The 72,089-nt window shown below is 37.7% G+C and overlaps 2 protein-coding genes and 2 long non-coding RNA genes across 5 annotated transcripts; all 4 read right to left on the reverse strand.

Annotated features, from left to right (window-relative positions):
- Nucleotides 1-6,904: 6,904 nt before the first annotated feature.
- LOC107760454 (protein KINESIN LIGHT CHAIN-RELATED 1-like) lies at nt 6,905-12,952 on the reverse strand. 2 transcript variants are annotated; one of them, XM_075246814.1, is made up of 4 exons: nt 12,873-12,952; nt 12,047-12,736; nt 9,490-10,398; nt 6,905-7,304 (listed from the first exon to the last, which is right to left on the reverse strand). In XM_075246814.1, exons 2-4 carry the CDS (start codon nt 12,718-12,720, stop codon nt 7,070-7,072), a joined length of 1,818 nt encoding a protein of 605 aa, XP_075102915.1. In that variant the 5' UTR covers nt 12,721-12,736; nt 12,873-12,952; the 3' UTR covers nt 6,905-7,069. The 2 variants fall into 2 exon arrangements, with proteins under 2 accessions (XP_075102915.1, XP_016433989.1); XM_016578503.2 differs by having other exon boundaries at nt 12,869-12,952.
- Nucleotides 12,953-16,337: 3,385 nt separating this feature from the next.
- Nucleotides 16,338-19,674, reverse strand: LOC107760456 (uncharacterized). Its single transcript, XR_001642399.2, has 2 exons — nt 18,828-19,674; nt 16,338-18,532 (listed from the first exon to the last, which is right to left on the reverse strand). It is a non-coding gene; the product is annotated as an uncharacterized LOC107760456 (long non-coding RNA).
- A 412-nt stretch (nt 19,675-20,086) lies between these two features.
- LOC107760457 (uncharacterized) lies at nt 20,087-40,213 on the reverse strand. The gene is made up of 4 exons (XR_001642400.2): nt 39,651-40,213; nt 36,799-36,866; nt 20,297-22,785; nt 20,087-20,207 (listed from the first exon to the last, which is right to left on the reverse strand). It is a non-coding gene; the product is annotated as an uncharacterized LOC107760457 (long non-coding RNA).
- Nucleotides 40,214-46,153: 5,940 nt separating this feature from the next.
- LOC107760458 (beta-amylase 1, chloroplastic) lies at nt 46,154-50,960 on the reverse strand. The gene is made up of 4 exons (XM_016578504.2): nt 50,284-50,960; nt 47,489-47,699; nt 47,296-47,412; nt 46,154-47,203 (listed from the first exon to the last, which is right to left on the reverse strand). Exons 1-4 carry the CDS (start codon nt 50,808-50,810, stop codon nt 46,412-46,414), a joined length of 1,647 nt encoding a protein of 548 aa, XP_016433990.1. The 5' UTR covers nt 50,811-50,960; the 3' UTR covers nt 46,154-46,411.
- Between the last annotated feature and the right edge of the window lie 21,129 nt (nt 50,961-72,089).

The following is a 72,089-nucleotide window of genomic DNA, read 5'->3' on the forward strand; positions in this document are numbered from 1 at the left end:
ACTGTTGAATGGGTGACTATTTGGATCAATTCTTTTAAAGAAAGACCGTAGTATATGAAAGATGCAATAATTTCACTTTCTTTAATTTATCAATTGAAAAAAATGCACACAAGTTGCGAATCATGAGATATTAATGCATGCAGCTTTTTTCCAATAACTCTTTTTGAATATCGAGATGTTATAGTCGCATTTTACTACTATGAGTCTAGCCGCTCCAAACATAATCATTTTAACAAATGGAGGATATTCCCAATTTCTGTGGTTGGGTAGATAAATTGCTGAAGACCGCACCAATAGATGGTAGGTCTTGGAGAACACTTTCTAACCATTACAGTTGGAAAGTAAAGACTTATGGTAAGAGTTTTTATTTCATCTTTCACGCATATATATATTTCTTTATTGCTCTAACTCCCATCCTTCTTTTTATCAGGATTGCTATTCAAGGAGTTACTGCTGAAGTAGTTGCAAAAAAAGTATAAACTTGACAACATGAGGGAGTAATAAACATGAAAATCATGATTTAAATATATGTTGTATATAAAGAGTTTTTTTTTTTTGATAAATAAAAAGACCTCTTGCATAAGTAAAGTCTAAGCTGCAGTCTAACTCTAACCCAAAGGAATAAGCTAAGATAATTCGTTTTGTAATGTGAGCAATTTAAACGTCTTACTTATTTGCAAAAATTATATCCTTAGCATCTAATCTGGATTTTGTAGCAGCAAATCGTGCATAATTTGCAACACTTTTTATGTTTAAAAACCTGGTCCGTCTAATATTTAAATAAGTGTTCCTCAATACCTGCAAGGGTAGATACAAAGCCAATTCAAAATTTAGAGCCATGCATTTGTTTTTTGACATATATATATTACACTCGTTCAAATAAAAAAACAAAAGTTCAATTGAACTCACTTAAATATATAACTCGCCCTACTTCCAGTTCTGGGTGGATAAGAATAATTATCAAATAATTGATAAAATTGAGAAAAAAGGCCTTTTTTATCTTACGATTCATCAAAATCCCGAACCAAGGAGGCATTCTGGCGGACGCATGCGTGTAGGAAGGCCGACGACTACATAAGCTAAAAGACTACGACTACAAGACATCAGGTGCAATCAGCAATGCCCCTACTCCGTACCCATTTTGATTAGTCGTGCCATCAAAGTCAAATTTCCATGCCCTCCAGGGAATAGGAATAATATGTAAACATGTGAACATCAAAAAATAAGAATTCCGATATTCCATGAATCCAATTCCACTTTAAAATCAGTGCCAAACTTTTTCCAACTTCTTGAGATTATTGTTGACAACAACATGTGTATGATATACTTAGTAAAGTTTCAATTCGAAGCATGTTTTCTCCCATTTATGTCACCCTATTAATCTTGTTTTCTTTTTTCATTGACAACCTAGTAAAACCTATCACATGTCTCATCAGTGTAGACTTGTAGCAAATTGAAGGGTGCACAAAGATCACCATGTGAGAATAAACCCAAAACAAGACACCCTTTTTTTTATGTAACAATTCTTGAAATGTAAAAGAAGATACTATAAACTACTATATTTTCGAAAGAGTTTTTTGTATCATTATTGCTCTTTGTTTTGTCTTCAGAAAAGGTTAAGATTAGCACCAAATGTTACCTCACTTTTTTGGATTTCTTAATTGAGATGAATGGACCCAAATTGTCATATGTTACATCATAGTTAGAATATGGTAATGCTTGTTTATTTTGTCTATTTATCTTTTTTTTTCTCAAAAGGGTAAATAGAAAGAGACTATTGAATTGCTACTGTGCATTGAGAGGTCTCTTTTAGTAAAGCTAACCCCAATCAGTGCACCATTCATGTGACATTACATAGGCTAAAAGATAAGTTGCACGTTTAACAAAATGATTAATTTTAAGTATTGCATTTTGTTTGAACAACCCCGCATAATCACGGATCGATATTTGAAGCGATATAATTAACATGCGGGTCAACATTGGTAAATCAAGAATAAAAATGGGTGCGTCTCAATAGCTTTATCTTTAGGAAATTACTTTTAACTAAGATTAACTCTTCTTTATTTAAATCTAATTGGTTGAACCAAGATCTATATTTTTGGGTCAAACAAAATTATCATATAAGAAAAAGGAATCTTGGGTAAAGATTGAAATTACCTGAGACCCTATTAGGAGACAATAGTATACTTTCTGCACAGAAGTGAAACAATCTAGGAGCCGAAAGAGCTCAACTGACTTAGTTGTAGAGGGCGACTGAAAAGGAGACTCGACCTACCGGGAGAGCGGTAAGCAGAGAGAGATTGTGAATGTGGTTCTTTATCTAACACAAGTCGAATCTAAACCCATTTAATAGTGCGTATTTAAGAAAACTAATTACGTAAAACAATTTTATTGATGTCTTTTGGGATTAATAAACAAAAAGCTCCATGTTCTAAAGACGAAAGGAAGATGTAAATGCATGGGCCGAGCAAATGAATCCGACATTTGGTAGTCATGTTAGGTTGATTACGCAAATTTCCAAACTTAACTTCTTTTTTTTGTCGTTCCGCTCTGTCGATCTATGATAGTATAAGAGATCTTTTCTAGGTCACTGTTTAAATTTTGTCCCTATTTTAAAAAGTTGTGCAAGTATATCTCTTGAGAAATTATTTCTTCCGGGCAACGTTAGACTTGGAACTAATGTTTGCTCATATAATTTTCAGTTTGCTCACTAAACATTAAACTGTGGACGTAAACCCTTATAATATTTTAAATCGTTCTTTACCATTTTCTCATAAGATATCAATTTCCTTTAAATGAATCTTTAAATTGTGGTTTAAAAGGTACATTTATGAAACTATCTTATACAAAAGGGGTAACGGGTACACTATTTGAAACTTTATTACCCTCTCTACTCAAATTTTAATTTAATTACATCGTATATACAAATTTATCAATTATATACACTTTAAGAATTAAATGAGTATCCCTTTATATTAGGAATCAATTATTTCTCATCCTTATTCTCTCTTCCTCCTGCGCTCTCTCTCTCTCTCTCTCTCTCTCTCTCTCTCTCTCTCTCTCTCTCTCTCTCTCTCTCTCTCTCTCTCTCTCTCTCTCTCTCTCTCTCCCTCTCTCTCTCTCTCTCTCTCACGTCTCTCTCTTTATCTCTCAATCCCCAATTCTAGTAATGTAGAGCAAAGGAAAAGAGAGCAACAATTCTATGCTTATTGAAATTCCAGTAATATAGAGCTGAAGGTGTTGCACAATTGGTGTTCAAATTCCAGTAATGTTGCACAATTGGTGTTCAAATTCCAGTAATGTTGCACAATTGGTGTTCAAATTGAAATTGTCAATCAATAAATTTTGAAGGTGTTTGACTCTCCACCATTGACAGCCATTAAAAAGCTTTGAAGCTTTGAATTCGAATTTGAGTTTTCAAAAATCATATTTTGTTTGGATTAGGTGTTGTTGCAAATAATTGAGAATATTGTTTGGAGTTTATATCTCATTTTTAGGGTGTTTTGGTGAAGATTAGACTTAATTTTGGCTGAATTTCAGATTGAAACTCGTCAAAGAAGAAGAAGAAGACATGACATACATTATACTTACTAAATTGTACTCCCTCCGTTTCAATTTAGATGAGATAGTTTGACTCGGCACGAAGTTTAAGAAAAAAAAAGACTTTTAAAACTTGTGGCCTTAAAAGCTTAAGGAGTAAAAGCTTTGTGGGGCCATGACATTTGTGTGGTTATAAAAGCTTCTCATTAAGGGTAAAATGGGTAAAATGAAGAGTTTAAAGTTAAATTATTTCCAAATTTAGAAATGTGTCATTTATTTTGGAACAGACTAAAAAGGAAAGTACCTCATCTAATTTAAAACAGAGGGAGTAGTAAAGTTGTAGTAAAATTGTAGAAAAATTGTATTATGTTGTTTATATATATTTTTTTATTTAAATATTGTATGATAGCTGAACAATATTATTTAAAAATTGTCTTTAAGTTATATGATATTTTAGTTATATATAACTGGGTAGAAATAATGTATGAAAGTTGTAGATAAGTTGTAGATAAGTTGTATAATATATAATTAATTGTATGAAATTTATTTTTACTATATATAAATCATATACAAAATATACAAAAGACATATTGTATAAAATTTGTATAAAAATTGTAGTTAAGTGGTATGATATTGTAGTTATATATAACTGGATAGAAATAATGTATGAAAGTTGTAGATAAGTTGTTTATAAGTTGTAGATAAGTTGTATAATATATAATTAGTTGTATGAAATTTATTTTTACTATGTATAAATCAAATGCAAAATATACAAAAGACATATTGTATAAAATTTATATAAAAATTGTATTTAAGTTGTATGATATTGTAATTGTATTTAATTCGGTAGAAATAATGTATGAAAGTTGTAGATAAGTTATAGTGTCACGGGCAATTCAAAGCACCACCCATGACTTTCTGGTAGCAACTTGAATCACTTCCATTTGGAGAGATTTTACTGGCTAATGAGCATACTCGGTGCATTGAATTTCATACACTATCTGTATTGGGCTACAAAGTACAAGTATAGATCAGTAAGTTCTAGTAAGAAAAATGTGTAACTAAATTCAATGATTAATACATGTAAGTTTATTGGGCGTTGTTTATGTTATTGCATCTGATTTATTGATTTTAGAGTAGATCTAAGCTTTAGCTACACTTTTTGGTTGACTTTTCAATTATCGCGATTTACTGGTAAAAGGTTAGAAATTACTATTGAAAACCTAAATTACGCCGTTTAGTTGGTTTTGTTGTTTTGGTATAAACTGAAGAAAGAAAATGCTTAGGAACGAATCGCTTAATAGTTGAAGACGTTGAAGGACTAGAGTCTAAGCTAGCGTTTGGCCATAGAGTCCCAAATTTGTTTTGAAAAATTTAATTTGGCTAAAGTTTGATTTGAAGATGAAAATGTATTTGGACATGATTTTTCAAAACATATTTCACTTTTTAGTTGAAAAAATATGAAACATTGACTTATACCCCACAAGTTCTACAAACTATCACAAATACTCAATAGTACCATTATCACAAACCATAGTCCTGAACATAAATAAGTTTGGTACAAAAATATCATTTTTATAATAAACTATATAAATCATTAATTACAATGAAATCCCATTAGAGAATTTCGGCTCCTAATTAAAAAAAAAAGTTAACTGATATGAGTATTCAGAAAGCCATTTAGCTTATAAATCAGAAGCAAAAGTAAGATGCACAAAGGATTGAGCTGATAAGGGAGCATATTCATCAAATATTTAGTTGGTCGTAATAAATGTGGGCTCTTTTACAAACTATAAAAGTTTAGGGTAATATTTAAAAATTTTAAAAAATATAACGGTCATGTTTTGGCCCAAAATGAGCAATTGAGGTGATTTTGGGATTTGGAATTTTGTCAAAATGTGGACAAAATTTATGGCCAAACATATGTTTGTCAAATAAATCCCAAATTTATTTTGACAAAACTCATGGCCAAACGGTCCTAAGTATCGTAGGATCAGTGATTGTTCAATTTCGCTAATCTGCTCATAGAGAATATCGAAAATATTTAGGGAGGAAGCCACTTTTTATTTGTAAAGTTGTTAGTAATGGAGCTAGCTTTGTCAGTGATAATTTTGTGTCACATCTGGCAATTTCTATCACACTTAAACTTTGTTTGGAGAGAAGAGGGGAGAGAGGAGAGAAAAAAGGAAAAGGGTGTAACTAAATCCCTTGATTTAATGCATAAATAATAGATTGAGAGCCTTTTAAGGTAGATTGTATATATTTTATAACTAAAATGTATTTAGGTCGGATAAATACCAAAATATAAATATTTTTTGTAATAAGATTTCAAATAATGTATAAGAATGAAAAAATCACTAAAAATTTCACAGTCATGAGTCAAGGTTTTGGCAACTTACAAATGGCCTTCCATAAATAAAAATGTTATGGGCTAAAATTAAATGTCTATGAACTTTATTGTACCATGTCCTGGGTCAGACTCATTAACGAGCTCACGTACAGCCAGTAGGTTTTTGCATTTATACCCGATTTTATAGTCACAATTGAACTTATACTCACTTTGTCAAAAACCTTTGCACGTCTACACACTTTACGATCAACTTTAGACTTATCGGTTCTGAATTTAAAAAAAAAATAGTTTGAAGTGCACTTCAGATGCACTTAAGGCCAAATATGTCTTAAGTGCAACCAATATTTTTATGCATTTAAGGCCAATAAGTCTGAAGTGAAAAATTACATTTCAGTGCACTCAACGCCAAAAAGTCTGAAGTGCAACAAATATTTTCCTACACTTGAGGTAAATAAGTCTGAAGCGAAAAATTACACTTCATATGCACTTAAGACCAGTTAAATAAATTTTAAAAAGTGGGTATAGGTTAAATGAGGGCGACCAAACAGAGTGCCGGTACAATTTTTACTCAACTTATCCATTGCATACTGAAGAGTAACTTTTTGGAACCAAAAATTGTTATTCTTCTGAAAATAGCAACGTGTTCTGGGATTTCTGCTGGAGTCATAGAAATGCATAAACTTCAGAACAGCATTTATTGAGTTGCAGGTCATTTATTATTGCTAAATCATTTCCAATAAAAATAGAAGTTCCATTTAAATCAATCTTGGAGTTCAAATCAATTACCTATAGACTGACAGAGAACAATGAAAATGAAAAGATCAATCGATAATTACCTATACACCATCTTCATCATAGTACATTCAAAACCATACGAGAAATGGTCTTATCCCCAAAAAAATGGAATGCTGCCACATAAAAAAGCCTAGAGCTAAGGATGCTTCATTTTCTAACTGCATATATATCAACTTCAAGGAATGGAGGAGAGACAGAAGAAAAAGCAGAATAATAGTCTTGGTAGAAACATCTTTTAAATCACAAAACAATAACCAATTGAACAACGCTGAAAATGAACATCAATGGCAATTCAAATGGCAAACAAACAACATGCCTCACAAATTACAGATTAGCTCTATACATGATCTCCTATGTTTACAGAAAATGCATCCCAATTAACAATCAACTCCTAAACCCAAAGGCAGACCACTTCCTTGACGGCTCCTTCTTTGTTCTTTTAGAATTGGGATCGATAAGGTTCTCCAGCGACTTCGCATTTTTGTTGCGAGATTTGCCTGCTTCTTTCAATAATTCAGCCAGCCTTTTCTTCTCATCATCGAAATCAGGATTTGCAGTTCCAAGTTTCTCTTCTCTCAATTTAAGAACATACTCCAGAATCTCAATGGCATCATCTACTCTGCAATAGATAAAGACAAAAACAAGCTGAACACCACAAAGCAGTTGAAAGGTAAATGTCACAGAAGCAACTGCATGTGCATGTCACTCTCAAAATGCTAATTGAACTGATATTTAGCTGAGATCACACAACTAAGCAACTCATCTTGCTCCCATTATCGATATAAAATGAGGTCTTTCTCTTTCATTCTTCTAATATATTTTTCTTCTTAGAAAGTAGAATCGAATCAAAGCAACAATCATTCTTCACAACAATTAATCCGACCAGTCAACAATATACACATTTGATCCATGCAGAATGAACAATTGAACATACCACATGCATAAACAATTCTTTTGAAATTATTATAATCATTCACAAATAGTTAAAGATGCTTGTAATTGTGTGATGCTATTAAATAAATGCGTGTCAAGGTATGTATGTGTATTGCAGACATGCTCATTTAGTTTAATATTGCCTGCAGATTGGCAAGGCAATATTTTCTTCAGAAGGCCAGTAAGAGAGCTAGGCACATGAAGCTTTAAAAGTTACAGATCGTCCATAAAAAAAGTGCAGCTGGTGTAAACTTATTTCATGAAAATATTGATTGGTGATAAGTTGACACCCTAAAGAATAACAGCAATCTTAAAGCAAGAGGGGAAAAAATGAAAATACAGGATTTGTCATTTGTGTCAATTTTCTGCTCAAAATCCAAGCAGAAGAAACATGATAAGTCAAGCACTACGAGAGCTATAATAATACTGCTACTCAAAGTGAAAATTAATCAATTGGGGGAGAATTAAAATCTAAGATACATTGCAAAATGTTATAAGAAAGGGCAAAGGTCCAAATATGCCCTTATACTATACGAAATTGAGCACATTTGCCCTTCGTTAATACTTTAGCTCAAATATACCCTTACCGTCACATAGTTGGTCCATATATGACCTTAGAGTTACACAGCTGGCCCATATATGCCATTTTCGAAATGGAATTCACCCAAACTAATTAGATCTTTCTTTAATTGTATTAAAGTGTATTACAAACACTATTTCTTTTTTATTAGTACTTTTTTATCTTTACCTTTCTCTTTTCTTTTCTTCTTTTTTTTTTTCCTTTTTCTTTCTCCCTTATCCGTTTCCTCCATTACTAATGTCTTCTCCATTTTCGTCACCAATTTCACTTGACAAAACTCATGAATTCCAATTACTAAGAGAATTCTCCCATAAGGTAATCAAGTTCCAATTTCACTGGCCCTCTAAATAAATGAAATTAAATTATTCCAAAAATTATGGTTTAAACTTTAAAATAATAAAAACATCTCAACTTTTAACAATACTCAAAAGACCAAAATATTTAAATTGTTTCCAGAAAGATAATTTAATGATTAAAAGCCTAGAGTTCAAGTTGTAGTGTTATAAATTTGAATTGTTAGTCTTTTTTCAGCTGGACATTTTTTATTTTTTTTATTAACTATGTAGATTAGGGGTGTACATGGAACGGGTTGGTTTGATTTTGATTTTTTATCAAAATCAAACCAAACCAATTATATCGGTTTGGATTGTTCGGTTTTGTTGGATTTTCGAATTTTTTGTTACATAAATATTATTTCAATCTTACTTTGTTAAATTTTTTAGAACTAAATATATGTTCAGTAAAAATTAAAAAATTGAAAAACATATGATCTATAAAAATATTTTTATGGGAGAATTTTCTTAGTAATTGGAATTTATGAGTTTTGTCAAGTGAAATTGATGATGAAAAAAAGACATCAGTAATGGAAGAAATCGGATAAGGGAGAAAGAAAAAGAAAAAAAAAAGAGAAGAAAAGAAAAAAGAAGAAAGAAAAGAGAAAGGTAAAGAAAAAAAGTACTAATAAAAAGGTAATAGTGTTTGTAATATACTTTAATTCAATTAACGAAAGAGCTAATTAGTTTGGGTGGATTCCGTTTTGAAAAGGGAATATATGGGCCAACTGTGTAACTCTAAGGGCATATATGGACCAACTATGTGACGGTAAGGGCATATTTGAGCTAAAGTATTAACGAAGGGCAAATGTGCTCAATTTCGTATAGTACAAGGGCATATTTGGACCTTTTCCGTATAAGAAAAGTAGTAAATGTGCAATGCAGATCTTAAAAATTAGTGTATAATAAGCAAGGTTCATCCAAGGTACTTAAGAAAATACTTTCAAATATGATATTACCTTCCCAGTGCATCATAAGTTGCAGCAAGATTGCTGTAGACACCAAGAGTATCTTGGTGACAAGGACCACACTCCTGTTCCAGAATTTGTCTTGCTTCTTCAAATAATTCAGCAGCCTCGTCTATTTTGAACAACTGAACAGAAGACAATCCCATCTGATTCAAAACAACCCCAAAGAAGGCTGACTTCCTCTCACCGCCAGCTCTAAGTTTAGCTACAGCGTTTTCAAAGGAGCTGTGTGCCTCTTCATATCTTCCCACCATATAAAACATAACACCCATCCGTGCTTCAATGCCAGCAATCGTACTTTGCTGCCCTGGTTTATCCTCCAAAAGTTTCATTGCCTTCAGAAGGAGTTTCAGTGCCTCCTCAGGTTCATTAAATAACTCATAAATAGCTGAAATTTCTGTCAATCCACAAGCAATCTCTTCTGCAGTTGTTCCGGGCACAGGTTTTGCATATATTCTTAGGGCATTTTCACAATAGGATCTGGATTCCCTCAGTTTTCCAGTCTTATAATATAGGTCAGCCAGCCTTACAAAGACAGATGCAACTGAAGGATGGTTGTCTCCCTTAGATGATTTGAAAACAGTAAGTGCCTTCTGATAGGAGAAGATCGCCTCATCAAAGCGAGACAGAGACAAGTAGATGTTCCCAATACTAACATCAATAGCTGCAACCTCGTTTTCCTGTCCATTGGCAATCATAGCCATGCTTGCAAGTACAAGGTGTTCAAGAGCTGACTCATAATCGCCTTTAGCCTCACATATGAGAGCCATTAAACGACGATCAGCTGCCTCTTCAAGAGAAGCAGGTGGGCTGTGGACACGATGGATTTCCAGTGTTTTCTTGCACAAATTCTCGGCTTCATCAAATTGCATTGCCTGAACATGGGCTTCGGCCAAGTACCTGCAAAATTTCCAATTCAGTTGCCTCAGTTAGAGCCTAAGAAACACATAGGCAGTTGCAAAGACTTGTCAATTAAATAGTACAAAAGAAGAGTGTTACACAAACTAGCACATGTAAAAAGAATGGTAATTTATGCCCTCGAACGAAAAGCAGCCATATTGAGCAGATTAATGACATCCCCGTGAGATGATTACATTAATGATTCTCACAGCAATCGTGAACAAAGAACGGCCCGCTATTGTTTCATGGTTTACTTTACTGAACACCCTATTTACACGTAATTGCCAGAGGCAGCCTAAAATACTTGATTGACCAACATATTACTCCCCGTACAAAAAGGATTAGTGTTCTACTCCTTGAATCTTTTCTAAAGGTTGAATATATTTTCAGGGGAATACATAAATTAACAAAAGAAAACAAGCCACGGAAACATAAAATGTGTAAATTAGATGTGACGCAACTCAGACCTCCGCAATTTGCAGAATCTGCTCAAAAAGATACCAAGCAACAATAAGTATCCTTTTGTTTCTATTTTTCCTTTCTTTTCTATTTTTTTTAATAAGAAATAAGTATTCTTTAGTTGACAGTTAATCCCCCACTACCATCATAAAACCGCTCCACCAAAGACCACCGCTTTTCCAACATATGCTGTTGTGTCTCAACAAAGTCCCCAAAAATGAAGTTTATATGAAGTGTTAAGTTAAGCTTTACTTATAAAAACATTCGAAATGAAACATATTTTCAGCCAACCAACAGGATAACACCATATGACACATGCCCAACATTGCAGGGCCTATAGCCCCCCTAAGCCAAAGAAGAATAGCAAAAGCAAGAATCTTTATTTCACGAGGACAAAGAATTAGTAGGTAATTACATGACTATCCTATATAAGTACGAGAAAAAAGATTTTCTAAGAGAAAGAACATTATATTAGAATTGGGCAAGTTGGATGACTTATTAACCTCAATCAGATGGATCTGTTAACTGGACTTCCTAAAGAACCCATTCACTTCCCTGAAAAATGCATCTCAATCAAATTTGACTCCGCTAATTGGAAGTGTATCAATTACATTTCATTAACTTTTCAAGTATGAATAGCATTACATTTATCCCTGTCTTCTGCTGATAATATTTCATCTGAATCCTAATAATGCTTCAACTAATAACAGCTTTCACAATATAAACACAACATAAATTTATAAAAGTGAAACTAGCTAGACTTGCACAATGACGGAGCCAGGAATTTATGCAAAGAGCTTCAAAAGAATACTAGAAAATCACACTTGGGATTTGAGAACCTGTAACTTAAATCAATTTTCGCCCATTACATTTGCTACTACACTAGAATCTTCCCTTGTATGAAAGGGATTCAAAAGTTTATATATAACCACAAAAAATCATTTTTACTCTATTTACACGACATAATTTTTTGAAGAAGGGGGATTCAATTGAACCCCCTTGGGTCTACATAGCTCCACCCCTGCTTGAATGCATTACATTTTAATTGATACTGTAAAACAATATCAATCAACTAACCTCAATCTCGAATCATTTAATTCCAGCTATAAGAATTTTTCATATACATTCAGTTCTACAATTTTATGAAAAAAGAAAAGAACAAAGAGACATTATGATAACTGATAAGTACCTGCAAGTCTCTGCGACTCGCGGATCTGTATCACCTAAAGCTTCCATCTGTATTTTCAAACCATCCTTGTAACATTCAATCGACCGATCCAACTGTCCAAGCATAGAATGAGTATCACCGAGCTGCATATACCCTGAGAACGCCGCAAGCGCGTGATCTGCACCTTTTGAAACTTCTGGCACCTTAATCGCCCTTTCTAGCACAGGAATCGCCTCCTCGAACCTCCCGAGACTACAGTATATAGCCGCCACGACGTGGAGGCTCATCGCCAGATCCAAACTCGGCTCGCCGTCGATCGCGCATTTCTCAAACGACTTCGCGGCGCGTAGAGCGTAATCTAGCGCCTTGTTCGGTCCCTCGCCGGAGGCAATCGTGTCACGCGCTAACTTCAGCAAAAACGGTCCTAGATCGGGATTGTCGAGAGATGACTCATCGATGACGATCTTCTCTGGTGGCGATTTCTTCTTCCCGGAGCTCCGATCTGGTGACGGCTTGGCGCGTGAAGTTGAAGGCGACGGTGAAGGAGGTCTTCGCGGGGCAGGAGAGTTACTCTTCGGGTTAACGGGTTCGGATCTCTCCGAACTTGCTCCGACCCGCCCGTTGGACTCATCCGGAACTGAAATTCTCAACGGCTGAGCCTCCGGCGGCGTTTTGACTGAAACTATACCCGGCATTGTTTGAGCTAAATTTCTGCCAGAAAAATCGATTAATCAAAAGGATTTCACAATACAAAGAGCTTTTATATGATGATTTGGGAGTTATAAGAGAGGGAAATTAATTAGCATTAATGAGCTAAGATGTGATTAATTAAGAGATTAATACTTGCCAACGTATTCAACTGTTAGTTGAGAAACAGTTGAAAGAGTTGAAGAAGAAGAAGAAGAAGAAGGTCCTCAGTGAAGCAAAGACTCTGGACTACCGTCTAAATGGGCCAGCTAAATTGTGGGCTGCCGATAAAAGTGGGCCATATTAAATGACGTGGATTTTACATGGCCAATTATTTGGTGACAAGTATTATGAGCTGTTTCAAATGCCTAATTTTATTTTCTTATCTGAATATTAAAGGGTCAAATATCCTGATATTATAATCTCATATCCGATAAATAATAATATCGAGATTTTGATATTATAATAATAATAATCAAATATGTGATAAATATAATCCTAAATACTATTTCCGATCACCAAACGACAAAGAGATTAAACACCATCTCTCTACTAACATTTTAATTAATTCAACACATCTTAGGATTATTATATTGAATTGTATTGCCATTTCATTTGAAAAGTTTTAATTTTTTTTAGAGAATTTATTTTTATTTATCTAATTATTTTATTTAATATTATTTCACGTAGGCGTGATTCTAATGGACAAAAAACATAGTTGAAATAATGTGACTGACAATAATTGTCCAAAAAGAAATAAAAATTAAGAAGAGAATTTTTCTTTTCAACTTCATAAACTTGTGAAATGTTTTGTGCTAAGTAGATTATTAGAAAAATCTTATTAAAATATATGTCAAACTTAAGGAATTATTTAGGTTAAAATTTGGTATATGTCCAAGGTTATGATTAGAAGAAGAAGAAAAAAAGATGACTTTTCGTAAGAAGAGAGCAAACCCTGTCATGCGTTGGATATTGGTTTGATTGTTATCTGAGAAGTTTATGATGATGGATGTGAATTTTTCAAAAGTACCCTTGGCATTCTTTTTTCTTTTTTCTTTTTTTGGGTGGGGGTGGGGGGTTAGGTTTAGATACCCCACAAAATTATGAATAATCATTTGGGGTTCTGTAAAATTAATCATATGATTTGTGAGGATCCTCAACATTAGCTTGACATTATCCCGATATATTTGTGGCCTAGTGCTCAATAAAGTAGGTTGAAAATAGTAGCGGATTCAGCTTGCGATTTATGGATTCACGTGAACCTAATAGCTTTTGTCCAAACAGAGTAAATGTGTTCCAAAAATTCATTAAATATCTATAAATATTTAACCGAGTTACTATTGAAAATTAATCGAGGTAGTTGCAGGAACTCATAAACATTAAATTTTGGATCCGCCTCTGGTTGAAAATGATGAGATTATTGGTTCAAAATTCAGTGGAGGCAAAAATATTATTAGGTGACTTCTTGCCATCTGTTGTCTCAGCCAGATAGACCGAATTACTCGGTACTTATGTTGGTGGGAGACAACAAATATCAGCCAAAGCACGCACAAGCTAACCCAGACACCATTTATAATATCACAAAAATTAATAACTGAAATATTACAAACTAAAGGAAATACATGTATTCCTGCCTCTAAACACACATGATAAAATTCAAATATATACTAGTAGTACTTGGTATAACTCATTACTTATCACTATGATATTCTCAAAGGAGCCCAGCTACAGGCAAAAGATGAAGCTAAAGATGAAGATTTTAAAACTAATGAGCATTATTGGCTCCTTTAGCTGGAGGATTCCCTTTGCCTGGGGTGTGTGCAGTATTTGGTCCACCTTCACCTTTGTAGTCTATTGTCACATCCACAGCTAAAAGCTTGCGCATATACATTTGGCTACTCACCTGCGCCATAAATTAAGTTATATACACATTAACATTTTACAAATTTGTTACTCTATTAGCGCAGTGCAGTTTAACATATTAGAGCAGGTTAATTATATCAATTAATGTTTTAGATGCCCCTACGCATAAACATACGGATATGAATACCGATTCAGATGGAGCTAGAAAGGCTCATTTGACTGATCCATAAACTCTTGTCGGAACAAATAACAAACAATGATTTCACTTTGTATTTATAAAATGCTACTTCAGAGAAATATTGTGACAAAAATATCACACAATCAGAGGCGGACCTACTTCATTGAGGGGCCACCGGGCCCCGTAACTTTTGCAAAAATCTAGTATACTCATGTGTATACACCTTAAAAATAATTATATAAATAATTTGGCACCCTGAACACTAAAAGCTTTTAATGGGCACTAATAAAAAAAATAATGATGCTCCCGTCATGTAAAAATTCCGAATCCGCCTCTGCGCACAGTGCAAATAATCTATATAATACTCCGGTTAACATGCTTGAGAAGTACCTTTCTCTGCAGGCTATTTGGCCTTGACATTTCTTCTATGCCATTGCTTCTACCTATAGAACAAGAAAAAACTTGATAAGTTGGTATAATTAACAAATTAAAAACCAGTGAATTTTAAAGTTAGAAAACCAAGCTGATTAGCATAGTTTCTACAAAAGTATAAAGTTGTTCACCTGGCCATGAGCTAATGAAGAGGAGATAGACAACAAAAATAAGAGTCTTCATATCACTACACTTGCAGCTTCTAAGCTAAAGAAAATACTTTTAAAGTGTTGCCAAGATTGTTTGAGTTACTTGAAATTGAATTGAAGAAGATTAAAAAACAGCAGCTTTAATAATGGCATTTGCAGTATACAAGTTACGTTACTAGTGCGCCTGTCTTTGTACAAACTTCACTCGAAGACTTTGTTGAATAATTCACAAAATGCAATTCACTTCATCTGTCACCTAAAGATAAAGTCAACTATCCATATTTTCAAATTTAATTATTTGTACTTGGTGGAGCCTTAGATGTCAAGATTTTCGACAAATAAGCCGGGAATTTCGCTTAAAATGTTCAAGATTTAATATACATGTATAATAAGTAATTTTTTATTTACATATGCCGTATAATTTTTTATATCACTGTATAATTTTTCGATAAAGGGTATTCAAATGACCAGCCTTCATTGTACACCGATGTTTTTAACTTTTGTGCATGGTCTAGCAACAATGTCAATTTTTTATAAGTAGCGGATCTAACCATGAGTTTGCGGGTTTGATAGAATCATGTCCATCAAGGTGGAACCATATATATATATGCCCTAAAAATAAAATAAATATACATTTTAGAATTCATTCTCTCACCTCGTAACTTAAAACATCTATATTTGAAATCCTGTAGATAGCATCGTTACTATAGTGTTAAATATGTATAATTGAGCCACTTCATGAACAAAATTGAGTAAAAGTTTGAATTATAGGTTGTATTGATGTTCTGGTTAACCTCACCACATAACGCACTAATAGTCCATTAGTGAGTAAAGTTTGTAAGGTTTGATGTCTTAATCAACTAATTTTCATATGCTTGAGAGGAGCTTCTTCTTCTTCTTCTTCTTCTCCCTTTTGTTTTATTTTTGTCACTAGATGCTGACTGCCCATGCAGAGCACGGCCCAACGACCAACACTTCAACAACAACAACATCAGAATCCTAGGATAAGTGATCAACTTTATTAATTAACACCAAATATTATATAGTAAGTTATATACATCTTGTAAGTTAGTCTAAAAGTTAACAGGTGCAGACATTTGCATTCTCGTGTGTATATCGCAGATACATCTTCAAATTTGTATGTGCATTCTGGTGTGTATATTGCAGATGCATCTCCAGAACATCAATAGTTTCTTTCTTTTAGCTTGCCCATAGTATTCGAAACGGCCTTGTGTTCCTATCTTCCTTCCGAAAGATGTTGGTAGCGCCTTTTAGATCACCAGGGATGATTCCATTTAACTACAACACTTGCATTGTTGAGTAGCTATGGGACAATGCAAAGAAAAACTTAAGTTACTGGAGCAAAGTTAAAATCTATTACATAAGGTGTAACCTTTTGTCAAACAATCATTGTGCAATGTTGTTCAAATAAAACCAATAACTATGGATAGGAGGGCTAGAAGTAAAGAGCCTATGTGAGTTATGTGAGAAGAGGGCTTAAGGTTAAAAGCTTATAGCAAGAGCTGACAGAGTAGTTCCCATCATTATCCTTTTTCCGGATCATTCTGTTGTAGGAAGAGGAATTGCATAAAATCTGCAACATTTTATCAGCAATGCACAAAATGTCTTCATCAGTTATCCGGTAACTTAGCTTACAGAGATAGATAAGTTTAGTAGAAACGTAGTTTTAGTAAGTATTATCATATATTGTCAATGTAACCATATCTCTCTTATTTGATACACAAATATTGATGCTTTCTCAACAAAAGAAATAGTACGGACAGATTGTTCATACTTCTGTTCACGACCAAGGCAAGAGCTGCACATAAATAATTTTATAGTGAGTAGTACCATATGTTGTCATTGTAACCATACCTCTGTTAAATGTTATAGAAGGTTCTTATTTGATACATAAATATTGATGATAAAGTATTCTTTCTCCACAAAAGAAAAAGTACGGTCAGATTGTTCATACTTCTGTTCAAGACTAAGGCAACAACTGCACATAAATAGTTTTATAGTGAGTAGTACTATATGTTGTCAGTGTAACCATGTATCTCTTAAATATTATATATTATTTGATAAATAAATATTGATGATAAAGTATTCGTTCTCAACAAAAGAAAAAGTATGGTCAGATTATTCATACTTCTGTTTATGATCAAGGCAAGAGCCTCACATAAACATGAAAAATTAGTAAGTTTGCCAGAACCAAGTTGCTACTTAGATGAATAAGTTAATAACAAGACTGGTCAATATAGGCGATATTAGTACCTACATGTATCTGCATATGTTGCAATATAAGCAATAATACTAGCTACAATGTAAGTGCTACATAAGAAGAAAAGGGAAAAAACATCATTCAATGTGTATGAGTAATGCTAAGTGCACAGGTATTTATGTTAGATATGTTTGATTTGGATTAATGAAGTTCACTTAGATAACACATCAAATTGTATTAGAAGAAAAGAATCCACAATCCATGAGATACTGTAATTATAGAGTACCTGGCATTGAAAAGGTATATATATGCAACATCCTATAAAAAAATGAATGATTCCCTTTTTAAATACAAAAAGAGCATCAAACTTAACATGCATAGGGCTTCCAGATGAAAGTGTCACAGAACCATCGAAGACAAATTGATGTTTTCCATATGGATATCCTAAAACGCTGGTCCATCAAATTGACCTTAAACGTTATAATTCAACAGCACAAGCATCCTAACTTTCACTTCTTTCATTTCATTTAAATATGCAATCAACTTGGCTTTGTCTTGTCGATTAACTGAAGCGAGGGTGGCCGAAGCCACGACCTTTGCTTTTCTTAACTTTCTTCTTAGGATTTTGTGTTGTGCAAGGGGAGACTGTTAAATAAATCTTATACTATGTACCTAAACTTCAAAAGGACCATCGCAATCTAACAGCGGGAAAAAAAAGGCTTCACACTAACACACCATTAGAATTACTAAATGGTAACACTGTAACAAAATAAAAAATTGTACCCTTTTTGCTTTCAAGTACAAAGAATTGTTTTAAAAGTTCATCCCGACTTACTTGAAAGAGTATCTTTTTGTCAGTTACCTCTCTTTGACACTCATATTTTCAACTTCCTCTTTTTAATTTTTTTTAAGTTTATGTGAACAAAAGACCACAGGCCGAGTTTCACGTCTTCCTTGGAGCTTTCTCTTGTTCCATCCTATCAAACATCAGTTAGGAGGTAGCTATTAGCGGATGCATCACCTTCCACGTACACTTTCAAAGAGACCGAAGAAATTTCGAATCAATAAATGAAAATATTTGTCTCAAAGATATCAATAACGACGAAAGATAAATATATAAAATGTTTCAATAAAAAAAGTTCATTTTTTAGATTCGACATAGAAAAGCGTAAATAAAGAACTTCATCAAAAAAAAGAAAAAGAATAACAACCCAGTATAATCTCATTAATGGGGTCTGAGGAGGGCAGTATGTACGCAGACCTTAACCCTACCTTGGAGTAAAGAGGCTATTTCCGATAGACCCTCGTCTCCCTCCCTTCAAGAACTCCCCACCTTCCTCTTTGGGATGACTCAAACTCACAGCCTCTTAGTTAAAAGTGGAGGGTGCTTACTAGTAGAGTAGCCCCTCTTCGTCAAAAAAAAAAAAAAAAGAAGAAGAACTTCATAAAAAAAAAACAGAATAGTGAAAGCAAATGCTCAAAGGAATCAGTAAGCACACAATAACATAAGATGGACAAGACATATCATCAAATACCATATATGCATAGTCTACTTCAATAGCTTTTATTTCTTTGTCGCGATATAGGAAAGATTGGCTCCTTTAGTGTAATCCAAATTTATCTTCTTTGTCTGCATTGCCCTTTTTTATTATTTTATTGGCTTAGGTATACAAATGATTAAAACAAATTGGGGCGTCTATTCCGGGAATTGTTACAACGAAGAATCTATACTTCAAGTTCTTTTGTGAAGTTCTATCTTCCACATCAGAAAGATTCCTTTTTGATAATTTAATAAAAATTAGCCCAAAATTATAGGGGGGGAAAGTACCTTGGAAATTATAACCAAGATATATGTCTTGTGAAACAGATATAGAGAAAAAAAGCAGACAAAAACATAACAAACAATGAAAAAGGAAAGGACTTTAGGATGAAGAAATATGTAAACCCAGAAAACTTAGCTTATGGAGAGAGAGATTAAGGGAGTGCTTCTTAAAAGAGAGAGACATTGATTCAAAGGGAAAGATACAGATTATGCAAAGAAGTATCTGTGACCTAAGTGGTAGATTTACCAATTTATCCCTCAAAATATGCGAAATTTCGAAACTACCCTTGGTCGACCAACTTCTCTCCTAAGTGGTAGATTTACCAATTTATCCCTCAATATATGCGAAATTTCAAAACTATCCTTGGTCGACCAACTTCTCTTTCCTATATAATATATAATAAAATATAATACTAGTGGGAATGGCATGTGCTTAGCTCGGGCCCAAACTTCATAAAAATAGTAGATTATATTAATTTATAAAGAAAATAAAGTACTTTCTATAGGGAGTAACTTGCATTATGATCAATTATGTATTGAGATATATGAGTTGATTTGTTAAACATTATGATATATGAGCCGAAGAGCGTCGCAATCACTTTAAATGATCCTTTGGAAGGCAGTAAGTTTCTTTCGATTTAGTCTTAGAAACTTGGATATATAGCAGAGTGAAGAAAACAAATTCAAGCCAAAAAAGAGGTCATATTTAAAGCTAGTCTTTCAACCCACTATTTACATCAGTTACGGGACCAATATGTTTTACCGGCTAACAAAAATATAAATATACATGCCAGTAAGTTACACAAAGTGAACTGCATTGTCCATATTTTCTGCAATATTGGAAACAAAAGAACGTCAGTAACGGCAAGTGGCAACGTATTTGGTAGCTAAAAAAAATAGGGGTTGTTCTTTGCATTACCTGTCAAACACAAGCTAGCGACCTTCAAACACGTATGTACATAGCATGAGAAAACGTATATACAGACATTTTACAGAGTTATAACACCCTGCGAACGAAACTAACGTAAGATCTATAATGACGCCTTTTTTCGTCAATCAAAAAAAAATTTATTAGTGAAACACAATTTATATTGAAAAACATGTTACATAATGTTAGTCAGTTATACCAATACAAGGAAAATAAAAGTGCAAGGTAGAAAGTACAAATCATTTCAAGCACAAGAATGTCTTAGAAAACCTGAACAGATAAAGTAGTACTACTTTATAAGTAATTTTTTATCAGGAATAAAAAGTGAAACAATACTAAATTGAACAAAATAAGTCAGTCAATGCAGCAATATATTATCATAGGAACTTAGAGAATTCTTTTCTAGGCATGAACACCGGAACATTATTGATGTTTAATAAAAGGTAGTGCACTTGAAATTTAGCTGACAATGGGTTTTCAACACAATAATGTTTGCCAATCACCAGGCAGATTAGGAGTCGCATGAAACTATTGCTTTCTCTGTCTTTTCTTTTTGGATTGGCTGCGGGAGGGCGTTGTTTGAAGAGGATGAATATAAGCAAATTAGAGCTTATAAATGAATATAGAATGGAATATACAATAACTTTTTTTTATTTATTTAAAGTTTCTTTTGAGTTGTTTGTGCTTCAACTGTAATCTGCCACTACTACATCAAATATCAAAGAATTTATTCTTGAACATGAATAACAAGCTCCTAAAAGTTTCACCTTTAAGTATGATGCACAAAATAATTTTTTTTCTTAGAAGTCAACCACTGTTAGTGGGCATTGTTTTTCTTAGAAGAAACCCATCGTCTAAACAATGCAAAGATAAAGCCGCAGGTCACACATTATAAATGAATAGAATAGCAGTAGTTGAAAAAGAAAAATTGTCAATTCGAACAGGAGTTCGACAGAAGTTGAGAGTGGAGAACTGATTCGATATTAAACAATCACAAATAATAGTATGATGGGATATTTTGGTTGACTGAATTCAAAGCTTATTCAGTCTATCAGTATAATTATATAAATTTGTTTTTTGTTTTGTTCAGGAAAAAAGAGCAAAAAGTTAACAGATATACAGATACACTAAAGAAATCTATATCTACCGGTAACTCATATTGCTAAAAATGAAAAACTGAACATAAAGTTAACCTGAACAGTATACATTTCTGCAGTCTAAAAGTATTAATGCAATTAGATTTTAGAAGCCAGTGAGATATGTTTCTTATCCTCAATTATAGTAAGATCAATATAGCTTTTAATCCAATGAGTTTTTGAAAAATTTTAAGATGTTGGAAAGGAAATTGGGAAATGAATGAATAATCTCTGTTTGTTGGAATATGCCCCTTTTTTTATATAAATTTAAAATTTCTTTGAGTTGTTTTTCTATTTACTAATGCCCCTTTTTTAATATAAATTTAAAATTTCTTTGAGTTGTTTTTCTATTTACTAATTCTTACAGTGGTGCAATTCACTAATGATCTTACTAAATAATCTCTATTTGTGCTTTTTTCTTGTTTTGCTAGGAAAGTGCTAATCTAAATTTATAATGGTGTACCTACTCAACAAAATTTTATGATTGTGTTAACTGAAATATTTACACATAGGAATTATATGGTCTATCTGTTGGTACAAACATGATATTAGCTATTGGGGCAGGTCGAAGGCTAAATTAGTTTCTCTCAAGTTATATATGATGAAGTTGGATACTAACCCAAGTAACTTACATGTCAAAGGTACTAAGAAGAACATGAGGCTGCAAAGTTTTTGTTTCGGTGCTAATGACGACATTGTTACATTTGTTTATATTCAATTTTTTTCCTTGAATTTTTTATTTTCCCAGCTAGAAAGAATAGTAAGATGAGAATTGTCGAATTTGCTCGCACAAGAGTAGTTCACTAACCTTTATTTTTTCTTGCGAGAGGGCTCCGGCTGAAGTAACTCAAGGTTCGAAGGTAACATGAGAGTGCAAATTTTTGTTTCAATTTTGATGACATCATTGTTGTATCTATTTTTAATTGAGTTATTTGTTCTTCATGTTAAAAAAAGTAATGAAAAAGTAGAGATAAAATTTATTAACCTTAATTTTTTCTTAGGGGGGGTCTCCAGTTCAGTTTGTTGCCTCTTGATAGAAGAGCCACCTTCTGTTAACTCGTTCTTCACCTCTTCTATGGGTGTAACTTGTTCCACATTCGACTGATTGTTGTCTTCGTTTTCTATCTCTTTGTTCAGCTCAGCATTTTCCAATTTAGTGTTACTGCTCTCTCCAATTTCTTCAGAGGCTACTGGTACGGACAATTGAAACAAATCTTCCTTCATAGAGTAGGACACAATGAGCAATCGTGTATCAGAAGTTCTAGAAAATATTTTTCGCAGTTGTATCTTGAAGAGTTTATGAGGAAGACGTTTTCGAACATGTTCAAGAGGTAATGGTTGTTCCTACAGTAGAGAAAAAGATGAATTTAACACATCAAGATAATCGTCAAAAGTAATATACTCTGAATTAAATTGGATGTTTTAAGCCTATAAAGTACCTGGGATGCAGAGGCTACAAGCTTCTATAACCTTTAATTATCTTTTCATTAATAATGAATTTAAGAAGCCAATTGTAATATTTAAGCGACCTAAAGGAAATGTTTTAATTTTCGAGAGGCATGTGAAAATAGAGGTATAAGCAGACATAATCAGTGCTTTAGTAAGAAAATTGTTGACAAGCTCTCTGCATCGACAGTAACTAACATTGCCAAGCAGCACAAGTCAGATGATGAACCAACAAAGCAACACTGAATAGCCGGGTAACAACTTAGAGTTAATCAATTAACAAGAATGCATTGCTGAGAAGTATCTACTTCTCCTAAAAAGGAGCATGAAAGGGGTCTCATTGGGAGGAAATATATGGGAAATGCAGCAAGGGTAAAATTGAGACAAAGCTATACAACCAGATGCTCTTCTTGGTACCTTAAAAGCATGGGCTACTTCAGCTAAAGATTTTTCCTGTGCAAGTATCTAGCTATACATGACTTAGGAGACAGCTAATCAGTACGCATTGAGTTATCCCAGTATACATTATTTTCAACATTAATTATTTTACTTTCTTTTCTAGGAGTCTGACGTCAAGCTCAAACATACAAGGATGTTTAAGTTTCTGGTATTATGTTTTATCTCAAAAGATAAAATAAATGCTACCCATAAGTAAGAGAACATTATGTATGGGTAAGTCTATGAAAATATTAGTATGAAAAATATTATGGCTAGGTCTGATAAGTCTTCACATCCTCAAATATTCTCAATATACTCAAAATAGAGACCTTTCCTAAAACGAATAAACGGTGATTTTAAACAAACAAAGAAACATACAGAACAACGATCATTCTTTTTCATCAAGCAAAGACAGCTTAGAGGAACAGTTAATACATGCGACATTGAAAACAACCATGAAGCTTTTCTTTTTAATTTATTTGTAGCTTTGCCTTTTCTCTCTCTTTTAAGACTTCAGTAATATACTTAAGTGCAACATGGATGGAAGGCTATTGTAGTTTTTTTAGGAGTATTTCTAGCTTGGAAAACAAAAAATACAAGGGAAAAAAATTGAATATATACAAATGCAACAATGACGTCATTAGCACCGAAACAAAAACTTTGCAGCCTCATGTTCTTCTTAGTACCTTCCGACATGTAAGTTACTTGGGTTAGTATCCAACTTCATCATATATAACTTGAGAGAAACTAATTTAGCCTTCGGCCTGCCCCAATATCTAAAATCATGTATGTTTGTATTAACAGATAGACCATATAATTCCTATGTGTAGACATTTCAGTTAACACAATCATAAAATTTTGTTGAGTAGGTACACCATTATAAATTTAGATTAGCACTTTCCTAGCAAAACAAAGAAAACAAGAAAAGAGCACAAATAGAGATTATTTAGTAAGATCATTAGTGAATTGCACCACTGTAAGAATTAGTAAATAGAAAAACTCAAAGAAACTTTAAATATATATAAAAAAAGGGCATATTCCAACAAACAGAGATTATTCATTCATTTCCCAATTTTCTTTCCAACATCTTAAAATTTTTCAAAAACTCAACAACAACAACAACAACCCAGTATAATCCACTAGTGAGGTCTGGGGAGGGTAGGTGTACGCAGACCTTACCCCTACCCTGGGGCAGAGAAGCTGTTTCTGATAGACCCTCGGCTCCCTCCCTCCAAGAACTCCCCACCTTGCTCTTGGGGTGACTCGAACTCACAACCTTTTGGTTGGAAGCGGAGGGTGCTTACCACTAGAACAACCCTCTCTTGTCAAATTTTTCAAAAACTCATTGGATTAAAAGCTATATTGATCTTACTATAATTGAGGATAAGAAACATATCTCATTGGTTTCTGAAATCTAATTGCATTAATACTTTTAGACTGCAAAAATGTATACTGTTCAGGTTAACTTTATGTTCAGTTGTCCATTTTTAGCAATATGAGTTATCGATAGATATAGATTTCTTTAGTGTATCTGTATATCTGTTAACTTTTTGCTCTTTTATCCTGAGCAAAACAAAAAATAAATTTATATAATTATACTGATAGACTGAATAAGCTTTGACTTCAGTCAACCAAAATATCCCATCATACTATTATTTGTGATTGTTTAATATCGAATCAGTTCTCCACTCTCAACTTTTGTCGAACTCCTGTTCGAATTGACAATTTTTCTTTTTCAACTACTGCTATTCTATTCATTTATAATGTGTGGCCTGCGGCTTTGTCTTTGCATTGTTTAGACGAAGGGTTTCTTCTAAGAAAAACAATGCCCACTAACAGTGGTTGACTTCTAAGAAAAAAAATTGTTTTGTGCATCATACTTAAAGGTGAAACTTTTAGGAGCTTGTTATTCATGTTCAAGAATAAATTCTTTGATATTTGATGTAGTAGTGGCAGATTACAGTTGAAGCACAAACAACTCAAAAGAAACTTTAAATAAATAAAAAAAGCTATTGCATATTCCAACTATTCTATATTCATTCATAAGCTCTAATTCGCTCACATTCATCCTCTTCAAACAACACCCTCCCGCAGCCAATCCAAAAAGAAAAGACAGAGAAAGCAATAGTTTCATGTGACTCCTAATCCAAACATTATTGTATTGATAATGTTGACAACCCATTTTCAGCTAAATTTCAAGTGCACTACCTTTCATTAAACATCAGTAATGTTCCAGTGCTCATGCCTAGAAAAGAATTCTCTAAGTTCCTATGATAATATATTGCATAATTGTTGCATTGACTGACTTATTTTGTTCAATTCAGTATTGTTACACTTTTTATTCCTGATAAAAAATTACTTATAAAGTAGTACTACTTTATCTGTACAGGTTTTCTAAGACATTCTTGTGTTTGAAATGATTTATACTTTCTACCTTGCACTTTTATTTCCCTTGTATTGGTATAACTGACTAACATTATGTAACATGTTTTTCAATATAAATTGTGGTTCACTGATAAAAAAAAAATTTGGTTGACGAAAAAAGGCATCATTATAGATCTTACGTTTGTTTTGTTCGCAGGGTCGTTATAGTACGGTCGTTTTGAGAGTTATAGCCCAAAACCCCTATTAACTGCTTTCCCCATATCTATTTCTGTTATTGTGACTTGTCGGGATGATTGGTTTTGAGTTTCGGAGTATTTTGGGACACTTATTCCCTAAATGAGAGCTTAAGTCTTAGAATTTAGACCGTAGTCGGAACTGTGTGAAGACGGTTCTGGAATGGAATTCCGTTGATTCTGTTAGCTCCGTTGGGTGATTTTGGGCTTGGGGGCGTGTCCGGAATGTGTTTTGGGGGCCCGTAGCTCATTTAGGCTTGAAATGGCGAAAGTCGAAATTTTGGAGTTTTGGACCGGTAGTGAAAATTTTGATATCGGGGTCGTAATCCGATTCCGGAAGTTGGAGTAGGTCTGTAGTGTTGAATATGACTTGTGTGCAAAATTTGGGGTCAATAGGACGTGGTTTGGTTGGTTTCGACATCGGTTATCGAATTTGGAAGTTTCAAAGTTCTTTATGTTTGAATCGGAGGATGATTTATGATTTTAGCATTATTTGATGTGATTTGTGGGTTCGACTAAGTTCGTATGGTGTTTTAGGACTTGTTGGTATGTTTGGTTGAGGTGCCGGGGGCCTCGGGTGTTTTTCGGATGCTCAACGAGTCATTTTTGGACTTAGAGAAGTAGCAGATTTTTCTGATTTTTGTTGCAAAAGTTTGTTCTTCGTGTTCGCGAAGAAGAGCTCGCATTCGCGAAGGTGTGGACAGTGGAAGCATCGCAAACGCGAGAAGTAGGACGCGTTCGCGAAGAGTGTTTTTTGAGTGTGAGGTTGTGTTCTTCGCGTTCGCGAAGGGGAGGACGCGAACACGAAGGTATGGTCTGTGTGTGCATCGCGAACGCGTGAGTGGTGTCGTGTTCGCGAAGAGGAGTGAGGCTTTTGGGGACCCCAGGCCCTTGTTCTACGCATTCGCGAGGTGGTGGTCGTGTTCGCGAAGGTCTGTGCTGGTAAATCTTTGCGTTCGCGAAGCCGTGATCGCGTTCGCGAAGGGTTAAATTTGTGGGCAGTCGAGTTGTGCTTCGCGAACGCGAGGGACCTGTCGCGTTCGCGAAGAAGAGAGGTCTGGATAGAAAGTTTAAGTTCAGAAAATGGGACTTAGTCCCATTTTCCATTTTTTAACGATTTGGAGCTCGGATTGAGGCGAATTTTGGGAGATTTTCAGAGGAAACTAATAGGGTAAGTGTTCTTAACTCAATATTGGTTAAATTACCCGAATCCATGATTGTTTTTATCATTTAATTGGTGAATTAAGTTGGGAAAGTTTAAAAACTCTCTTGGATGAATTTGAGGATTTGAGGGCCGAATTGTTGTCGGAATTTAGTAATTTTGGTATGGTTAGACTCGTGGTAGAATGGGCGTTCCTATTTTGTAACTTTTACCCGATTCCGAGACGTGAGCCCCACGAGCAATTTTTGAGTTAATTTCGAAATTTTTGTTAAAGTGATGATTTCATTAATTAAATGAGTCTATTTTGGTTGTATTTATGATATGTAATTGCTTTTGACTAGATTTGGGCCATTCGGAGCCGGATATTCGTGGGAAAGGCATTGTGACCGATTGATTGAGCTTGGTTCGAGGCAAGTGGCTTGCCTAACTTTGTTTGGGGAAATCCCCTTAAGATTTGGAACTATTGTGATATGTGAGCGCCGTGTACGTGAGGTGACGAGTACGTACACGGGCTAGTTGTGGTAAAACTCGATTTTTCTTATTGAGCAGCAACATGTTTTCCTATTATTTTGAGTTATACCATTTTAATGAGTACAAATCTATTTTCATTCTTAATTGAGTTATTCCAATATGTGTAGCTATCATGTTTAGTCTAATACAACATGTCTACGTGTCTTAATTGTTTACGTGAATTCTGTGCAGCATGCTTAGTGAATTTCGTGCTTCTTCCCTGACTAGTACTTAGTCTAAATTGTAAGAATTTCGTGATGTAGTTGTATTTCTATCATTCGCGCCGCATATTTACTTTGGGACTACGGAACGGTATTCCGGGAGATTCCCCGTACTGCATATTTACTTTAGGACTACGGAATTGTATTGCGGGAGATCCCCCTGCACATTTACGTTTGGGACTACGAGACGGTATCTCGGGAGATCCCATATTGTGATTTCTGTGTACTAAGCTGTTACCTTCTATGATTTCATTGTTGTTAAATTCCAGCCTTTATTTTATTGCGGTATTACACTCTATATTATTTTTATTATATATTTGCCAGTAGGGCCCTGACCTGACCTCGTCACTACTCGACCGAGGTTAGGCTTGGCACTTACTGGGTACCGATTGTGGTGTACTCATGTTACTCTCTGCACATGTTTTTCGTGTGCAGATCCAGGTGCACCTTATCAGTCGCACTATGAGTGAGCCGGGATAGCTTTGGAGACTTCAAGGTATATCTGTCGCGTCCGCAGACCTCGGAGTCCCCTTCTACTCTTTCTCATGTCCATTATCTTCTGTATTTTTCCTTGTTAGACTCTCATGTATAGAGACACTAGATTTTTTTTTCTTTTCTAGTTTGTGATTCACAATGTTCCAGATTTTGGGATTTGTTGTGTATTTTTGAATAGTTGGTTAAATTTATATTTTTATTTCATTATTCCGCAAAATATTAGGCTTACCTAGTTGTAGAGACTAGGTGCCGTCACGCCGTCACACAGAGGGGAAATTGGGTCGTGACAAGTTGGTATCAGAGTTCTAGGTTCATAGGTGTCGTGATTCACAAACCGATTTAGTAGAGTTTCGCGGATCGGTATGGAGACGTCTGTACTCATCTTCGGGAGGCTATGAAACTGTTAGGAAAATTTCACTACTTTGATTCCTTGTCGTGCGAAAAATTTGTTGACTTCAAAGATTATAAACTTCTGTATTCTATTCTCTCACAGATAGTGAGGACACGTACAAGCGGATCTGATGACCAGGCACCCGCGCAGCTTCGCTTACATGGACTCAGTTCTCGGACATGTTTTTGAGAGAGTATGTCCCTCAGAGCCTCAAGGACTCATGGCGCGCGGAGTTTGAGCAGTTGCGCCAGGGTGCTATGACTGTGTCAGAGTATGCAGTCCGCTTCAGTGATTTGGCCCGACATGCACCGGCCTTGGTTGCCACAGTTCGAGAAAGGGTTCGACAATTTATTGAGGGACTCCACCCCAGTATCAGGATTAGTATGGCCAGGGAGTTGGAGATGGATATTTCTTATCAGCAGGTTGTGAGTATCGCCAGGAGATTGGAGGGCATGCTTGCCTGGGATAGAGAGGAGAGGGAGGCCAAGAGGTATCTCGAGACTGGTTCTTCTTCTGGTGCTCGTGTCCCAGCAGCTCGCCATGGTAGGGGTTATGTGAGCCGCCCCGTTCATTCAGCTCTTTCAGCCTCCAGCGGTGTTCCAGCTCCTTCTAGACCCCAGGAGCCTTATTATGCACCGCCAGTATCTAGTGTGTCTCCTGCACGGGGTGTTCCTAGCGGCCAGTCCAGCAGACTTGGCTCCGTAAGTATCGCGGTGATCCGACTCATGTATTGAATTTCAGCTCAGTCCAGTTGAACAAAGATCTATCTTGTGTTAAGGAGCCAGTAGCCATTTTGGACAGGCAGGTCCAAAAGCTCAGGTCAAAGAATATTGCTTCAGTAAAGGTCCAGTGGAGGGGTCGGCCGGTCGAGGAGGCGACTTGGGAGACCGAGCAGGATATGCGTAGCCAGTACCCTCATCTTTTCACAGTTTCAGGTATGTCTTTATACTCGTTCGAGAACGAACGATTGTTTTAAGAGGGGAGGATGTAACGACCCGGCCGGTCGTTTTGAGAATTAGAGCCCCGATCCCCTAATATCTGCTTTCCCCATATTTGTTTCTGCTTTTGGGACTTGCCGGAGTGATTGGCTATGGAATTCATAGAGTTTTGGGACACTTAATCCCTAGCTATGAGTTTAAGCCTTAGAGTTTGGACCGTAGTCGGAATTGTGTGAAGACGGATCCGGAATGGAATTCCGTCGACTTCGTTAGCTCCGTTGAGTGATTTTGGGGTTAGGAGCACGTCCGAAATGTGTTTTGGAGGTCTGTAATAGATTTAGGATTGAATTGGCGAAAGTTATTTTTTCGGCGATTTCGGCCGATAGTGAAAATTTTGATATCGAGCTCGGAATGGAATTCCGAAAGTGGATGTAGGTTCGTAGTGTCACTTGTGATCTGTATGTAAAATTTGAGGTCATTCGGACTAGATTTGATGTGGTTCGACGTCGTTAGTAGAATTTGAAAAATTTTAAATTCTTAGGCTTGAATCCGTGCTTAATTCATGATTTTGGTATTGTTCGATGTGGTTTGAAGGCTCGACAAAGTTCGTACGGTGTTTTAGGATTGGTTGGTATGTTTGGTTGAGATCCCGGGGGCTTCGGGTGTGTTTCGGATGCTTAACGGAATGAATTTGGACTTAAGAAAAATTTGGATGCTTAACGGAATGAATTTGGACTTAAGAAAAATTTGGTGCCTTTGCTGGTTCTGGTGTTTCGCACCTGCGGAAGGGAGGCCACAAGTGCGAGAGACGTAGGTGCGGAGGGAGTGCGCAGATACGGAACTGGTGGGGCTGGTGATGGAGCACATGTGCGCAAGTTTGACCGCACCTGCGAGCCCGCGGGTGCGAAGCGTAGGCGCAGGTGCGGAGCCTGGCTGCCTTAGTGAAATGCGCAGATGCGCCGATTTGGACCGCAATGCGAGGAATTTGCCCGCAGATGCGGCCCCAGCCTGGATAAGTGACCTTCGCACCTGCGATGATTTTTCCACAGGTGCGTGACCGCAGATGCGGCCCCATGAGCGCAGGTGCGGAGATCGCTGGATTGAAGAGGCAGCTTCGAGGGTTCATCCCTCATTTATTCACCAATTCGATTTAGAGCTCGGTGGGAGACGATTTCTCGAGGGATTTTGAAGGAGAACTATTGGGTAACTAATTCTAACTCTATTTTGATCATAATACATTAATCTAATATTGTTTTCCTCGTCTAATTAAGGAAATTGAGGGTAGAAGTTTGAAAATGGGGGAAAAGGTTCCCCAATTGAAAATCTGAGATTTGAATGGGAATTTGACGTCAGATTTGGATGATTTTTGTTCGAGTGAACTCGTGAGTGAATGGGTGTTCATAATTTGTAATTTTTACCCGATTCCGAGACGTGTGCCCGGGGAGACTTTTTGGGCATTTTTTCTAATTTCACGCTTTAGCTTCGAATTAATTAGCAATATTAGTTACTTGTAGTTATATTTACATTATGCAATTAATTTGAATAGATTCAGGCCATTTAGAGTCGGATACTCATGGTAAGTAGCCATATCGAGTTGATTTGAGCGGTTCGAGGTAAGTGGCTTGCCTAACCTAGTATTGGGGACTTTTCCCTTAAGATGTTTGATATTAATTGATGTGTGGGCGCCGTGTACGTGAGGTGACGAGTACGTACATGGGCTATTATTGCAAAAATTCCGTTTTTCCTTTCTAAATCATAAACTGTTTTCCCTTATTAAATTGCACTAATACGTTTAATTGCTTAGCTTAGATTAGAGGAGCATGCTTACGTGTTTTAACTGCTTATTTGACATTCTGTGCGTCATGCTTAGTTAAGTCTCTACTTTCCTTATCTGTGTTCAATATAAACTGTATAACTCGATGACATACCTGCCATTTCATCTTGCGTTGCATATTTAAATTGGGAATACGGACGTATTCTGGGAGATCCCCCAGCACTGCATATTTAAATTGGGACTACGGACGTATTCCGGGAGATCCCCCAGCACTGCATATTTACTTTGGGACTACGGACGTATTCCGGGAGATCCCCTTGTACTGCATATTCATTTGGAACTACGGGACGGTATCCCGGGAGATTTCCCACTTTGTTTACCTTGTTCTGAGCCGAGGGCTCCCTTAACTGTTAAATTTTCGAGAATTTCTTTAACTGTGTTACCGTAAATTTTACTTATATCTTCTACGATTTAATTTATTATATTTACTCCGGTAGGGCCTTGACCTGACCTCGTCATTACTCGGCCGAGGTTAGGCTTAGCACTTACTGGGTACCATTGTGGTGTACTCATGCCTTTCCCTGCACATGTTTTCGTGTGCAGATCCAGGTGTGAGCTATCAGCCTCGGGGTTAATGCGTGCTGCTGATTTTAAGAGACTTCAAGGTACTACTGCTTGTGTCCGCAGATCTTCGGAGTCCCCTTCTACTCCCTCGCCTAGAGACTTTCTTTATTATTTTCAAACTTTTGTATAGAGCTACATAGATTATAGCAGCTTGTGACTTAGTGATATTCCGGGTCTTGGGAAATTATTTTGTATTTGCTGTTGATATTTAAAAATGTTGTGTTTTCTTTATCTTTTTCGTAATATTAGACTTACCTAGTCGTAAAGACTAGGTGCCATCACGACACCTTACGGAGGGTTAATTTGGGTCGTGACAGTTAGTATCAGAGCCTAGCCGGGTATTAGCTTTGTGGTTGCTCGGTCTTCTCTTTATGACCATATCAGGGAGCGCCAGTATGACGATCCTCATCTTCTAGTTCTTCAGGACAGGGTTCGGCGAGGTGATGCCAGAGATGTGACTATTTGTGATGACGGTGTGATGAGGATGCAGGGCCGGATCTATGTGCCCAATGTAGATGGGCTTCGGGAGTTGATTCTCGAGGAGGCCCACAGCTCGCGGTACTCCATTTATCCAGGTGCCGCGAAGATGTACCAAGATTTGAGACAACACTACTGGTGGAGGAGGATGAAGAAGGATATAGTTGGGTTTGTGGCCAAGTGTCTCAACTGTCAACAGGTCAAATATGAGCACCAGAGGCCGGGTGGATTACTTCAGAGGTTAGAGATCCCAGAGTGGAAGTGGGAGCGAATCACCATGGACTTTGTAGTTGGACTTCCACGGACTTTGAGAAAGTTCGATGTTATTTGGGTGATCGTGGATCAGCTGACCAAGTCAGCTCATTTTATTCCAGTGTTGACCACTTATTCTTCTGAGAGGTTGGCTGAGATTTATATGAGAGAGATTGTCCGCCTTCATGGTATTCCAATATCCATCATTTCATACAGAGGTACACAGTTCACATCACGGTTTTGGAGAGCCGTACAGCATGAGTTGGGTATTAGAGTGGAGTTGAGCACAACCTTTCACCCTCAGACGGACGGGCAATCCGAGCGCACGATTCAGATTCTTGAGGATATGCTCTGTGCCTATGTGATGGAGTTCGGAGGGTCATGGGACCAATACTTGCCACTTGCAGAGTTCGCTTACAACAACAGTTACCAGTCCAGCATTCAGATGGCATCGTATGAGGCTTTGTATGGTAGGCGGTGCCGGTCCCCAGTGGGATGGTTTGAGCCGGGCGAGGCCCGATTGTTGGGTACAGATTTGGTCCAGAATGCCCTGGATAAGGTGAAGGTGATTCAGGAGAGACTTCGCACAGCCCAGTCCAGGCAGAAGCGTTATGCGGACCGGAAGGTTCGTGACTTGGCATTTATGGTTGGTGAGCGGGTCTTGCTTCGGGTATCGCCTATGAAGGGCGTCATGAGGTTCGAGAAGAAGGGCAAGTTGAGCCCAAGGTTCATTGGTCCTTTTGAGATATTGCGGCGAGTTGGGGAGGTTGCTTATGAGCTTGCCTTGCCTCCCAGCCTAGCAGGAGTTCACCCGGTATTCCACGTGTCTATGCTCCAGAAGTATCACGGTGATCTGACTCATGTATTGAATTTTAGCTCAGTCCAGTTGGACAAAGATCTATCTTATATTGAGGAGCCAGTAGCCATTTTGGACAGGCAGATCAGAAAGCTCAGGTCAAAGAATATTGCTTCAGTAAAGGTCCAGTGGAGGGGTCAGCCGGTCGAGGAGGCGACTTGGGAGACCGAGCAGGATATGCGCAGCCAGTACCCTCATCTTTTCACAGTTTCAGGTATGTCTTTATACCCGTTCGAGGACGAACGATTGTTTTAAGAGGGGAGGATGTAACGACCCGGCCGGTCGTTTTGAGAATTAGAGCCCCGATCCCCTAATATCTGCTTTCCCCATATTTATTTCTGCTTTTGGGACTTGCCGGAGTGATTGGTTATGGAATTCAGAGAGTTTTGGAACACTTAGTCCCTAGCTGTGAGTTTAAGCCTTAAAGTTTGGACCGTAGTCGGAACTGTGTGAAGACGGATCCGGAATGGAATTCCGTCGACTTCGTTAGCTCCGTTGAGTGATTTTGGGGTTAGGAGCACGTCCGGAATATGTTTTGGAGGTCTGTAATAGATTTAGGCTTGAATTGGCGAAAGTTAGTTTTTCGGCGATTTCGGCCGATAGTGAAAATTTTGATATCGAGCTCGGAATGGAATTCCGAAAGTGGACTAGGTTCGTAGTGTCATTTGTGATCTGTATGTAAAATTTGAGGTCATTCGGACTAGATTTGATGTGGTTCGGCGTCGTTAGTAAAATTTGAAAAATTTTAAATTCTTAGGCTTGAATCCGTGCTTAATTCATGATTTTGGTGTTGTTCGATGTGGTTTGAAGGCTCGACAAAGTTCGTACGGTGTTTTAGGATTGGTTGGTACGTTTGGTTGAGGTCCCGGGGGCATCGGGTGTGTTTCGGATGCTTAACGGAATGAATTTGGACTTAAGAAAAATTTGATGCCTTTGCTGGTTCTGGTGTTTCGCACCTGCGGAAGGGAGGCCGCAAGTGCGAGAGACGTAGGTGCGGAGGGAGTGCGCAGATGCGGAACTGGTGGGGCTGGTGATGGAGCACATGTGCGCAAGTTTGACCGCACCTGCGAGCCCGCGGGTGCGAAGCGTGGGCGCAGGTGCGAAGCCTGGATGCCTTAGTGAAATGCGCAGATGCGCCGATTTGGACCGCAAGTGCGAAAAATTTGCCCGCAGATGTGGCCCCATCCCGGATAAGTGACCTTCACACCTGCGATGATTTTTCTGCAGGTGCGTGACCGCAGATGCGGCCCCATGAGCGCAGGTGCGGAGATCGCTGGGTTGAAGAGGCAGCTTCGAGGGTTCATCCCTCATTTTTTCACTAATTCGATTTAGAGCTCGGTGAGGCGATTTCTCGAGGGATTTTGAAGGAGAACTATTGGGTAACTAATTCTAACTCTATTTTGATCATAATATATTAATCTATTGTTGTTTTCCTCGTCTAATTAAGGAAATTGAGGGTAGAAGTTTGGAAATGGGGGAAAAGGTTCCCCAATTGAAAATCTGAGATTTGAATGGGAATTTGACATCGGATTTAGATGAATTTTTTCGAGTGAACTCGTGAGTGAATGGGTGTTCATAATTTGTAATTTTTACCCGATTCCGAGACGTGGGCCCAGGGAGACTTTTTCGGCGTTTTTCCTAATTTCACGCTTTAGTTTCGAATTAATTAGCTAAATTAGTTACTTGTAGTTATATTTACATTATGCAATTAATTTGAATAGATTCGGACCATTTGGAGTCGGATACTTGTAGCAAAAACATGATATCGAATTGATTTGAGCGGTTCGAGGTAAGTGGCTTGCCTAACCTTGTGTCGAGGACTTTTCCCTTAAGATGTTTGATATTAATTGATGTGTGGGCGCCGTGTACGTGAGGTGACGAGTACGTACATGGGCTATTATTGCAAAAATTTCGTTTTTCCTTTCTAAATCATAAACTGTTTTCCCTTATTAAATTGCACTAATACGTTTAATTGTTTAGCTTAGATTAAAGGAGCATGCTTACGTGTTTTAACTGCCTATTTGACATTCTGTGCGCCATGCTTAGTTAAGTCTCTACTTTCCTTATCTGTGTTCAGTATAAACTATATAACTCGATGTCATACCTGTCATTTTATCTTGCGTTGCATATTTAAATTGGGACTACGAACCTATTCCGGGAGATCCCCTTGTCTTGCATATTTATTTTGGGACTACGGACGTATTCCGGGAGATCCCTTAGCACTCCATATTTACTTTGGGACTACGGACATATTCCGGGAGATCCCCCAGCACTGCATATTTACTTTGGGACTACGGACGTATTCCGGGAGATCCCCCTGTACTGCATATTCATTTGGAACTACGGAACGGTATCCCGAGAAATTTCCCACTGTGTTTACCTTGTTCTGAGCCGAGGGCTCCCTTAACTGTTAAATTTTCGAGAATTTCTTTAACTGTGTTACCGTAAATTTTACTTATATCTTCTACGATTTAATTTATTATATTTACTCCTGTAGGGCCTTGACCTGACCTCGTCACTACTCGGCCGAGGTTAGGCTTGGCACTTACTGGGTATCATTGTGGTGTACTCATGCCCCTCCCTGCACATGTTTTCGTGTGCAGATCCAGGTGCGAGCTACCAGCCTCGGGGTTAGTGCGTGCTGCTGATATTAGGAGACTTCAAGGTACTAATGCTTGCGTCCGCAAATCTTCGGAGCCCCCTTCTACTCCCTCGCCTGGAGACTTTCTTTATTATCTTCAGACTTTTATATAGAGCTACATAGATTATAGCAACTTGTGACTTAGTGATATTTCGAGTCTTGAAAAATTATTTTGTATTTGCTGTTGATCTTTAAAAATGTTGTTTTTTCTTTATCTTTTTCGTAATATTAGGCTTACCTATTCGTAAAGACTAGGTGTCATCACGACACCTTACGGAGGGTTAATTTGGGTCGTGACAGTGACACGACACCAAAAATTAAAGAGCGAATATGCCATGCCAAAGTTTTTGTTACGCACATAAATCAGTTTACAAACAAAAAACAAACAAAATAATTGTACAAAAGAAAATGGTTGACAACAGCAACCATTAGCAGTACAGTGAGGATGAGCAGCAGCGAACGTGTTAATATGACCCAACGTGTACAAATATACGAAAATAAGATAGTTGGTTACCTTTACAGTGCTGAACTTCTTCTACAAGTATGTTGGTTGTATTGAACGTAAGAGAAACGTCAACAATTCTACAAAGCCAAAAAACAATTTCAGTCGTGGTAACATGTAGAACATGTTGGGCATCGAAAATACTCTTAGAAATAATTTTGTACGGAAATTGTAACGTCACTGTCTCAAATGCAATGGTACAAGGAAGAAAAAAGGTTGTTAGTGTGTGCTACTGGGTTATTCCATTAGTTTATGATGTGGACTGATTAACCGATCAAAATAATATGTAATTCATTCACCAATTTTCATGAGAGAACTTTCAGGATTTAAAAAAAGAGAATTTCTTACAGAGTTTGGCAACAGTCTTTTATCATAGCAAACATTAAAAAACAATTATGGTTCAATTCATCTCCGTAGGGTGAAAGCAAATTGTTTCCCCTTTCTTTCCCTTCTTTGTTTGTGTTCTAATAAATACTAATCACTAAAAATATCGTTCTAGCACATTAACGGACACATAAAGTTGGCTGACTTGTCTGACAAAATAAACAATTATTCCTAAATTCATTATCTTGAGTTGATGTTATATTCATTCTCTCAGATACAGAGCTTTCTTCTTACAGTTGGAGAACTCATGATCCACTAATTTACTTTAAATTCTTTCCTGCTCTCCTATGGAATATGTTTTAAATTGATTTACACTGGAAAAGTGATTATATATGTAGGAAACTGCAAAAAAGATTGTGAGTCAGAAAAATCACACACAACATATATACATGCTGGCCAAAAAACCAATTCCACATGCATGCGAGGGAGGAACTACAGTAAGCCTAAAATGGGTTAATTAAAGCTAAAAGCTAAGGAATATCACCCAATCTCACTGCAAACTATAGTATGCTGATGGAGTTGAGAGAACTCCAAAAAAATACCTGGCACAAAAGGCAAAAATCCAACATCTACATGTTCTATATTTCATATTACCACAGAACATGAAAATCCACCGATCAAGATTTTTATTCATAGGGAATATGAAGCTAATCAGAAAACTTGAAGGTAGAACTATTACTGCAAAACATCAATAACATATAGCTTTTAGGAGTAAAGTAATAGGCTTAATAAGATTAATTTTAGGCGAAGATATCTTGAAAATAAAGGCAAAATTATTGAGAAGGAAAGGATCAGTCAATTTGCCTTCAAAATTCAACAAATATTTATCAGCAATCCTATAAGAACGTTCAAATAAAGTCAATCCAATTCCAGAATCATTATTGCATAAAACCTGGACATTAACAGTAAATTGTCCATTCGAATTGTTTATATTCCTTTAACAATGGCTTCTACTTTTCATGGATTTTCCTTTCATAAATGAGCAAAAGAATCATTTAGTTTTTCCAAGCATATCATCAAACACCTTAATTGCATCACCTGCGGTAAAATCAAAGTTTGCAGTGGGATGTCTAAAATTTGTAGCGACAATTTGTCATTCCTCAGTCTTTTGAAAAATACAGAAATAAATCCATAGTATCTTTGTTGCCACACATTTCTATTCCAAACACTTCACGGCTTTGTATAATTTAATTTAATATTTTTAGGTTGGTATGAATCTGAAAATACATATATCTGTATCTAAATTTTCTTGCTAATACAAAGTAAGACAAATAGTAACAACAATATAGATGGAAGAAATGGTCTGCTTTAAGAGTATTTCTATAAGTGCACACTTAAACAAAAAAGGAAAAATTAAAGCGTTGAGAGAAGGTCAGCACAGGCATAAAATCAAAAGATTTTGTTGATTAAGACATATTAACAAACACCTACAATGCAGGGGCGGCCCAAGGGTCAAGCCACTAAAGCAAAGGCTTTAAGCCCCCAGATTTTGAGGGCCCCAATTTTTTTTTTGTTTTTCTACTCGTATTTGTATTGAGACCCCGACTAATCTAGATTCGTACCGCGTAAGACCTAGTAAAAGAGAGAACACGTTTTAACAGGATTTTTTTTAACCACATGACTTGAACCCAATATATTCAATTAAGGTCAGTTGGATCAAATACATCTCACAATAATCTTTAGAGGCGGGGTCTAAATATATTGGGTATGTTAAAATAAAAAATAAAATATTTTATAAAAATTCAAGATAACTTTTAATTTAGTAGTGATGTAACCGTTTGAGCAAAAAATGAAAGAGAATCACTCCTCTTAAACCCTTGTCGCGAATATAAAACTTTTCATTATTTAAATTTTACGAGTGACATCGTTAGTGAGATATCTATATGAATTTGGTTCTATTATCTAAGATCAACAATATCTTAGGAGAGACTAAATTATTTATAAAAGAAACTATTAACAATAGAAACTATTAACAACTGATGTTAGGCCAAAATTCTATACTTTTAGCACATTACTCGTCCTATATTTTGTTGGTTTAAGTGAGTTATTATGCAACAATTGCGCTAAATTGTGTTGTTCTATGTGTAGGAACATCGGAATGAATCATCTATGTTATGATATATTTTTTTCCTTCTGAAAAGCCTCAAATTAAAAATTGGCTTTAGGCCACCAATCTTCTTGGGCCGCCCCTGCTACAATGTATCAGTGTGCAAAGGTTGACACGAATGCGAAAATTCAGAACTGAAATATCCGAACAAACGGAGAAACTGCTGGGCACCCACCAAAATTTCAGGGAAATAACATGGTTCAGTTAAAAAGGCAAGAACAGAGTAAAACTGACAAGAACTGAAAAAATAATTTAGTTCAAAAAACTGGTGCAGCTTCAATTAGAGTCGTAAAAATAATTTAATTCAATTTAGTCTGTTGGAACACACAGAAATCTAAAGGAGGAGATAGAGAAGGAAGCAAGAAGTACTCACTTGTTCCAGCCAGCAAGCAGAGAGACCAAAAGGAAGAGAGTAGTAAGCCAAGAAGCGGAAAAACGAAAAGAAAACCCAAGCAGAACAGAAGCTGTTGCAGATATTATTGGCGGTCACCCCTAATCGGATATCCATCCAAAAGCAGGTGTTACACATCTGGAGAAACAACTGACAGCAGCAGAAGCAAGAGCCGGTTTGTCTTCCACGTCCATGAAAAAGGCGCGTATCGAGGAGAGTGCGAAGGGAAAAGACGCTTCAGAAAGTACAAAGTGAGCAGAGTGACGAAAATATCCCGACTTTTGATCCAAAAAAAGGGACCTAATTGTAAATCAGGAAGCAAGGCGACGAAGAGTCCAACTCCCGCTTCTAAATAAGTAGAAAAATAATAATAATAGAATAGATATGGAGTAATATAATAGGTAACTGCATATGGCACGTACTAGCCTAGTATTAGACTTTAGAACCAATTGTATTCTTCTATGGTTAAGTAATCACTTCCTGCTTGCATATACACCTCCATATCCAATTAGAACACTATCGAGCATGATAACATGTTAATACCACCGAAAAGTGTCCTAGCAGACTATAGAATACATAAATAACAGGACAGCTAGCACGAATGAAACTGTATTGTACCTATCTTTTGCCCTGAAGTTATTGCAGTAGAACCCAATATTATTGTTGATCCTGTTGTTTGATGGAATTTGATAACCTCTGTTGAAAGCCAATTAGCGAAGTGGAACTCCAAGCAACACCATCAACGGTAAGCAACCAAGAATCCAAGTAGATTCCTAATTCCATGAACAATACTTGTATCCAGTGAAGTCTAAACCAATAGCCTATTATGTTGAAAGCTTGTTATTGTGTAATGTAATTCACATGCTTGCAATGCCATAACACCTCCATTTTGGACATGTATACATGTCAATACCACTTAAAATTGTCATGACATTAAAAAGCATACTACTCTGAAACAGAACACCTTCTATTACTGTTAATTTCCAGCTTTGATCCTTCATACATTCTTGTCGCAATGGGGTAATGTAATTAATAAACATATTGCTCCAAACTGTATGAAGTTGTACCTGGCAGCAGTAACCTATATGTATAGAAAAGAAGCACCTGGTAGTATAATTTGTGACTGTGACTCCAGCAGTAGCCAATATACCAATCTAAGTAAGTATGCACATTACCCTTACTTTGGAAGTTTGTACGTGAATACCACCTGCTAACATTGGAGCACCATCAATCTGGTGCTCTTCTTTTGGCAATCCTAACCCTAAGATTAGGAGTGTGTGATTTGCCGAGATTGATCAGTCTCCTCCCTGTACTAGGCAGATCACAAAAGGAATGGAATATAGTTGTACCTGCAAAAGAGAAAACATGGTTAGCTATAAAATCTGCTACTGTGTTGCCCTCTCTGAATACATGTCGGAAAATCACATTAAAGTGATCCTTCATCTCTTTAATTTTCTGCACTTCTGCTACTACACTCCATGGTGGATCTCATTCTCCTTCAATAACCTTGCCAATAACATTCTCCTTCAATAACCTTCTTCGTCAGTCTGCAAAATGAGAGGGTGAATATCTTGTTGCGTATAGTATTTCAAGCCTTGTACAATAGCCTTAGCCTCAGCTACAACACTAGTTGTTATCCCCAAATCCAAAGCCCTTGCATACATCAAATCCCCTTCTTCGTTTCTCACACAAAAGCCTAGTGAACTAGGACCAGGGTTACCTTTTGAAGCTCCATCGGTATTGCATTTGAACCATCCTGTATACGGCGCTTGCCATATGATAGCCTAAGTAACAATAGTCGGTTTATATCCTTCAAGGTAGCTTATCAAGTCTGGTCAAAGCAATGGCATGTTTGATAACCATGGATACCTCACCCTTGCCAAGTAATGTAAAGTTTTGTTAACTTCATGTATGACTCTACTGGTTGATGTTGTTCCTCAATTTATTCTTGTGTTCCTCCTTTTCTACAACTCCCATGTAATTGTGGTTGGCGCTTCCTGAAACATCGGCTTCAATTTTGGGCAACACTTAGTATTCCACCAAGCCCTTATCACTTATTTTACATGCACCAATGCTATATTAATCCCAGCTGCCCCTAAGATTGTTCTCCAAACCTTATTAGCCATAGGGCCAGTTAAGAATATGTGCTCAATTGTTTTCTCCTGGGGTTGAAGATAACACCAACATCTGGACATAACTATGTAGCCTTGCCTTCTCCATACATCATCAGTAGCCACCTTGTGCCTCCATAATCTCCACAAAAAGAATGATATCTTGAATGGAAAAACTTTGATCCACATATTTTTGAACTCCTTATTAGGATATGCTCTATATCTTTGAATCTGCCAACCACTCCCTACAGTGAACTTACCAGAAGCCATTGGCATCCAGTATGGCTTATCCCATAATTCTTCACTGCCTCCGTACCGAACATTTAGCTTAATATGCTCAGCAATTTCTTCTGTAAAATTATGAGCAAGCAACTGTTCATTCCATGTTCCCTTTTGCCTTAGTTCAACCACCTCTTGTAATTCCTCATTAATTGGAAAATCTTGTGGTAACACATGATATAATGCTCCTAATCCGGTCCAATTTTCGTGCCATATATTTGTGGTTTCACTCTTCATTTCCCACAATATTTTATGTCCCACTTTTTCCCTAGCAGTCAGCATTTGTCTCCAAACATGAGAGCATCTTCTAAATTGCACCACTGTTGGTATTTCTTTTTTGCAGTACTTATTCCACATGAAGTTAGTCCATAAAGATTTAGTAGTTCTAAACTTCCACTATAGTTTAGCAAACAAAGTTTTTGATACATCATGGAGAGACCTAAACCCTAAACCACCTTCATCTTTGGGAAGACATAGATTCTGCCAGGAAGCCCAATGTCTGCTCCTACCTTCCTGTTTGTTGCTCCAAAAGAAACGTGCAAAGATTTTATGCAAGTGGACAAGAATGTTGTTAGGTGGATCCAACACTGATAGTAGGTGCACTGGCATACTCTGCAACACACTGATAATTAGTGTTGCCTTTCCACCAAAAGAGAGAAGTTTTCCTTTCCAAGAATGCAATTTAGCCTTTACTTTCTTTACAAGATCATCATAGTAATCATTTCTCCTTCTAGTGTAGAAGATTGGACACCCTAAATATGTGAATGGGAATTGTCCTCTAGCAAAACCTGTAATGTTACCTACTGACCAGCACAAATCATGTGCAACATTGGCATGCATGTAATACAAGCTCTTAGCTTTATTGATCAGTTGTCCCGATATCTGTTCATATCTGCCCAGTATTCCAATGATCTTACTCAGTGACGTAGGATGAGCTGAGGCAAGTATTATTGTGTCATCAACATATGCCAAGTGGTTCAAATGACCCGACCACTTGGGCATACCAAATCCAATGAATGACTTGTCTTCAAAAAGCTGATTCAAGGACCTAGACAGTAATTCAGCTGACAAAATAAATAAAATAGGTGATAAAGGATCTCCTTGCTTCACTCCCCTTGTGGACTTGAAGAAACCTGAAGACTGCCCATTCACCAGTACTGAATACCAGTTGTTTGATACCAAATTCCAGACCATATTAATAAAGGTTTCTGCAAATCTCATTCTTCTTAGTACATGTAACATATATTTTCATGAAACCCTGTCATATGCCTTTGCCATATCCAGCTTAATGACAACATTGGTAGGTTTGCCTCTCAATCTTATATCAGTGACTATTTTTTGAGTGAGTAGTATGTTCTCAAATATGCTCCGCCCTTTCACAACCAGATTGATTAGGAGATATTAGAGAAGGCAGGAACCTCTCCAATCTATCATGTATAACTCTAGACATAACTTTATTTATAAAGTTGCTCAGACTTATTGGTCTTAAGTTTGGAAAAGTTTGCACCCTTGGTTTCTTTGGTAGCAGCACCAAATTAGTATGAGTAATAGACTTTGGCAAAGGTTTACCACCATAAAAATGCAGAATCATATTATGTATGTCATAACCAATTACTTTCCAGCACTCTTGATAAAATAGTCCAGTAAAGCCATCATGACCACTGGCACTATCTCCACTTAGCTTAAAAACTGCATCCTTAAATTCCTCTAGTGTTGGAAATCTACACAACTCCAAGTTTTGTTCCCCAGTCACCATAGTAGGTACATTCTCCAGTATGGAAAAATCTATAGGATTCCCTTTATTAGTGAACTGTTTTTTTATAGAATTCAACTGCAGCATTGGCCATTTGTTCTTGATCTTCCAACCAATTTTCATCTCCATTCTGGATCATTTTCAGTTGCAGTTTCTTTCTTTTGCCATTGACATGGTTGTGGAAGAAAGTAGTGTTCTTATCACCCTTTGCAAACCACGTCATCCCAATTTTTTGCTTCCAGTATTGTTCCTCTATACTTAAGTATTTTTTCAATTCTGCCTGAGCTTGTTGAAGGACTATTCTGTTCTCAATTATTGGCTCCTCCTCAAACAACATCTCTTCAACCTTCACAATGTCTTCCAGCATTGCCAATTGCTTGAAAATATCTCCAAAGATATCCCTGCTCCATTTAGATAATGCTATTCTTACCTTCTTCAGTTTATGTTTGAACATAAAAAATGGATCTCCAATGAAGTCAGCATTCCAGTTCTGCCTTACCACCTCGATAAATGTAGCATGTTTTGTCCATAAATTCAAGAATCTAAAAGGCTTTACAAAGTTTGTGGTTTGTTCCCCACAAGTCATTATCAATGGTGCATGATATGAACCTGTCTTGATTAAGTGCTCCACTTCAGTTGTTGAAAACGGGTTCTGAAATTGTAAATTGACAAAAATCCTGTCCAATCTCTTAAAAATACACTCTGAATTAAGTCTACCATTCCACCATGTAAATGGGCTTTCTTTATAATCATGATCAAACAAACCACATGAGTTTACACAAAAAGCAAAGTCCTCATATTCAGGTGGATGTACTCAAAGACCCCCTATCTTTTCATCTTCATGTAGTATCACATTAAAGTCACCTCCCACCAACCAAGGTAATTCCATGTCACTTGCTAAATAATACAAGTTATCCCATAATTCCAGTCTCGCCACAGAGGAGAATTTTGCATACACAAAGGTCATCATAATGTGCTGGCTAATATCATGGTGGAACACCCTTACAGTCACTTGTTGAGCAGTTTCTGTAACCGACTCCCATTCAACCACAGAGTTGAAGAACAACCATAACCTCCCATTCAAATTTGGGAAGGTTGTTTCCATGTTCAATATGCTCTTATATCTTTGAAGATGCCCTAGTTTTTGAAAAGGCTCCATTAGTGCTATCACATAGAAATTGTGCTCCCTTTGCATGTTGATCACCCTAGGGAAGGCCTCCCGAGATTTGACAGACCTAATGTTCCAAATTAAGGTCTTGATCATCATTTATTTTGTGAGGCAGCCCTTCTGGGCAGGATTCTTTTTGACTGAGGAATATCTTTAAGTTTGCCATTTTTCCTTCTTTTTTTACCACTCATATCTCCAGCTCTGGGTGATAAATATGCTTCCCTTGCTACTGTGTTAAAGTTTTCTACTGTTGATTCATCCTCCCCTTCTTCCCCATATTTGTCTTGATCAGTTGTTGCGTGCTGAGTCTCTCCTGGTGTAACAGCATGTGTAATCAGTTCATGCAACACTTGAAAAAAAAACTTTAGGATTTGGGTACAGATTGGCACATCTTTTTATAGAAAATTAACTTATATTTGTAGTTGACAATGTAATTTAACTTGATTTATATTAAATTAAGTTAATGATCAATGATTATTGGTGTAATTATGACTTATTTTTGTTTTAATTTTTTAAATATTCATGGTTACCGTTACTACTCAACTTAATTGACGGAGGCGGGAAACACCTTGCATTTTTTGAAGGATCTGACTTGAATGCGTTGACATTTTGAGAGGATCTGAGCAATGTAGGTGATCGAAACCATTTCTCTCGTCTCCTCTGTTCAATAACACTGACAATGTATAAAAGAAAAAAATATACATTACCAAATTTATTAAAACAGTTTTGCAGGTTACTGTTTATATGAAACAGTGATTACTTACAAGTAATTATACTGACAAATAAAAGTTCTTTACGTCATCAGCGCGTAAACTCTATTTATATTTGTCTTTCATTTCACAATGCTTCAGACAAGCCCAAGCAATACCACTCCTATTAGAAGTGTAAAAAGGACTGGAATGTGGATTGTTTTAACTGAACTGGATTCTCTTGCCAAACAGATAAGACCTTTGAGCTGAAACAGAGGCCATTCATCTCAAAATATTTGGAAGGCACCGTCAACTTAACCTGTCAGTACATAACATATCCTTCTTGTATTTGTTTAATTTGTGTTTCATTTCACTTAATTATATTGGTCATATACTATCCTTGTCACAAGTCCCAGCAATTCCAACCATATCAGAATACTAAAAGGAGTCAATTGTTCTAACTGAACGTGACTAATAGATATACCTTTTGAGCTGAAATAGAGAGGCCATCCATTCTAAAAATAATAGGAAGGCACCGTTATGATACAAGGAAATACTGCTTTTCAACTTGATCACGAACCATTACAGTATAAGGAGAGAAAAAATTACGCAAAAAAGACCAAGCTTTTGCTACGCAATTCACAATCATAGATCATAAGATGCTACACATATACACACCCTTGACTTGTGGAGGGTGAGAATACGCAATTAGCATCAGCAATGCCTACAGGTTGAAGTTTGACCTAGTGTGCAAGAACTGCTCCAGCAGTGGCGGATGCTGATAAAGATGAAAGTGGCATATCACCTTCCCCAAATCCTAGCTTGGCTCGAAAAATTTTGACATCTGCCATTTGTCTCACAAAACGAGTAAAGCTAACCCAATTCCGATATTCAAACAAGTTCTTGTCCATCCTGGCAAAATTGAATGAAAAGGTAGGTGTTCCCGGACCATCCGAGTAGAACTTAGACATCCTTAACACCTGTTGATATGATTCGTCATCCAAGCTACTTGCAGTGTTTTCACCTTGCAGGGGAATGTCACATATCCTAGCGGCAAGCAAAAGTTGTTTTACAAAACCTTCGGGACTACTGACAGGATTCATCTGCTGCTCTTCTGCATCCCGCATTTCAAAACATGTACAGCACATGGTAAAACCATACCTACCAAACATGCGAGCAATTGGCAAGAAACCATCTCGAATTGATGTATTGTAGTATCCAGCCGTTAACTCTGAAGGGTGAGACCGCGTACCATAATGCCAGTGAATCCCAGCCACTTTGCCTGACAAATTAACTTCAAGACCACGAAATGTGGTCTCTGCTTCCCTGCAAATCCTCTCACCATGAAGCAGCAACATCCCTGAATACCATGCAAGGAAGAACTCCCCATATGGTGCGTTCCAAGAACCATCACTTTTAAAGAACTCTGTGCTTTCAGGATCCTGCATTAAATTACTGGCACCAATAGGGCCGCCATTGGCCCACTCACGCATCCCTATCTCCCCAGCACAAGCATTTAAAGATGCAAGCATGTACTGCCAGTTTAAAAGAAGACAATCACAAATTTGGTTGGATAAGAATGACAGGAAAAAATCACTGGAGATACATAACGTCAGTCTTTTCACACCTTGTCATAGCATTGGAATTCGCCAAGTTCACGTGAGCGCCATGTCCAGCTCAGCTTCTGTAAAGGGCATGAAGGATATCTTAACTCACCAGCAGGACCCATTCCAACTTGGATCCCCTGCAACATAAAGTCAAATTGCATAGGTATAATACCATTAAAAATTAGTAGGTGAAGTATTAAGTGAGCATCATACAGTTATGACACCACCAAGAAATGGTCTGAAGGTGTCACGGAAGCTCCTCATAAATTCAGCATATGCTTGGATTGGAGATCGTCCGTGCAAAACGGGAAGAACATCACACCCTAGGGATATGTATTCCATATTTCGTCGCCCGAACCTGTCTGAATATGCTAAATCTGGATCTTTATCCATATCTTCACAAACCCACTGAGGAAGGGGAATCCTGGCAGCAGCAAAAAGGAGAAAATTTCAGATTGTGAATTAATCACTAGCAGAAATCATTTCCAAGGGAACTGCAGAGGAAAGGAGAGCAAGCTAGCACAACACTTAAGCTGGCAAAAGTACATAAAACAGATGAGGCACAAACTCTGACTACAACAGTTTTTGTCTTTTTCAATATATAGAAATCTGTCAGTAACAGTTGTATCCAAGTAATGCATCACACCCGTTCCAGAATTGAAGATATCGGGCAAAACAAGCCTATAACACCAGCTCTCTACTCTCTAAAACTTGCAGTTATATTTCCATTTGTATGCCTGGGGCTTCACCCTATTCTACAATAGTCTAGCGAGGCATGTCTTGGGTAACTGTTGAGCTTTTTTCTCTGTTCCAGCGGATTATCTTTTGCAATTATTTCTTTTCACCCTGCTCCAGTGAATATAGCAAGTTTTGTTTTCATTTCCGTTATCTTAGTGTATTTGGGAGGGCAATCTTACAGGAACAATCTGGTTTCTTTGTAGTAGTATCATCACATAGAAATGACACCTGTGATGTTTATATGGACACCCTAAGCTTCTCATTGCATGCCATCACATTCCATGACCTATTTTTCGGTTCCTTAACTCCGGACATTCACCCTCCACACAAATTGGAGAAGATAATTTAAAGCCGGCTCAGAATCACATGACACATGCTCTTTTTTCAATTTATAGCTAAAATTAGGCTGACACTCGTCTTATAATTCAGGCCAAGTTTAGTAACTAGACCCGTGAAAACTCCTACAACAACTACGCCCCAATACCAAACAAGTTGGGGTCAGCCATACATACATATAAAAAAAATTAACCCTAATCTAAAAAAGTTCCCCAATGAGAACTTATTATAAACTTTCTCCCAATCCAGCCCGCCATGTTTTGGCAATAAGATCTAGAACAAATCCTCCATAAATTACAAATCAATTCTCTAATCTAAAGTGTTACCCCAGTGGGAACTTCTTAATTTAGATTAGGATAAAATATAGTTTGCCACCTGCAACTACCCTAAAACCATAAAAGCTAAACAACTATAGCTCCAACTTCTAATCAAGGTTTACAAACAGAGGAGAGAGCATTCTGTAATGCGGAATCTATTGTTGGATACAGATGTTCCACTGACTCACCAGCTGCAGAAAAGGCCATCAGAAAATAAATGCTCTTCTGCATAACCAAACACTTCTCTCCATATTCTCTTAGTTACCCACAAACATAGTCAGACTAGAACCAGCTGAAAACAATGCTAGCCATTGCTAGCAAAATAACCATCAAACTCACTTCTTTACTGGTGCCTACGAAGAACCACCACAATAACAACAACCCAGTGGGATCCCACAAGTGGGGTCTGGGGAGGGTAACGTGTACGCAAACCTTACCCCTACCCTTGGGGGCGGAGAGGTTGTTTCCCAAAGACCCTCGGCTCGAGAGTAAGAATAGGAACAAGTAAATAACAACACAAAGAACTACCACAATGATGACAAAACTAAGCTAGTCATTGCAACTTTTAGCATAAATACAATAATCAGAATTAAGCTTTATTCCAGGCAACAATTAGTCCTCTCTTAGGCTTCAAGCAAAAGGAAAAACAATATAGAGTGGGTAGATATCTTTATCAGGAAAAGAGAACGTCGCATGGGTAGATATATGAGTTCATTCTTCAGACTAGGGTGATCTTGATTTTTACCTATAGAATGATAACAAAATCGGAAAGCGATACCCAAAACCTAATAAAGAACAAATGGCCAGCATTTCCTTATATGCAACTGAACAAATCAATATTCCTTTTGCTAATATCTTTAGAATCTTGAGCTTTCCTCTCATAGCACTAAGCATTCTGAATCTGTATCCCACTAAATAAAAATGCTAACTTGTTCCATATAAAGGACAATCATTCAGTCGAATCTAACTCCAAGACAGTCCAAGCAGCTTCTCTTACTACATTCCAAAATGCCATCACTAAAACTAATTAAAGGTGTCTGAGCTGTATAAGGTGAATATAACAAACACCTAAGTACTGTTTCCAATATTCCGAATCACACAATCCATAAACTTCATTTACCTACTCAAACACCCTCAACTAAGCCCTAATGCTTTGCTAGAACACAAAAAATCTACACAATTCAAATTGCAAACTTACTAGAACAACAAAAGAGACACATTTAAGCGTACATTTTGACCACACTACAGGCAAATATTGTTCAAAAGATTCAACCAATGAATGACAAATGCAACGAGACCTAAATTAATGCAGCAGTCAATAATATGAAACACTTGTAGTAGATAGACATTCATCTTTTTTTAAAGATAGACATTCTATTCTTAGACATGAGTTGAGCTTAAATATGGTCAGCGAGGGTTCATATAGCCAACCTCAGCTTGTTTGGGATTCAGGCCTACTTATTGTTGATAGACATTCTATTCTTTAAGATAATATATTGTGTTTTGAGAAATATGTTTCCTTTTCAAAACAAAACAAAGCTAAACGTGTCTGAACGAGGAAGCAAAACAAATGTCATTTATGTGTGTAATAGATTGAATTTTTGAAAGTGTACCAACCAGAAGGGATCATCAGGCCCAGTACCGCACTGATGAAAAGCCATTACAGCTCGAACTTTCAAACCACATCGTCTAGCCAAAACCACAATCTCCAAATACCCTTGCCAATTATAAACCCTGGGCAATTCCCTCTCCACCAGCCCCCACCACACCTCCATCACAACTCCTTCAACTCCCGCCGCCGTCAAAGCACGAAACGACTGCGCCATCGCCTTCTTCCTCTTCATAATCCCTGCCGGTAAGCTGACGGCATCAACCGGAAGTGTGACGAACACCGGTGAACCTCGCCGGCGATAGTGAGTCGACACGCTGCCATGCTGAAGCTCGTACTGAAGATCACCGTCGAAGCCATTTGAAGGTACGGAGGAAGATGAATCGAGCCGACAGGATAACGTGAATCGTCGATTTTGGAACCTAGTTTGGATCGGCGAGGATTTGAGCGAACGAGCTGGAACGGCGGCTGAGTCGGTGCGAGTGCAGCAGAGAGACGCCGAGAAAGTCGGAGCCGATGGCGAAGTGATCGCCATTGTTGAAAAGTTGAAAGCTTTTTAGGGATTGGAAATGGTTTTTTTAAAGTTGTTTTTAGGTAAAATTTTAACCGCTGTTATGTAACCAAATCAAAGGAAAGCAAGTACTGGAGCTACTCACTGGGAGCTAGTTTTCATCACTATTCAGTTGAACTTTTTTTCCTTTTCTTTTAATTTTATGTTATTATGTACGTATTTGTTTATTTAATTATGTGGTTAAATCAGAAATTTGGAAAGCAGTTTTAGTTAAAAGTAAATCAGAATTTTTGGATTTTTTAAAAGTTAAAAAATAATCAGAAAGTTTCTCTTAGAGCTTGGTCGAAATACAATTTTTGCGGAATATGTTAACAAAAATGCTACAAAAGCTTATTTTTCAATAGTCCGAGACAAATGCTTGGGATCGTATCCTAATTGATGTATTAAATTTGAGATTATATTTATCCACCATTTGTTAGTCAAACCGGGAATAAATTTTATATGGAATTTGGAGTACTTATTATTTTTCTTATATAAAAGGTGATATTATACTCCTGATTATAATTTCAGAGAATATATGAAAATAAAAGAAGAGAGTAATGATGGTCAAACTTCATAATATGACAATAATTTTATTTATGGACCACTTTGGTGAGATAAGAATCTTTACATTTGTGAAAGATTTAAGTTGTAAATTGAAACTATTAACTTCAACTTCAATATCGCGTGATTAACAATTATATGATATTTGATCCACCACTAACAACAAATTTCTAAATTTAAACATTCAGGATTTTGCAATCACAATTATTTTTCCTACGTTTCTTTTCTTCATTTAGCAAAAACAATTACTCATGAGTGTACTAGTTGGAACCAGTAAACTTTTATTATGGACGGCCAAGTTGGGGTCCAATCGAGAAAAAAGCAAAATACTTAAAGACTACGATTTTTTTTTTGGGGGGGGGGGGGGGGTTTGGGGGGGGGGTTAATCTTTATCCAATAATTCCCTGTTTAATCTTTATTGTTGAAAGTTTCTTATTTTTATAAAACACCAAAAAAGCTAAATGTGTTATAAACTTGCAACGGTGGATGTCTTCCGTAGCAAGTTTGGATTGGTTATGTATTCCATAAATGGTTTTGAATTGGTTATGCATAACAGGTTTCATATTGGTTATGTATTCATAGCAGGTCTTGGATTGGTTCTGTATTCATAACAGGTTTCATATTGGTTATGTATTCATAACAGGTTTTGGATTGGTTCTGTATTTATAACAGGTTTTGGATTGATTTTTGTAATAACAAATTATGTCTATAAATAGGTTCATTGATGAACCTATTCGAGACACACCGAAAACATAGAAATCCTATCTTCTAATATTATCATTCCCTTCTTATGTTAAGTTCTAGTTAATTACATAGTTCTTGCTATATTGCTTTTATTTCATAACACGTTATCAGTACGAGACTCTACCATCTCGAGCAAATACTTTGAAAGTATCAGAGGTACGAACTTTCTTTTTCTAAATAATGTCAAATCTTTCTAAACTTGAATTTGTAGCCCTGAAAATATCGGGTAAAAGCTACATGTCTTGGGTGTTTGATGATGAAATTCATCTTGATGCGATGGATCTGGCATACACCATTAAGGATAAAAATCAAGCATCAAACTAAGACCGTGCCAAAGCAATGATATTCATACGCCATTGATCTCGTCTAATTTCACTCCTCTATTTGAGGATATGAAAACGGTCGATGCAATAATAATACCCAACAGAGTTGGGGTCGAATTCCACATGGAACTATGTGAATGGGTGTTGGTAGTATATATTTTAGCCCGTGAGTTTGTATATCTTAATTTGCACTTCCACAATATTGGATTTTGTTTGAAAATCTAAGTTAGACTACAATTGTGATTTTAAGAATGAAACCAGGAAATTGCTTTTGATTGTTGTTCAAATGATAAAAAGGCCTAGGGCTATGACCTTCACCTAGGTGTTCGCTTAATGGGTTGTAAACTTTAAAGCTTGTTTTATTGGTCGGGGTGTATTATAGCTATCATCACTCAAGTACCCACTCAATACCTCTCGGTTAGAGAGTGATTTTGCCCAATTTGGCTTTCTCAAGTTCAAATGAGTATTGAACAAAGCAGTTGATAATAAGCTCAAGTCGGGTTTTACTATCTCTAGGTTCAACCCTTTAATTGGGCTTATCAATCTCTCGATTGACCCAATTTCTTGCTAGCCAAGTTTTTCTAGACTATGTCTCTCTTTCTCAAGTAGAGACCAAGTCAAATAGGCATGAAATAATATTTGCAACCATTAATTCTTCAAATAAATGCAAGAACAAGGCTAGATAATCAACACCCAACCATAAACAAGCAATAAATCAAACACCCATTAAGTTTACACACCAGGGTTGGGTCTTAACCCTAGTAAAAATCTAGCTACTCTTGCTTAAATTAGAAGAAAAAGAAGAAAAGGTGATAATTAAACCCATATTAATAATTAAAATGATGAAAACAATATTCAAAAAGCTCAAAATAGTAAAAACTACTAAAAAGCAAAAGAAAACGTCTAGAGTGGCTGCTGATGTCAAAAGTTGACCTAAAAAAGTGAAACTCTTCTATTTATACAGTGCTAGAATTTTCGGACAAAATTGCCCTTTCAGAGGTTCTGCGGCCGCACAATTCCATGTGTGGTCCGCACTTTGCTTCAGCCTGACAGGAATGGAAACCTGCGGCCGCATAATTCTAAATTGTGGCCGCACTTCTCTTTTTCTGCGGTCCGCGCATTTTTGAGTGCGGACGCACATTGCTCTTCTGCGGACCGCACAAATGTGATTGCGGCCACACAATAATTGTGCGGTTCGTACTTTTGTTGAACTTGAGATGCATGTTCTCTGAACTTTTGCTCTTGCCCAGGTTCTGCGGCCGCACATGTCATGTGCAGATCGCACTTTGCACTTGTCTCTGATAGGAGTTTCTTCACAATCTGCGTCTGCAGATGAAAATCTGCGGTCCGCACTTCTGAGCTTTTGTGCCTATTTGTGTCCTTGAGTTCAGATCACTCCTTCTTGAGTTGGATTTCATCTTGGAGGCTCATTTTCCACTATTCCTGCAATTAAGCATATTTCATCAGTTTTCGGGAACACAATTAAACGCTTTTGGACTAAAACAAAAGCAAAAAGGTGCTAATAAGTAGTCAAAATCCCCACTTATCAGCCATCACCTTGATGAAGGTTTGAAAATGAAATATATCATTATTAAAGATCTAGTTATACTGTGAAATAATTTAAAAGATAGATATGACCACCTCCTGAAGATGGTTGTTCTTCCACATGTACGTTATGACTAGACTTATTTAAGGCTACAAGATTTTAAATCTATCAGTGAGTATAATTCTGCTAATGTTCAGAATTATTTCCCAATTAAAATTATGTGGGGATAATATTACTGATCATGATGTGTTGGAGAAAACTTTTACCACTTTTCATGCCTCGAATATGCTCCTGCAACAGCAATATCGAGAGATGGAATTCAAAAAGTATTCTGAATTTATTTCACATCTTCTTGTGGCTGAGCAATATAATGGGCTATTAATGAAAAAATATGAAAGTCGCCCTACTGGTTCCTGTCCATTCCTAAAGTGAATGAGACGAACTTTCATCAAGCTAAGCATGGAAGAGGTCATGGCCTCAGTCATGGCCATGGCCGTGGTCGGGGAAGAAACTCTAATCATGGTAATAATAATGCACCAAAGAGATCTCCTCACCACCAGCAGTGGAAAATGAAGGAACAAAAGCATAAAGCGATGCAAGCAACAAATGCAAAAAATGCATGTTATAGATGTGGAGGAAAAGAGCACTGGTCACGTACCTGTCGTACCCCAAAGCACCTGGTTTAGCTTTATCAAGCCTCCGTAAAGAAGACAAAGAAAAATATTGAAGCAAATTTTATTTTTGAAGATAATTTAGACTTCATGCATTTGGATGTAGCTAATTACTTTGTACTCCTAGAAGGAGAAATAAGTCATGTGATCGGTGATGAATCTGTAGGAATTTAAATATTTTATTTTTTGTTGTTTGTATTAGATAGTATGGTTATGTAATTGTTACACATAAATAAAGGCTATGCTTTGATAACGATGTTTACTATAATATTTATCTTGTTTATGTCATTTTGAAGAATATGGATAATTCTCAAATTATGTTTGGATCAAAGACCAATCATGAAGATATTTGTGTAATTGATAGTGGAACAACTCATGCCATATTCAAAGATCATAAATACTTTTCTTATTTGCATAAGAAAAAAGCAAATGTTTCTATAATTTCTGGTAATATAAGTTTGATTGAAGGCTTCGGAAGAGCCACTATATTTCTGTTTAAGGGAACAAAACTTATTATAGATAATGCATTGTTCTCCTCTAACTCCATAAGAAACTTGTTGAATTTTATAGATATCCGCCAAAATGGGTATCATGTTGAGTGTCGCGATCCGGAATCCCCACCGTCGGGACTGTGATAACGCCTAACATTTCACTTGCTAGGCAAGCCAACGTTAGAGAATCATTAAACCAAATCCTTATTTCCATTCAGTAAATAACAATAATTGGCTAAGGTGAAATATAATAAGTGCGGAATAATATAAAAACTATATTAATTACTACCATCCGGATCTGGAGTCACAATTCACGGGCATTCTAGAATTTACTACAAGTAATAGTTTGAAGGAAATACAACTGTTTGAATGAAAGAAATAGTAAAACAAAAGGATAGGCGTGGACTTCAAGGTTTGTGAATGCCGACAGATCTACCTTGAGTCTCCGGATAGCGGGTCCAACAGCTAAAATCTCGATCAACCCGAGCCGGTACCAAAATCTGCATAAAAAATGCAGAGTGTAATATCAGTACAACTGACCCCATGTACTGGTAAGTGTCGAGCCTAACATCGACGAAGTAGTGATGAGGCTAAGGCAAGGCACCTACAAATCAACCTGTACAATTTAACAATGTATATACAAATAACAATAATGAAGAGCTAGACAAGAAATATCGGAAGGGGGAAACATGCTGGGGGAAATACGAGATAAAGAACTACAACAGAATGATAGCTGGAACAACCAATATATTGTGAATCAACAAGAACGACGAATACAGTAAAGGAAAAATGCACGACATCACCCTTCGTGCTTTTACTCTCAATCTCACCATAAAATCAATAGAAACGGCACAGTATCACCCTTCGTGCATTAACTCTCATATCATGGCACGACATCACCCTTCGTGCATTAACACTCACAATATGGCACGACATCACCCTTCGTGCTTTTACACTCACAATATGGTACGACATCACCCTTCGTGCACTAACACTCACAATATGGTACGGCATCACCCTTCGTGCATTAACACTCTCCCTTACCATAATGCAATGAATAAATAACAACAGGGAGATAGAATAACAAGTACAAACCTTACTTCAATATTTGGTTCCACAATATCAATCTCAACTTTGAAATAAATACTCAATTATCACCAGAAAATTCGTAAACATGATAAGAACGATCAATTTAACAACACTAGTATAAACACGTAGCAATTAGGCATAGGAAAGAGACAATATAAGAAAAACGGGAGAAACAGGAAAAACAGGTAAATTGGCGGCGCATAAGTACTCGTCACCTCACATATACGCCGCTCACATAAATTTCACATAACAAATAGTCTAAGGTTCCTAATTCCCTCAAGTCAAAGTTAGACACAACACTTACCTCGCTCCGAAGGCCACTTAATACTCAATCACAACTTTTCCTCTAGAATTCACCTCCAAACCGCTCGTATCTATTCAAAAACGACTCAATAATATCAAATATTGCTAAAGGAATCAATTACATTGCATAAATTTAGATTTCCCAAATTTTCTTCCAAAAAGTTGAAAATCGACCATGGGCCCGCTTGGTCAAAACCCGAGGTTCGGACTAAAATTCATTTACCCATTCACCCCCGAGCCCGAATATATAATTGGTTTTTCAATCCGACCTCAAATTGAGGTCTAAATCACCAAATTTTTGAAATCCCTAGTTTCTACCCAAACCCCTAATTCTATCATGAAAACTCTAGATTTTAGGTTAAAAATTTATGAAATAAAATGGGTAATTGAAAGAAAATGGTTTAGAATAACTTAGCAACACTTTGGGGAAGAAATTATCTCTTAAAAATGGCCTCTAGCCCGTTTGTTTTATGAAAAGTTGGAAAAATGGCTTAATCCCGTGTTTGATTTTGTTTTAAGTGTTGGGCAATATTGTTCATCGTGTTCACGAAGAGTATAGGCTGCCAAGCCTTCGCATTCGCGGGGCCTTGCTCGCGTTCGCAATGGTTACTCCCCCCTGGCCTTCGCGTTCGCGAGACATTGCTCGCGTTCGCGATGAAGGAAAGACCAATCCTCCCCCAGGTCCCAAATGCTTCGCGTTCGCGTTCGCGAAGGGTAAATCCCCCATCACTTCGCGACCAGGCCTTCGCGTTCGCGAAGAGTAAAAATCAGCCATCCCAGTTCCAACTTCGCGTTCGCGAGAGTGCCTTCGCGAACATGAAGAAGGAAACCAGAAGGCACCATAATCTGTAGAAAATCAGATTTTCCAAAGTCCAAATATCCCCTGGCCTATACGAAACTCACCCGAGCCCTCGGGGCTCCGAACCAAACATGCACACAAGTCTAAAAACATCATACGAACTTGCTCGCGCAATCAAATCGCCAAAATAACACCTAGAACTATGAATTTAGCACCAAACCAAATGAAATTCTCAAGAACACTTTAAAATTTCTATCTTCACCACCGGACGTCCGAATCACGTCAAACCAACTCCGTTTCTCACTAAATTTTGCAAATAAGTCATAAATATTATATTGGACCTATACCGGGATCCAGAACCAAAATACGGATCCGGTATCAACAACGCCAAACATCAACTAATTCTTAAAGACAATTAATTTTTCAGACTTTTAATTTTCATAAAAAATTCATAATCGAGCTAGGGACCTCCGAATTCGATTTCGGGCTTATAAGGACCTACCGAGACCGTCAAAACATGGATCCGGTCCCGTTTACCAAAAATGTTGATCGAAGTCAACTAAAATCAACTTTTAAGGAGAAAATTCTTATTTTCATCAATTTTCAACATAAAAGTTTTCCGGAAACACGCCTGGACTGCACACGCAAATCGAGGTGGGTAAAAATGAGACTTGTAGGGCTTAAGAGCATAGAATCGAGTTCTAAAACTTAAGATGACCTTTTGGGTCATCACATTCTCCACCTCTAAAATAATTGTTCGTACTCGAACGGACATAGAAAAGTACCTGGGCTGGTGAAAAGGCGGGGATATCTACTCCGCATATCGGACTCGGACTCCCAAGTGGTTGCCTTAATAGGCTGACCTCTCAACTGCACTCGAACTGAAGGTTAACTCTTTGATCTCAACTGGCGAACTTGCCGGACTAGAATAGCCACCGGCTCCTCCTCGTAAGTCAAATACTTGTCCAACTGGATAGAGCTGAAATCTAACACATGGGACAGATCGTCGTGATACTTTCGAAGCATGGACACATGGAATACCGGATAAATAACTGCTAAACTTGGTGGCAACGCAAGCCTGTAAGCCACCTCTCCTACCCTCTCTAGAATCTCAAAAGGTCTGATATACCTAGGGCTCAACTTGCCCTTCCTTCCGAATCTCATTACACCCTTCATGGGCGATATCCGAAGCAACACTATCTCCCCGACTATGAATGCAATATCACGAACTTTGCGATCAGCATAACTCTTCTGCCTGGACTATGTGCGAAGTCGATCCTAAATAATCTTGACCTTATCCAAGGCATCCTGTACTAAGTATATGCCCAATAACCGAGCCTCCCCCGGCTTGAACCACCTAACTGGCGATCGACACCGCCTACCATATAATGCATCATAGGGATCCATTTGAATGCTCGACTGGTAGCTGTTGTTGTAGGAAAACTCTGCAAGGGGCAAGAACTGATCCCACGATCCTCCGAAGTCTATAACACATGCGCGGAGAATATCCTCCAAGATCTGAATAGTGCGCTCGGACTGCCCGTCCGTCTGAGGATGAAATGCTGTGCTCAACTCAACTCACGTACCCAACTCACATTGTAGTGCCCTCTAGAAGTGCAAGGTGAATTGCGTACCTCGATCAGAAATGATAGACACGGGCACACCGTGAAGACAGATGATCTCACAAATGTAAATCTCTGCCAACTGCTCCGAAGAATAGGTAATTGCCATAGGAATGAAGTGCGCTGACTTGGTCAGCCTGTCCACAATGGCCCAAACTGCATCAAACTTCCTCTGAGTCCGGGGGAGTCCAACAACAAAATCCATAGTGATACGCTCCCATTTCCACTCAGGAATCTCTATCTTCTGAAGCAAACCACCAGGTCTCTTATGCTCACACTTTACCTGCTGGCAATTTAGGCACCAAGTTACATATGCAATTATCTTTCTTCATCCTCCTCCACCAATAATGCTGCCGCAAGTCCTGATACATCTTGGCGGTGCCCGAATGAATAGAATATCAGGAACTGTGGGCCTCCTCAAGAATCAACTCACGAAGTCCATCCACATTAGGCATACAAATACGACCCTGCATCCTTAAAACTCTGTCATCTCCAACAGTAACCTGCTTGACACTACCATGCCACACTGTGTCTCTAAGGACAAGCAAATGAGGATCGTCATACTGCCGATCTCTGATGCGCTCAAACAAAGAAGACCGAGCAATTGTACAAGCTAGAACACGGTTGGGCTAAAAAATATCCAACCTCACGAACTGGTTGGCCAGGGCCTAAACATCCAATGCAAGCGGTCTCTCACTAACTAGAATATAAACAAGGCTACCCATACTAGCTGACTTTCTACTCAAAGCATCGGCCACCACATTGGCCTTTCCGGGATGATACAATATGGTGATATCATAATCTTTCAATAGCTCCAACCACCTCATCTACCTCAGATTGAGCTCCTTCTGCTTGAACAAATACTACAAGCTTCGATGATCTGTGAATACCTCACATGGCACGCCGTAAAGATAGTGCCTCCAAATCTTCAGCGCGTGAATAATGTTTGCCAGCTCTATATCATGAACATGGTAATTCTTCTCGTGAACCTTCAGCTGCCGCGAAGCATATGCAATAACCTTGCCACCCTGTATTAATACCGCACCTAGACCAATACGAGATGTGTCACAATATACTATATAAGATCCTGAACCTGTGGGTAACACCAATACTAGCGATGTAGTCAAAGTTGTCTTGAGCTTCTGGAAGCTCACCTCACACTCGTATGACCACCTGAACGGGGCACTCTTCTGGGTCAATGGGGCTGCTATGGATGAAAATCCCTCCACAAAGCGACGGTAATAACCTGCTAATCCCAATAAACTACGGATCTCTGTAGCTGATGTGGGTCTAGGCCAGTTCTTAACTGCCTCAATCTTCTTAGGATCCACCTGAATACCCTCTGCTGACACAACATGACTCAAGAAAGCAACTGAACTCAACCAAAACTCGCATTTTGAGAACTTAGCATATAACTGGTTGTCTCTCAGAGTCTGAAGAACGACCCGAAGGTGCTGCTCATGCTCCGTTAGGCTATGGGAGTAGATCAAGATATCATCAAGAAACACAATCATAAAGGAATCCAAGTAGGACTTGAACACCCGGTTTATCAAGTCCATGAATGTTGCTGGGGCATTTTTCAGCCCAGATGACATCATTAGAAACTCATAATGCCCATACCGAGTCCAAAAAGTTGTCTTAGGGACATCGGATGCCCTAATCCTCAACTGATGGTATCCAGATCTCAAATCAATCTTCGAAAACACCTGGGTACCCTGAAGCTGATCAAATAAATCATCAATCCTCGGTAATGGATACTTGTTCTTGATAGTGAGTTTGTTCAACTGCCGATAATCTATACACATCCTCATCGATCCATCTTTCTTCTTTACAAACAACACAGGTGCACCCCAGGGCGAGACACTAGGTCTAATGAAGCCCTTATCAAGCAAATCTTGCAACTTCTCCTTCAATTCCTTCAACTCTGGCGGGGCCATGCGGTATGGCAGAATGGAAATGGGCTGAGTTCCCGGAGCCAAATCAATGCAGAAATTAATATCCCTATCGGGTGGCATCCCCGGTAGGTCTGCAGGAAACACCTCTGGAAAGTCACGAACAATCAGCACTGAATCTATGGAAGGAGCCTCCGCACTAGAATCGTGGACATAAGCCAAATAAGCTAGACACCCCTTCTCGACCATATGTCGAGCCTTCACATAAGAGATAACCCTGTTGGTAGAATAGCGAAGGGTCCCTTTCCACTCTAATCGAGGCAACCCCTGCAAGGCTAAGGTCACCGTCTTGGCGTGACAATCTAATATAGCATGATAGGGTGACAGGCAATCTATACCCAGTATGACATCAAAATTAACCATATCGAGAAGTAGAAGATCTACACGAGTCTCAAGACTCCCAATGGTGACCACACACGAACGATAAACACGATCTACAATAATAACATCCCCCACTGGTGTGGACACATACACAGGAGCACTCAGAGAATCATGGGGTACAACCAAATATAAAGCAAAATAGGATGACACGTAGAAGTAAGTAGACCCCGGATCAAATAGAACTGAAGCATCTCTACTGCAAACTGAAACAGTACCTGTGATAACAGCGTCAGATGACTCAGCCTCAGGCCTGGCTGGGAAAGCATAACATCGGGGCTGGGCCCCACCACCCTGAACTACATCCCTTGGACGACCTCTAGCTGGCTGGTCTCTACCTCTAACAGCCTGACCTCCACCTCTAATAGTCTGGCCTCTACCTCTAGCTGTCTGACCCCTGCCTCTAGCTGGCTGAGCAGGTGGTGCAGCAACTAATGCCAGAACCATGTCATGAGAACTCTGATGCTGTGAGCTGCCCGTTTCCCGAGGCAAAATCTAGCAATGTGCCTCGGAACATCACAAGTATAACATGACCTTGACTGTTGTGACTGCTGACCCTGAAACTGACCCTGTCGACCTGAGTAACCACCCTGATAACTCTGGAGTGGAGGTGCACTAATAGGAGCTGGTGGTGCACCGTAGGCTAGCTGGTCGGAATAATGCATCTGAGGGCCACGACCACCCGAGGCACCGTGAGATGCCTGGAGTGCTGAATGAAACGGCCTGGGAGAATGGCCTCTACCAAAAGTACCTCTGCTTCTAGATGAGGCACCGCTGAACTCACCGGAATAATGAGGTCTCTTGTCAGACCCCTGACCTCCCTGAGTAAGAACCATCTCGACTCGTCTGGCAACATTAGCAGTCGCCTGGAAAGAAATCTCACTCCTAGTCTCCTTAGCCATCTGCAATCTGATAGGCTGATAGGCTGAGCAAGTCCATCAATAAACATCCTCACCCTCTCTCACTCGGTGGGAAGCAGAAGAATAGCATGACGGGCCAAATCCACAAAACGGGTCTCATACTGAGTAACAGTCATACTGCCCTGCTGGAGACGCTCAAACTAACGGCGACGCTCCTCTCTCAATGTGATAGGCAGAAACTTCTCTATGAAGAGCTGAGAGAACTGGTCCCAAGTAAGAGTAGGCGACCCAGCTGGTCTGGTCAACAAGTAATCTCTCCACCATTTCTTGGCGGAACCAGTCATCTGAAATGCAGCAAAGTCGACCCCATTGGTCTCCACTATACCCATGTTCCGTAGAACCTCGTGACAGCTGTCAAGATACTATTGGGGATCCTCTGAAGTAGCACCACTGAAGTGAACAGGAAAGAGCTTGGTAAACCTGTCCAATCTCCACAAAGCCTCAGAAGATATAGTTGACCCATCACCGGTCTGCGCCGCAATAACCGGCTGATCTACTCCGACTGGCTGAGCTACTGAAGCCTGATACTGGGGAGCTATCTGCTCTGAAGCAGGAGTAGTGGGAGTCTGGGCTCCTCCTCCAGCCTGAGAGATGGCTGGTGCCATGGGGAATGCGCCAGTCTGGGTCACACTCTCCATAAGGTCGACCAAACGGACCAAAGCGTCCTGAAGTACTGGGGTGGCAATGAACCCTTCCGGAACCTGAGCTGGCCCGGCAGGAACAGTCTGGGTTAGAACCTACTCGTCAAGCTCTATCTAAGGCTCCACTGTTGGGGCTGCTGCTCGGGCTCTAGGTTGAGCCTTGCCCTGTAACGACCCGACTTGTCATTTTAAGAATTTATGCCTCGTTCAGTGACTTAAGCTCTCGAGCAGCTTCACAATATGTATTATTACCCGCGGGTGTGGTAGAGTTTGAATTACTGAAGATTCGAAATTTAATTAAAAGAATAGTCCTTATTTAGAAGTTTAAATGAAAAGAGTTGACCAGAGAGTTAACTTTTGAGCAAACGACTCCATAATGAAATTTTGATGATGTCAATATCTCCGTATGGTGATTATGGACTTAGGAGCATCTCCGAAAATTATTTGGAGGTCTGTAGTGGAATTAGGCTTGAAATGGCGAAAGATAAATTTTTGGGAAGTTTGACCGGGGGGTTGACTTTTTGATATCGGGGTCAGAATCCAGTTTTGAAAATTTTCATAGGTCCGTTATGTCATTTATGACTTGTGTGCAAAATTTGAGGTCAATCGGACTTGATTTGATAGGTTTCGGCATCGAATGTAGAAGTTGAATTTTCTTAGTTTCATTAAGCTTGAATTGGGGTATGATTCATGGTTTTAGCGTTGTTTGATGTGATTTGAGTTTTCGACTAAGTCCGTAATAGGTTTTGAGACTTGTTGATATTCTCGGACGGGGTACCGAGTGGCTCGGGTGAGTTTTGGGGGGGGGGGTTTCGGACCATTTCTAGGCCATTTTTAGTTGCTGGTTTTTGGCCACAGAGGTATGCATCGCGATCACGAAGAGCAATTTTGCTGTTTGGAGACTGTGAATCGCGATCGCGGAAGCCTTTTCGCGATTGCGTTGAGGAAACTCCTGCCGCACTGACCCGACTTTTGAAGCTCATATCTCACAATCTATAAGAAATTTGGAGATGATCCAAAAATGAAAGTTGTAGCCTTTTGTGTCTAGTTTTCAGTCATTTGGAGGTGTATACAAAAAGTTATGGTGGATATACTACAGACTATCTGGGAAGAGATTGGAAATCTCTGTTGCATAGGGCTGATTTTGGAAGCTTATATCTAGAAATCTATAAGGAATTGGGAGATGAGAAACAAATGAAAGTTATAGTCGTTGGAGTCTAGTTTTCCGAAAGTTACACCATTCATCATTTGGAGTTTTGTACAATAGGTTATGACCATTATACTTTAGGATGTCTGGAAGAGTTGGGGAGTTTGTTCTTCGCGATCGCGATTGGTTTTCCGTGATAGCGAAGAGCAATTTTGGGGCTGAAAAATTTTGTGCTTCACGATCGCGAAGAGTAAATACCTGGGCAGTAGCTATATTTCGAGGTTTCAACCATTTTTAACATATTTGGAGCTATGGAGATATGGAGCTCGGATTGAAGCGATTTTTGAGGCGATTTTCACCATATGGATTGGGGTAAGTTTTCTATATTCTAAAGTATCTAGATTTCATAAATCTATGATTATATTCATCGTTTAATTCGGATTTTAATGGAAGAAATCAAGATTTTTGTAAAAATCCTCCAAAAATAAAAATTTAAGATTTGGAGGTTGAGTTGTTATTGGAATTCGATAAAATTGGTATGGTTGAACTCGTATCGGAATGGGTATTCGGATTTTATAAAAATTATGTCGGGTTCCAAGGGGCGAGCCCCGCGTTGACTTTTGTTGACTTTTTGGAATAAAATTTTAAGTCGACGTATTATTATCCGAAATTGTTTTCGATGAATTTTAATGAAGTTATACAATTAATTTTGATAGATTTGAGCAGTCCGCAGGTCAATTCAAGCAAGAAGGCGATTTTGGAATATTGGCATAACTTCAAAAAGGTAAGTGTCTTGCTTAATCTCGAGTGGGGAAAATACCCCTTAGGCATTGAGTATTATGTGCAAATTGTATAATTGAAAACCATGTACGTGAGGTGACGAGTACGTACTTGATTTATATGTGCAAATTTCGTTGATTAAAATCCTTAGACGCCCTTATGTATTAAGTTGGAAATTATTGGCACTTATTGAATCCTCTATTTGTCATGCCTAGATCCTTGTTTGTTGAAATTGTTTTTAAATGATGATTTGGTATGATTGCCACCTTGAATTTATGTGAAATATTATTTTATTGAGTTGTTCACTCCCGGATATTTTGTTAAGATTTTGTGTACATTATGGTCGAGCCATGGGCTCCTTATTGTGGAAAATGATGTATTATTGATTTCTGTGGCAAGTTGAAATATTTGATCACTTGACGAGCCATTTGTGATATGTGAGCACTTGATGTGCAGTTGTTGAAATTATATTTATTTTGGGACTAAGGAACGGTATTCCGAGAGATCCCCCTGCCCTGCATATTTACTTTGAGACTACGAAACGGTATTCTGGGAGATCCCCCTACCTTGCATATTTACTTTGGGACTACGGAACGGTATTCCGGAAGATCCCCCTGTCTTGCATATTTACTTTTGGGACTACGAGGTGGTACCTCGGGAGATCTCCATGTCTTGCATATTTTTCTATGGATGCACTTGCCGTTGGTTATTTTGTTTTTCCGTAATATGTAAATTCTTGTGTTCTTCCGTGATGTATTATTCGATTTTATTATGTGTTTTGGTATTCCTTGTTGTATTGTGTTGGCTTTGGCTCTTTGTACAAGACTCTGCAGATTTATGTTTTATGGTTTTTACTGGTTTTCGAGAATTGAGTTGTTTCGAATAAAAGAAATTACTATTATGTTTTAGTTTAATAAATTTTACATCCAAATTAGTAGTCGTCGGATGCTTCATTTTAATTGAAATGTCATTTTCTTCACCCAAACGAGTTAAAAAAATAAACTCATTTCTTTGATGATTTCTTACCTGATTTAAAAATTCTTAACTCACTTTAGTGGAAATAAATTGATCATGTGGATCTTATATACATTGAGGATATTGGCATGTGAATTATCCGTGCAGTTGTGATATAAAATGAGGACACGAGGTGCCGAAAAAATATGATGATTTAATTATGGGCACGAAGTGCCGTGGAGATATGAAAATGGGATGAGACCCGTATTTTTATGATTTTGAAATGAGGTTTCATATGGTGACTTCTTAATTGACGAATTATATTCAAAATATTTATTTGGAAGGATTTTTATTTAGAAAGTATTATATGAAAGAATTATATTTGAAAGATATTTTATTTGAGAAAAATTATATTTGAAGGAGAGTTATTTGATAGAATTATATGTGAAGGACATTTATTTGAAGAATTTGATTTAATTGGGTGTACTTGTATTTATTATTTGTTGAGCGATATTAAATGGTATTTTGTTGTCTGGATGTGCATATCACTAATTGTTGTATGATGTCCTTATTGTTATCTGCTGCATACTATCTTGTATATTATATTTCACAGGCTATTAGACTAGTGAGTGTCTTGACTGTACCTCGTCTCTACTCCACTGAGGTTAGTCTTGATACTTACTGGGTACCGACCGTGGTGTGCTCATACTACACTTCTGCACATTTTGTGCAGAGCCAGGTATTAGAGATATCGGACTTGAGCAGAGTTAAAGCGGGATCGTAAAGATTCAAGGTAGAGCTGCTTGGTCGTCGCAGTCCCTTGGAGTCTTTTCATTTCATTGTACTTTTAATTTTTAATCAAACAGTATTGTATATTCGGTCCTCGTAATCATTTCATGTATTCAGCTAGAGTTCGTGACTCAGTACCACCAGTCTTGGGAGGTTGTATATTCTAATTTGTTCCGCTGTTAGTTTTGATTACTTATTTAATTCAAAAAACAAAATGGCTTCAAATATGTAATTAAAATTGGCTTACCTAGTATTAGAGACTAGGTGCCATCACGACACCTGTGGCGGGATTTTGGGTCGTGACATGCCTCTGCCTCGGCCTCTGGCACGGCCTCAACCTCTGCCCCTCGTAGGAGCTGCCACTGGAGGCTCTGGCTGCTGCTCAGCTAAGGAAGCAATACGTGTTCTCGCCATCTGTGAGAGAATAAGAGTAGAAGAGTTCAATTAGTATTGAGAAAACAAAATCGCACGACATAGGAGAATAGAAGTGAAATTTGTTCCTAAACTTCATAGCCTCTGGAAGATAAGCACATACGTCTCCGTACTGATCCTCCAGACTCTACTAAGTTTTCTCGTTTATCGTGAGACCTAGGCAACCTAGTGCTCTGATACCAACTTGTCATGACCCAGAATCCCCACCGTCGGGACCGTGATGGCGCCTAACATTTCACTTGCTAGGCAAGCCAACGTTAGATAATCATTAAACCAAATCCTTATTTTCATTCAGTAAATAACAATAGTTGGCTAAGGTGAAATATAATAAGTGCAGAATAATATAAAAACTGTATTAATTACTAACATCCGGATCTGGAGTCACAATTCACGAGCATTCTTGAATTTACTACAAGTAATAGTCTGAAAGAAATACAACTGTTTGAATGGAAGAAACAGTAAAACAAAAGGATAGACGGGGACTTTAAGGTCTGTGAACGCCGACAGATCTACCTTGAGTCTCCGGATAGCGGGTCCAATAGCTAAAATCTCGATCAACCCGAGACGGTACCAAAATCTGCATAGAAAGTGCAGAGTGCAGTATCAGTATAACCGATCTCATATACTGGTAAGTGTCGAGCCTAACCTTGACGAAGTAGTGACAAGGCTAAGGCAAGGCACCTACAAATCAACTTGTACAATTTAACAGTATATATAAAAATAATAATAATGAAGAGTTAGACAAGAAATATCGGGAGGGGGAAACATACTGGGAGAAATACGAGATAAAGAACTACATCAGAATGATAGCTGGAGCAACCAATATATTGTGAATCAACAAGAACGGCGAATACAGTAAAGGAAGAATGCACGGCATCACCCTTCGTGCTTTTACTCTCAATCTCACCATAAAATCAATAGAAACGACACCGCATCACCCTTCGTGCATTAATACCCATATCATGACACGGCATCACCCTCCGTGCATTAATACTCACAATATGGCACGACATCACCCTTCATGCTTTTACACTCACAATATGGCACGGCATCACCCTTCGTACACTAACACTCACAATATGGCACGACATCACCCTTCGTGCATTAACACTCTCCCTTACCATAATGCAATGTATAAATAACAACATGGAGATAGAATAACAAGTACAAACCTTAGTTCAACATTTAGTTCCACAATATCAATCTCAACTTTGAAATAAATACTCAATTATCACCAGAAAATCCGTAAACATGATAAGAACGATCAATTTAACAACACTAGTATAAACACGTAGCAATTAGGCATAGGAAAGAGACAATATAAGAAAAACGGGAGAAACAGGGAAAATAGGTAAATTGGCGACGCATAAGTACTCGTCACCTCACATAGACACCGCTCACATGAATTTCACATAACAAATAGTCTGAGATTCCTAATTCTCTCAAGTCAAAGTTAGACACAACACTTACCTCGCTCTGAAGGCCACTTAATTCTTAATCACAACTTTTCCTATAGAATTCACCTCCAAACCACTTATATCTATTCAAAATCGACTCAATAATATCAAATATTGCTAAAGGAATCAATTACATTGCATAAATTTAGATTTCCCAAATTTTCCTCCAAAAAGTCGAAAATCGACCCCGGGCCCGCTTGGTCAAAACTTGAGGTTCAGACCAAAATCAATTTACCCATTCACTCCCGACCCGGATATATAATTGGTTTTGGAATACGACCTCAAATTGAGGTCTAAATCCCTAAATTTTCGAAAGCCCTAGTTTCTACCCAAACCCCTAATTCTACCATGAAAACTCTAGATTTTAGGTTAAAGATTTATGAAATGAAATGGGTAATTAAAAGAAAATGGTTTAGAATCACTTACCAACACTTTGGAGAAGAAATTATCTCTTAAAAATCGCCTCTAGCCCGTTTGTTTTATGAAAAGTTGGAAAAATGGCTTAATCCCATGTTTTGATTCTGTTTTAAATGCTGGGCGACAATGTTCATCGCGTTCGCGAAGAGTATAGGCTGCCAAGCCTTCGCGTTCACGGGGCCTTGCTCGCGTTCGCGATGGTTACTCCCCCATGGCCTTCACGTTCGCGTGACATTGCTCGCGTTCGTGATGAAGGAAAGACCAATCCTCCCCCAGGTCCCAAATGCTTCGCGTTCGCGATGAGCCGGTCGCGTTCGCGAAGGGTAAATCCCCCATCATTTCGTGTTCGCGACCAGGCCTTCACGTTCGCGAAGAGTAAAAATCAGCCATCCTAGTTTCTACTTCGCGTTCGCGAGAGTGCCTTCGTGAACGCGAAGAAGGAAACCAGAAGGCACCAGAATCTGCAGAAAATCAAATTTTCCAAAGTGCGAACATCCCGTGGCCTATCCGAAACTTACCCGAACCCTCGGGGCTCCGAACCAAACATGCATACAAGTATAAAAACATCATACGAACTTGCTCGCGCGATCAAATCGCCAAAATAACACCTAGAACTACGAATTTAGCACCAAACCAAATGAAATTCTCAAGAACACTTTAAAATTTCTATCTTCACCGCCGGACGTCCGAATCACGTCAAACTAACTTCGTTTCTCACCAAATTTCGCAGATAAGTCATAAATATTATACCGGACCTATACCGGGCTCCGGAACCAAAATACGGACCTGGTATCAACAAGGCCAAACATCAACCAATTCTTAAAGACAATTAATTTTTCAGACTTTTAATTTTCATCAAAAATTTATAACTCAAGCTAGGGACCTCCGAATTCGATTCCGGGCATACATCCAGGTCCCATAATTTGATACGAACCCGCCGGGATCATCAAAACATGGATCCAGGCCCGTTTACCAAAAATATTGACCGAAGTCAACTTAAATTAACTTTTAAGGCAAAAATTCTTATTTTCATCAATTTTCAACATAAAAGTTTTCTGAAAATACGCCCGGACTGCGCACGCAAATCGAGGGGGAAAATGACACTTTTTGGGCTTAAGAGCGTAGAATCAAGTTCTAAAATATAAGATGACCTTTTGGGTCATCACATTGAGACAATAAATGAAATGAATATGAAATATCTTTGTGTTACAAATAATATTTCTGGTCGGAAGTGCATTGTAGAAAAGTTACCAACTTTATGTTATGGCTTATACTATTCAAAAATTAGTACAATTGAAACACACTCTATAGTAAACCAGAAGTTTACTGATTCAAATACTTTTGTGCTTTGGCATGGGCGCTTAGGCCATCCTGGTTCAATAATGATGAGACGAATTACTGAAAATTCGAGTGGGAATCCATTAAAGAACCTAAAGATTCTTACAAATGATGAATTTTCTTATGACGTTTGTTATCAAGGCAAAATGATCACTGGACCATCACCAATGAAGGTTGGCATTGAATCTCCTATCTTTTTAGAGCGTATACATAGGGATATCCGTGGATCTATTCACTCACCAAGTGGGTTGTTTAGATGTTTTATGATCCTAATAGATGCATCTTCAATATAGTCTTATGTGTGCCTACTATCATCTCGCAACCTGGCGTTCTCAAAGCTATTAGCCCAAATAATTCGATTAAGGGCACAATTCCCAGATTATCATATAAAGGCTATTCGCCTTGATAATGCTAGAGAATTCTCATCTCAAGCTTTTGATGATTATTGTCTATTAGTTAGGATAAAAGTTGAACATCCTGTATCTTACGTTCATACTCAAAATGGCCTTATAGAGTCATTTATTAAACGCCTGCAATTGATAGCAAGACCACTACTTATAAAAATAAAATTGCCTACTACTATTTGAGGCTATGCTATATTTCATGCAGCATTCCTTAGTCGTCTCAGACCGACACATTATCAAAAATATTCTCCGTCACAATTAATTTTTGGTCATGAACCAAATATTGCTCATCTACGAATTTTTGGTTGTGCTGTATATGTGCCAGTAGCACCACCACAACGCAGTAAGATGGGTCCCCAGAGAAGGTTAGGAATATATGTTGGGTTTAAATCACCCGCTATTATTCGCTATCTTGAACCATTGATTACTGCTCGATTTGCAGATTGTCGATTTGATGAAATAAATTTCCCACAATTAGGAGGAGAGAAAAAGGAAATCAAAAGAGAAATTGTGTAAAAAGTTTCATCATTATCTCATTTTGATCCACGTACCCTTATATGTAATGAGGAGGTCCAGAAGATCATTCATTTACAGAATATGGCAAATCAAATGCCAGACGCGTTTACTAATTTGAAAAGGACAACTAAGTCACATATCCCTGCAGAAAATGTGCCTATTCGAATTGATGTCCCAGCATGACCACCTACTAGCATGAGAGCTAGTGAACCTAAAGTACGCCTGAAGCGTGGTAGGCCTTTGGGTTCTAAGGATCGAAATCCCAGAAAGAGAAAATCGATAAATGATCAAAATGATACTATGAAGGAATCTCCTGAAGAGACCCAAGACCTGATTAGTTCTAAGATTCCTAAAGAAATCAATGAACCCGAGACTCAAGTGAGTGAGGAACTTTTAATAATTTCTACTGGTGATGGAATTAATTTAAATCGATCTGAAATAGTGGTAGATAATATTTTTACATATAATGTTGCACTTAACATTATGCAAGATAGTGAGGATCTTGAACCCCGATCTATTGAAGAATGTCGACAAAGATCTGATTGGCCAAAATGGCAAGAGGCAATTCAATCAGAATTGAACTCACTTGCTAAAAGGGAGGTTTTTGGACCAGTAGTCCAAACACCTGCTGGTATAAAATTAATTGGTCATAAATGAATTTTTGTGCAAAAAAAGAATGATACAAATAAAATTGAAAGATACAAGGCGTGCCTTGCCGCACAAGGATTCTCACAACAATCTGGAGTCGATTATGATAAAACATATTCACCCATTATGGATGCCATAACATTTCGATATCTCATTAGTTTAGCCTTACATAAAAGTCTTTAAATACATCTAATGGATGTAGTTACATCTTATCTGTGTGGTTCACTTAATAATGAAATTTACATGAAAATTCCTGAAGGATTTAAAATGCCTGAAGCATATTCAAAATCTCGGGAAATGTATTTAATCAGATTACAAAGATCTTTGTACGGTTTAAAG

This window comes from Nicotiana tabacum, chromosome 23 (genome assembly GCF_000715075.1).
Source record: "Nicotiana tabacum cultivar K326 chromosome 23, ASM71507v2, whole genome shotgun sequence".
In the NCBI taxonomy this organism is placed as follows: Eukaryota; Viridiplantae; Streptophyta; class Magnoliopsida; order Solanales; family Solanaceae; genus Nicotiana; species Nicotiana tabacum.

What these genes read in the sequence shown, in the direction of transcription:
- LOC107760454 (XM_075246814.1), bottom strand. Translation starts at nt 12,720, where the DNA reads ATGCCGGGTATAGTTTCAGTCAAAACGCCGCCGGAGGCTCAGCCGTTG. An exon ending in CGAGTCGCAGAGACTTGCAG is followed by an intron (nt 10,399 to 12,046) that starts GTACTTATCAGT and finishes GAAATTTTGCAG; the next exon opens with GTACTTGGCCGAAGCCCATG. An exon ending in ACTTATGATGCACTGGGAAG is followed by an intron (nt 7,305 to 9,489) that starts GTAATATCATAT and finishes TATCTATTGCAG; the next exon opens with AGTAGATGATGCCATTGAGA.
- LOC107760458 (XM_016578504.2), bottom strand. Translation starts at nt 50,810, where the DNA reads ATGGCGATCACTTCGCCATCGGCTCCGACTTTCTCGGCGTCTCTCTGC. An exon ending in GGGCCTGATGATCCCTTCTG is followed by an intron (nt 47,700 to 50,283) that starts GTTGGTACACTT and finishes TGCTGCTGCCAG; the next exon opens with GATTCCCCTTCCTCAGTGGG. An exon ending in TTCTTGGTGGTGTCATAACT is followed by an intron (nt 47,413 to 47,488) that starts GTATGATGCTCA and finishes TTTATGTTGCAG; the next exon opens with GGGATCCAAGTTGGAATGGG.